We start from the raw sequence: 72,089 nt of genomic DNA on the forward strand, positions 1-72,089 counted from the left end.
TGGTAGTCAGTCACTTCAGCTGTTCTAGAACGTGGTAGTCAGTCACTTCAGCTGTTCTAGAACGTGGTAGTCAGTCACTACAGCCGTTCTAGATTGTGGTAGTCAGTCACTTCAGCTGTTCTAGAACGTGGTAGTCAGTCACTTAAGCTGTTCTAGAACGTGGTAGTCAGTCACTGCAGCTGTTCTAGAACGTGGTAGTCAGTCACTTAAGCTGTTCTAGAACGTGGTAGTCAGTCACTGCAGGTGTTCTAGAGTGTGGTAGTTGGTCACTACAGCTGTTACAGCCCCATGCATAGATGACAGGCCTGTCCAGAATAAATAGGCTGTGTCTCTGTTTCACTTCAAATCTACAATATGAAAGAGGGATATTGGATGGAAGAAGTAGGTCAGCGGCAGCAGATACCATTCACTGCCCATCCCTGCCCCAGGCAGAACCGCAGAAGCTGCTGTCATTCTTTCTGAACTGTATTTTCATTCTCTAATGAGTGTCAACATATCATTCCTGCCCATTAACCATTACTAAATAGACATACAGCCATATTCAGTTACACTGGCTGCCTGGCCTTGTCAGTCAACGCAAATCAAGACAATGATTTAACCAGGTAGTTATTCCTTGAACTCATAGGTCACGGTGGCTGACAGAACAGCACATGTCAGGGACGGGTACATTCATTTTATTTCAGAGCAGTCGTTACTCATGCTGACATCATATTCAGATCCCTTTCACCAATAGTGTTTCCTGAATCAATTATTATACAATGCAATCTAGTTGAACATTGTTGCAGAAATAACTCATTTAAAGGAAAATGACACCCAAAATGAAAAATGTAGTTTTTGGGTTGAATTATCTACTAAGATAAGATCAAATTCAAGTTATACTTACTTCAAACCGCTCCAATAGTCTCTCTGAGAGCCTCTCTCATACCCAGAGCTGGATTAACAATAGGGCTATAGGGGCTACAGCCCAGGGGCCTCAGGCAGCTGGGGGGCCCGCCGGCAGTCATAGGGTCCGACTGTCACCTGTTCAAGGAGAATGGCAGGCAGCTAACAGCAAATGTTATGCTGCTAGCTGCCTACTGTCACTGTAGGACTTATGCGGTGCGCAGTAATCTCCTTTCTGAGGAGATCTCGTGAGAGTGAGACTACGAAGTCTCACTCTCATGAGATCTCCTCAGTAAGGAGATTACTGCGCGCCGCGTAAGTGCTACAGGGAATGGAACAACGGAAGCAGGTAAGCTCACAGACGGGGTCCTCATGGCTGGGGGGGCCTCGCTTACCTTAATCCGGCCCTGCTCTTACCCCCTAATTCAAACAGGAATTTCTGGTGTGGATGCCTCCTCTCTATAAGGTTCACATTCTGCAAATAGGAAGATTTCAGAAGAGGAGCTCTGACAACACCGCTGTTCATGTGCAAAGTATCCACCTTAGTAGGAGAGAGAATCGCATCACTAGACAGTTGGAGTCTTTGGAGGACCTGTTGCTTCGGGATACAGCTGGGTACACACTACAGGTTTTTCAGCCGATTATCGGGCCAATCACACAATAAACGACTGTTTGGCCCGATATCGCATTAGTGTGTACACTCCAACGATGATCGGTTATCATTCCAAAGCTCACTGTATCCTTTGATTTTTAAACCGTGCTAAAAATCTTGTTCCACGATGGAACAATGTTGTTCCAATCCTGCAGTGTGTATGCACTCACGACCGGCAGTGTCCATAGATCTCTATAGAGTGTGCAGAGTCACCATCTTTTCAGCCGACGATTATGACAGATGAAGAGCACAGATTTGAAGGTAAATCTTGTAAAACGTGTTTACAGTGTACATATGAATCGGCTGCTGATCAGGACTTTTTTTTCTTTTAGTCATTGATAAAATCATGTAGAAAGGGGCCCTTTGCACGTGCCAGGTTGATGACCAGGTTGGCTGTTGGGTATCACAGATATAATAATGCAGTTCACATCACAGATGTTATAGTTAATGGGGGCCAGACCATCTCTTGAAAACGCTCAGTCTTTGATTGAACTCCTCCAGCAAACACTCAGTTGCAGCAATATATAATTGACATTGTCCACAAGTCCTGCGCAAGAGCAGACACTGGCTTACCCTAGGGACTGTTGCTCTGTCCCCCAACTTCAATACAAAGCTCTCAATATCAGGTCTCTCACTTGTCCCTGGGTCCCTGTTACTTGGCTCAGCTGTATCAACTTACCTGTACAGTGTTGTTTTGTTAAGCTCAGGTTTTGTGTCCTCAATGAATCTACTCTCTACACAAATTAAATTTACCATATTGGGATTGGCATGAGCAATCCAAGCTGGCATCTAAGCATGGCACACACTAGTTTACCAATAGGAAGTCTGGCTATTGTAGCTTTCAACTGCCACTCTACCTCATTGACCTCGCTATAACATTCGGTTGTATAGGCACAGTCAACCACTAGACAAGATCAAGGCTACATCAATGGATTTGAACCTGAACCGACAATCTGGCTCTGTGGGCGATACTCTCAATCCCACTAACTTCATGGCGTTAAGTACACTAGCTGGTGCCTAGTCAAAAGTGCTTTACACAAGTATAACTTTGTATTTTATGTTACTGAACTCCACCAACAAACAGCGTCTTTCCTCGGGCTTTGAAGATGGCGCCTACAGAAGGAAATCTTCGATGAGTTAACGTATAGTCTGTGTGATTAACTCAGAGGTAATGTATAGGAGTTTCTGTTGTGAAAAGTTGCACAATAAAGTGATGTTCTGTTTAAGAAAAAACTTCTGATGCCCTCATTTAACCTGTCAGTATTGATTCCATGTATCCGCCGCTGTGGTACCGTCTTCTGCCTGAGGTGGCGTAAACAAGGGCCAGGTGTCTGGCTAATATCCTACACTGCCAACAGAACAGGGTGAAGGTCTGATAACTTGAATATTCTTACTTTATAATAATTTCCATGCTCAAATAATATACTGTAACCTCACATTTCATATAGCATCATATGCTTTTCATATAAACTTATAAGCCAACACATAGCCCAGTTTACTCACTCCTAAGTCCCTGGATCCTCATGAACCACCACCACTCTTACCAGTGAGGCTAGGTACGCACGACAGTATTTTCAGCCGATTATCTGGACAAACAGATGATAAATGACTGATTGGCCCAATATCACAGTAGTGTCTACCCTGGAACGATGAACGATTATCGTTTCAAAGCACATGAAATAGTTGATCGGGAACTGAACTCAAAATCTTGGTTGGTAATGAAACATAGTCGTTCCAATCCTACAGTGTGTACGCACTCACTATCAGGATCCATAGAGTTTACAGAGTCACAACCATTTCAGTCGATGGTATGACAGTTCAAGAGCACAGATCTGTTCATTGTGTGCACATGCATCGGCTGCTGATCGGGACTTTTATCCGTCGTTGGTAAAATAGTTATAGATTCCACATTGAGAGAAAAATTCTGTAGTGTGTACCCAGCCTAAGAGACTGCATTTGAAGGAAATAGTTTGCTTTAATATTTGATTTGTTTCACAATACCACAAAGTGTACTTTCTACTGAACTACGATTGGCTGGAGCTAGTGGCACGCATAGCTGTAACTTTTAAACACGGGACTTGAATTGTCCGCATTTGTATCGGAACGCCCGTACTGGTCATGGTCTACGTTAGTCCGCCCCCTCAAACCCCCAGTCCGCCTTTTAAGTCGTAGACCGTCACGTCATGAATATCATGCAACTGCGTCCATTGGTGCAAGATCCGTCACGGGGCCTGTGCAGAGCTACTTTGCACAAGATACACCATACAAATGGACTTCCATCCAGGCCATTGTGTTTTGAATAGTGGTCACGCGAATGCTCTCTGTGTTGTATATGGATTATTAAGATACTCTCTGTATTGTATAGCCGTCATTAAAAGGCTCTCTTGCAGGCAGATTTTAGACCTGGGACAAGCTCACAGCACAGACCCATGATCAGCAGTCCATTCTTTAACGATAGCGGCATCTACAGGAGCGCACAGGTTTGCACCAGCTAACGGGAAACGTTGATGCGGATGGAGGGAAAATCAAGGCTAAGTGCAGATTAGGAGCAGGAATGTGTCTAATTTTGTACTTGATTTCACCATTATTTAAATGAGCAAGAAGGTTCTTATCAAGGCTCATTCAAACACACAAAAGTAAGGCATATAGTAAAGTCTGCCCTAATGTCATCATCATCATTTATTTATATAGCGCCACTAATTCCGCAGCACTATACAGAGAACTCACTCACATCAGTCCCTGCGCCATTGGGGCTTAGTCTAAATTCCCTAACACACACACAGACAGACAGAGAGGGAGAGACTAGGGTCAATTTTGTTAGCAGCCAAATAACCTACCAGTATATTTTTGGAGTGTGGGAGGAAACCGGAGCACCCAGAGGAAACCCACACAAACACAGGGAGAACATACAAACTCAGATAAGGCCATGGACAATGCTGATTAAACCAAGCAGTGGGTCCTCAGTTTGGACTTTGTAGCGATGCTGTCACTGTTTCAATGCACTTTTTCATGCAAACAAGAATCTATAAGCCGCATCACATACACACACACAGGTACTTGTGTCCAGACTGAAATAGAACTCCTTTTATGTGTAATAATTTGTTTGTACCTGGTAACCCTGCCACTCTCTTTAAGAAGCTCTTAGATTGATGACACTGCCTGTTCACACCTTACATTGATATTCACGGTCAAATGGTTCAGTTACTTGTATGTTTTGCCTTGTATATCAACCTGTACATAGACCTCATGGCTGAGTAAGCACTATTGAGTACAGATGCCTAAGGTAAGACAATGTCCTTTAAGATACATCATCAAGTTGAGCAGCCTTCATCCCTGCAGCTGCAGGACATACAGACATGCAGTATCTTTCTCCAGCCGCAGTGGCCTAAACATTGGCAACTGGGCACGCCCTAGTAAGTTTACGCAACCCTAAGAATCATAGGGTAATTGCATTACTCATGAACCACACCTATACGGAAGAAACACCTGTTAATAATATTTTTTATCTCACATTTACATAAGCGTTTCCTGTATTTTGGCATGAGTGCCAGGCCCATTGTACGATATAAAGCCGCTGAAAAGGAAGGGATTGTAACTCCAATCGTACAGAGCTACAGAACTTTTTTCGGGCTGAACCCACTCTATGGAATTCTCTCCCTCGCACAATAAGACTTTCCTCTGGTCTACAAACTCTTAAGTGTTCTCTGAAAACCTACCTCTTCAGACAAGCTTATAATATTCCTCAACCACCCTCTTAACCTCACTACCTTAGCCTATTACCACCCGTTACACAATTTCACACAAGACAACTACCCCCTGACCAACATTGTTGTGTGACAGGATCATTTAGCCTATGAGTCACTTTTACCTTTGCAGTGTGGCTGGGCCAAAATACAAAATGTAGCCTTAGCCTCATGTATCAAACTCCCATTGTTCCATAGATTGTAAGCTTGCGAGCAGGGACTTCTCACCTCTTTGTCTGTTTTACCCAGTTTGTTTATTAGTTTACTATGTTTGTCCTCAATTGTAAAGTGCTATGGAATATGTTGGCGCTATATAAATAAATGATGATGATGCTTTTTAAATATATATAATGGTGAAGATGTTATGTAGACCTCTATGTCTGCATACAGTGAGGAGTGAGGAGACGACCAACAGCAAAAAGCCTATGGAAAATGGTTTTAAAGTTTGGTAGATATGGACACTTTGGAACTGAAGATGGACAGAGTGGCCTTGTCTTGTTTAGTACGAAGGTCATAGAAACTGGGACACCATGGTACTAGGAAAGGGAAGCGATTTCATATAAACGTCCTATTAAAAACACATGCAGGGGAAATATATCCCCCCTTTGTAAGATTTGCAAAAAAAAACAACTCCCTGAAATGAATAATGTAAGCAGACATCAGTATGTTCCGATTGGAATTTGAGAATATTTTTTAATTAAACGATAGGCACAACAGCCAAGGCACAAAGAGAGAGAATGTTCCAGTGTTTATTAAGTGCTTGCATTTAAGGGACATATTTGAAAGATTTGAACAGCTTGTGTGCAAGCCAAGGAATGACATCATTGGCACAGATGCAATGTCACGGAGACAGAGAAGTTGTCATACAGTCTGCTCCAACGCCAGCAACCGAGGGTCAGTCCCGGTAATGGATATAATCATTTCCACATTTATAATGTTTGCAATTTAGCCCAATCTGGACAATTCTATTTATTTAACAATGAGAACTTGAACAAGAAGTAGAAAAACAAAAAAAGGTATTTCGGAACAACAGTGCCACCATGTGGTCAGACAATAAACAGCGCGGCGTTGGTCTTGATTGTATTGTCCTCGAGGCCGTCCAGGTTTCGCTCAATAACCGTGCTTTTCCTTATGAAAACATGAGCTGTTTTGTAGATATAAGCAGTTCTTCCTCCTCAATGTGTAAACATTAATAATTAAATGACATGTAAATTTATTAGATTTAATCTGTTCCTTATTATAGAGGTTATGAAGTCATTGTTATCAGCTCTTCGTTCCACATAGCTAGAAGCTGTAACTTAGCCTTCTGAGAATTGCTGATACAAAGCTCTTTGATCTGGATCCTTGAAATTTGGCACAAAATTGATTTTTAAAATCTCACTGAAACCTTCGCTCACTGACGGTGCAACAAATTTACTTCTGTACAAAAAAAACAAGAAAGTAAACCTTAAAAAATATATACAGTATTAATGAACATGGATCACAGTAAGACATATTGTTCTACGCGTTGCATATTTATAAACGAGCCATGAATGTACAGAAAAGGCACTTTTATTGAAAAACACATTTGTTTCTGGAAAATACATATGTGAACACCACATTTGTAAGTGAAGTCAATTAATCACTTTCTAGGTTAGTCAATACTACTTTACCCACAAATTAAAGTGTGTTAATAGATAAATACTGCAGTCTCTTTAGCCAGGTATGACTGGAGCACGGAACAGCAGCTTACATGGAAATGTATGATACAAAGTGAGATATCTCAGGATCCGTTGTAGGATAGGGGGACTTTACCTAGATATCTGTGAATGCCATTAGCAGCACTTGTATGTAGATGAACATGTCTAGGTGTAGTAGCCTTTTACTACATGTGTTTAAAACTATTTTAATTTGTGTTTTACTTCCACTTCTATTTGCAATTCCTTTTATTGTAAATTATTGTGAATTTTTAAATAAGTGGATAAACTTTCCTGACTAATATACTTTCAAACTACTACTGCAGCTGGTATGGCAGTCACAGCAAGTTATAGGAGCTGAAATACCTGGTTAAAAGAATGATGCGCAAGAGCTTGGCCTGTTATTGGTTCAGTTGGACGAGGGTCGCTATTGGCGCAGTAGGACGAGGGTCGCTATTGGCGCAGTAGGATGAGGGTTGCTATTGGCACAGTAGGACGAGGGTTGCTATTGGCACAGTGGGACGAGGGTTGCTATTGGCACAGTGGGACGAGGGTTGCTATTGGCACAGTAGGACGAGGGTTGCTATTGGCACAGTAGGACGAGGGTTGCTATTGGCACAGTAGGACGAGGGTTGCTATTGGCACAGTAGGACGAGGGTTGCTATTGGCACAGTAGGACGAGGGTTGCTATTGGCACAGTAGGACGAGGGTTGCTATTGGCACAGTAGGACGAGGGTTGCTATTGGTACAGTAGGACGAGGGTTGCTATTGGTACAGTAGGACGAGGGTTGCTATTGGTACAGTAGGACGAGGGTTGCTATTGGTACAGTAGGACGAGGGTTGCTATTAGTATAGTAGGACGAGGGTTGCTATTGGTACAGTAGGACGAGGGTTGCTATTGGTACAGTAGGACGAGGGTTGCTATTGGTACAGTAGGACGAGGGTTGCTATTTGTTCATTAAGACAACATAGAGAATTATGCTAATAGGGATATCTGTAGAATTTACTCATTAGTCGTCTGCATTTTGTTAATAGTGGAAGTTCTGCTAGTAATGGAGTATAGGGGTTGAGTAAAAAACATCATCAGGTGTGGACATCCCCTTTAAGCCTCTCCTCTCCCAAAAGTACTTAATACTGGCACTGTTTCCAGTTGCTGACACTTACTTGTAGCTATTGATGACCATGTCGTTTACTGAAATGTGTCCTTTACTGGTCATCTCCCGGAACTGCAAACAAAGACATAATTGTTGTGATAAGCTACAGACTGCAGGTATGATATTCACTAGTGGCTGTGATCCCACTCACCCGATTGTTGTGCTTGGCCACTTCAATAGTGGCTGTGAAGTGGAAACAACGGGCCGGTACACCCGCTTTCTTTGCACAGCTGATGTACCTGAAATGTAACAGGAATATACTACATTAATTACAGGTATTATACTCAATGACAACTCTCCTATGTGTTATATCGATATCATAGACTTCTCTGTCTTTAGTAAAGTTCTGCTTTGCTTTTAGCACACAAAGACCCCCTCCCCCGGGGGCTCTGCAGCACAAGACTGCAAATATCAGTTACAGACTGTGATGATTTTTGTTTAACAAAATAAAATAAAAAGTATAACCTTAAATTTATTTTTAATTATTACAATAATAGATTTACATCCTCACAAACATGTTTTAAAATAAAGTCTCTGGAAGTTTTTATAGTGAGAATTAATAGCAGCATTGAGGGGGTAGTGTAGAGAACTGGCGTGGGGGTGGTGATGGTGATGATAATGGTGATGGGGGTGGTGGTGGTGGTGATGATGGTGGTGGTGGTGATGATGGTGATGGGGGTGATGGTGATGATGGTGGTGGTGGTGGTGATGGGGGGGTGGTGGTGGTGATGATGGTGATGGGGGTGATGGTGGTGGTGGTGGTGATGATGGTGATGGGGGTGATGGTGATGATGATGGGGATGATGGTGGGGATGATGGTGATGGTGGGGGTGGTGATGGTGATGATGATGATGGGGGTAGTGATGGGGGTGATGGTGATGATGATGGTGATGATGGTGGTGGTGATGGCGGTAGTGATGGGGGTGGTGATGGTGATGGGGGTGGTGGTGGTGGTGATGGCGATGATGGTGATGATGATGGTGGTGGTGGTGGTGGTGGTGGTGGTGGCGATGATGGTGATGGTGGTGGTGATGATGGTGATGATAATGGTGGTGATGGTGATGGGGGTGATGGTGGTGGTGATGATGGTGATGGGGGTGATGGTGATGATGATGGGGATGATGGTGGGGATGATGGTGATGGTGGGGATGATGGTGATGGTGGGGGTGGTGATGGTGATGATGGGGGTAGTGATGGGGGTGATGGTGATGATGATGGGGATGATGGTGGTGGTGATGGCGGTAGTGATGGGGGTGGTGATGGTGATGGGGGTGATGGTGATGATGATGATGATGGTGGTGGTGGTGATGATGGCGATGATGATGATGGTGATGGGGGTGATGGTGGTGGTGGTGATGATGATGGTGGTGGTGATGATGGTGGTGGTGATGATGATGATGGTGGTGGTGATGATGGTGGTGATGGGGGGGGTGGTGGTGGTGATGATGATGGGGATGATTGTGATGGTGGGGATGATGGTGGTGATGATAATGGTGGTGGTGGTGATGGGGGGGTGGGGGTGATGGTGATGATGATGATGGGGGTAGTGATGGGTGTGATGGTGATGATGATGGGGGTGATGGTGATGATGGTGGTGGTGATGGGGGTAGTGATGGGGGTGGTGGTGGTGGTGATTGTGGTAGTGATGGGGGTGGTGATAGGGGGGTGGTGGTGGTGGGGTGCATAGAACAAGGTAAGCGTGAGGAGAGGGCTCTTCATGTACTGTGGGTGTGGATGAGCTATTCATTTAATGGTGCAGGTGAGGGATAGTCATTTAACAGAGGGTGGGAGATATTTATTAGTTGCTGGGGAGATGGAACTATTTATTTAACGCTGGGGTTTGGGGGCTAATAAATGAATGTGAGTCAGAGTTTGGGGAGATTTATTAAATACTATGAATTTAATGTCAGGGCAGTATGGAGGACTGGATGCAGGTAGAGCTGCTTATTATTATTGATTATTTATATAGCACCACTAAATACGCAGCGTTTTACAGACAATATTTGTCACTCACATCAGTCCCTGCCCCAATGGAGCTTACAGTTTAAATTCCCCAACTCACCCACACAATAGGGTTCATTTTGGTCAGCAGCCAATTAAGATATCAGTACGTTCTTGGAGTGTGGAAGGAAACCGGAGGTCCCTGGTCGGGAATCGCTGTGAGGCAGGAATGCTACCCACTGTGCCACTGCTTAGGACACGAGCGGCAGATAGCGAACACTACAAGAACAGGTAGTGGAGAGCAGTCCGCCAAATGTCCCGATTCTGGTGGGGTGATATCGATTTTGGGTGACTGTCCCACTCAATCAGAACTTTGTCCCTATTGCAAAGGCAGTTGGAAGATATTCCCCACTTCATACTGCTCTGCCTGCCATGCCCATGAATTCGAAGTGGATAGGAAGGGGTTGGCGAGCGGCTTCGCACTGGCTGAAATGATAGTCACGCCCCTTGCATAATGGTCATGCCAACTCTGGGGGCCACACCTCCCTGGTAGCTGGCCACACCCCTTCAGAATGAACGCACTTTTTCAGTGAATCCCAAACTTTCTCAGTTCAAGGCACCATTAGGGTCTCCATAATTTTTTAAATTCACCCCTAATCCATAGCAATTATTAAACAGTCCCCCGCTTTGCTTGCCACCAGCCCTGGCCGAGGTACTCCTGTGAGATTCCCGTGGCACCCCAGGGAGCCACGTTGCACAGTTTGGGAATCACTACACTATTTCATAGGCTCCTGCCACTGCATTCCCCTGGTGGGCTCTTCATGCCCCAGTTAAACATTATATGCTCCCCTCACAGGTCAGAGTCCACCTCATGGGATACCACCACTTGTATTTCCTTACACAGCCGATTCTTTATAGCCCCCTCGATGAATAAAGGCACAAAAACAACTTCAAAAGATTCTTGGTAATTGGAGCACCTGCACTCCTTGCTTCCTGGTTAACATGCACTATATACTTTTTGGCTGAACATTCATTTGAATTACTCTCTGTATGCCCCACCAGGTCAGAGAGAAAATATATTACGGTCAATCAGCCCTGGGACTGTAATATAGCTGTATGAGGCAGAATGAGCTGGGGCAGTGGTGCTATTCCTGTCTATAGTTGGGTGGCTCAGCCTAGACTGTTTCTCCCCTGGCTACCAGGAGAAACGAACTCACATGTATGTCTGCCAGGCAGCTGTTAGCGGAGTGAAATGGAAAGAAGAGATAAGAAATGTGAGTGTTGCCATAACAAACATCCTTATCACACACGTCTCCACCACACGCTAATAAATGGAAGGCTGACCTGCTTAGAACGGAAACTGTTCATTAAAACAACTATTTACATTTCATAAAACGTACCCGTTTAATTTAAACAACTGTAAATTGCTGTGAGATAATGTATCCAATGTCTTGTGAGAAGTATATTAATTGTAGCTGGAACTGTATAGTGTGTAGTGTCTTCTAAAAGCCTTTTAGTTTATATATATATATATATTTACACATACACACATTTATACATAGTGGTGTCGTGAGTGAGCTGTGTGGATCCTCCAACCATATGGGCTGCAGAAATAAATGAGATCACGACAAGACGCATTTTGTAAAGAGACTGTCACATAGGCCAATGTAGCGGGAGGCTTACATACAGAGACAAGGATCATGAAAGCACAATAAGCGGTTCTGTCCATTGAGAAAGCGGATCCAAAACCTGAACAAGATCTCATATGTTTATTAATGTATTAATTCAGCGTTTACCTGGGGTGCCGTGGTGATTTCGCAGACATGCTACAGCTAGGGCGGGGTAAGCAAGGCAGGGGACTAACTGGTAATTATTTTGGCTTAAGGGTGCTTCGAAAAAATGACGGAGACCCTAAGGGGGTTTTAGTTATTTCAATTGCAGCGTGCAATTCAATTGAAAAAGAGGGACCGCTGCCCCTGCGCATTAATCATTATTTTTGCAAGAGGAGTTTTAATGCGGTCATGTATAACACAAAAAAAAGGTTTTGCATATATTTTCATACATTAGATTGCATTACACATTGATAATATCTACATTACAGTACTTTCTTTAGCATATTTTTTTATTTAACTATTTTTTTTACTATAGAATCATCTATACCATGTCAAAACACATTAGTACAAACATATTTGTACCAAAAACATACCTAAATATTAATTAATTAGTGATTTTTTTTTTTTATTTCATTATTTTTTAACAAGAAAATCAACTTTTACATGTTAGGCATTACCGATAAACATAGTTTAGCTTTTTTTTTCTCATTATTACATGATTTCAAATCGTTTTCAGAGGATTTTTATTTTTATCACACCCCAAAGAGGTGCGAGATAAAACAGCATATTGGCCTGTTTAACGCGCAGCGTTAAAAATACAATTAAATATCTTTTAACACGGCTGCCTCTCGCACACCCTATACTTTCAATAGACCTTCTACTGGAGCGCGAGAGGACCGTTTGATGAAAAAAACCAGAGCGTTAAAAATGGAATTGAATCGCGTGTAAAGTTAACCCAGCGTTAAAATGACTTAACATGGTCTTAAAAAAATCTTGCGGTCAACTGAATTAGATGCTAAATCTTATAGCACCAAGTGGTTCAGCCAGCCTTACTCACCGGCCTCGAGACTCTAAATCGGGGTTAGTGTTATCGATGAAAATACTCTTGCCATTTTGCAAAGCTTCTTCACAGGCTGCCACACACTTCTGCCATGTTCCTAGAGTGTCCTACAATGAATGTCACAGGTCAGGCCAATAGACAAATCCCAGGATGAAAATAATATTGATTTCCATTAGCGACACACATAGGACAATGGACATACTGCGAGAGTACTTATAATTAGTGCGATTCTTACAGAACTCTAGAGTAGTGATAGAATTTACAGAACTTTATTATTGTTGCAACCCCTAACTATGATTGTTAAGCCTGTTCTGAAAAGAATACCCAACAAATGCCAGATTTCTCCAAGGGATACAATTTATTTTCTCTCCTACCATCTACTTACCCTGTTGGCAAACGCATAACCTTTAGGCACCAAATGTTCTTTCACAAAAGAAGATTTTCCGGCTATAAACACACAAGATATAAATGAAGATTTAGACTTCTCATTAAGAAACAGAACGGTACCCTGATCATGTGTCCACTTGGAGTGCATATAAAATGCATGAAAAACATGTCTGAAAACATATACATTTCTAATATTATACTAGATGCAAAGGTGTAAATGAGCTGTCGAAGGGAATTTAATAGCTACTCTCTATCTCAAATAAACCTGTCAATATCTTTATGAAATGTGGCAACTTTAAAATATAACTAATAGTTGGCATAGAGCCTGGAATAGGTCTGTAAATAGCATTACACCACTGACCTCTTCAGCAATATCCTGTAATAACACATTGTGTGATGTCAACAAATATACAATGCCCAACGTAGTCACAGCTTAAGAGACACAAAGCAATTTTGGTCGCACTATTTGAGCATTGGAGCAATAATGCACTGTAACTCCCCATGGCCCGGCATCAATACGCACTATCAGGGATATTTACAATTAAGTCTGTTCTGTATCGCTTATGCTGTGGATCACCAGTAGTGGAAACTGAAAAGCCGCACCAAAGAATGAAATCGGGTAATACCAATTTCAAACAGAAAATGAATAAAAGGTCAGAGTTTACCTCTGTGTACTGTTCCCCCTTAAGTTAGGGAATAGGTCTATTTTTAAATACAAGTTCTTGCTTAGCTTCTCCCATTGGCTATATGCGCCAATGATTTTAAACCCACTGTCGTCAGGTGTATGAGGACTAGAAGAGAGAACCATACGGGATCCCTCTCTCTGGAGAGAATCTTCACCAGCAGACAATTTTAGTTACAACTTTTAAGGGGTGTATGTTACCAATGGTAAAAGCTGGGCAATTTAAAATAAAATCCATTTAACACTAATGAAATGCAGTGCTTGAACATGGACAAGTAAGTATAGCACCGTCACTGTTCTGTTATTTAAAGTGTTTTTTCTCTGCTGTCAAACTTTCCAAGAAAGTCATAGCATTAGGCAACCTGCTGAAGGTACATAACCCAGACAATAAAAACAGAGAGCATTATTTCAGACGATGTGCAGCACAAACTCCTCTTTTAGATTTCCACAAAAGTGCATAGGTTTACAGAGCAAAATGGGTTTAGGGAAGAGCACAAGTTTGCACCAGCGAATGGAAAGTCATGGAGTAGGCGCACTGATACAACGAGTGTAGTGGAGCTTTGCAGAGCAAGACTGCTGTAATGAGATAAAGGTGTAAGAATTCGGATTATTAGATTTTATGGGGTGGTTCTTGCTGTGCGGAGGGGCGCACGGCCACTTCCACTCCACAAAAAGACGTTACTTTTGCACCAGCTATGAGCTGCGGAGAGGAGGTCTGGTCCTATTAATTTAGTGGGAGGTAAAGCAATAATATAGGACAAAAATGAAAAAACGTCCTAAAAGTGTGCACCTTGACGTGCGCAGCTGCAAAATTAAACCTTTTTGTGCACTTTGTAAATGATTACTTTCTGGTACCGGTAATGATATTATCAAAGAAGGTGAAGCTTCACGTTGCTGAATGTATTGTGATTAAGCAAAACATTACCTCCCGGAAAGCCGACAGCCACCACTACCTCAGGGGTGGCAGAGACCAGAGTGGAAGTTGGGGGTTCGTACAGTGGACCACTAGTATCCAGATTCCTCTGTTCAGAAAAACAATATATAGACATAAAGAATAACTATTATAGGAACATTGACAAAGGTTACTTCCATTGTCAAGGCAACAGAATATTTTTAAAAAGTTGTCAATTCACATATCTTGTTTAACTTCATCAAATATAAGTCAGCATAACGTGCGGAACATCAGGAGGAAAAAACAAAAAGATATATGAATAGAGGTCTTCTTAAAAATATTCTTATGCACCGGTAAATCAGCACTTTGTTCCAGGGCGCTGTGACTATGGTGATCTAACTCACGCATTTCACTTTTTAAATATTTTTATACAACTAAGTTAACCCTTTTAAGTAGTTAAGTTACTTGCATAGGCACATTACCCTTATGCTGTAAAAATAAGCTCTTATCTTTTAGACTTACTGGATCATAGGTAGGGAGCTGATAAGGAGCTTTCTTCCAACCAAGGAAATACTCTTCTGGAGTGTAGAACTTTATACCTAGATTCAGAGCGAACTGATAAAACAATACAGGAATTAGTGCTGTTATCTATTTACTATACCCCGATCAATACAACTGTGTGACGTCTTACCAAGCGGTCCCCGCAAGAAAAATCTTTCTTCTTGCGGTCGGGAGCCCAGTTTGCCGGTCGTCCAGCAGCATCTGTGTGAAGATAATGGAATCACACTGCGGCCAACACATGATATGATGTTCTATTTAGTCCAATGAAGGGTTTATATATACACGAGAGGTTAAAGAGATACTTTTTAAACAAGATGGATGCATGAACCTCTTTTTATATAGTGGTACATTAGGCAGCAGAGTATTCCTGCACCAGTTTTGTAGAAGCTTCCAGTTACTAATCTGTGCTGTTGGAGGACCTTGTTCCTTCTACTCTCAGTCTGTGGCTTCCTGCTGCCTCCATTCCCCTCCTCACATCATGACACTGCCCCTGTCACATGCAGTCCTGCACTCACTTACATAACCACACAAGTGGACAGGTCACTGTCTTGCACAGTCCGTTCATCCCCCAAAATTGTCTCTGAGCATTCTGATAGGCTACAGGATATTCTAATCCTACCCACTTCAAGACAGAGGACATCCCAGGAGAGCAGGCATTGAAGACTGGATATAATAAGGTGCTCAGACCTTAATCATAGCACCTTTAAAACATTGCTAAAAATTAATCCTCCACCGGCCCTACTTGAACTGTAGACATCCCTTCCCTAGGACGCCCATTCTTTGAGCTGTTGGGATACCCTGATGAAATCATGCTTCAATAAAGGAGAGTCGAATTTGTTGAGTTGACCTCAGTGGATCACTAAGCTACGTCCACCTAGTGCTGCTTCATTACATTCATTTTATAAATGTAAGAGGAGGAATGGATCTGTAATTCACTTTCTATAGGAATATGGAAACAGAGCAGTGATCATTACCTCCTACGTACACACAATCTTCTTTCTGCACTTTGATGCCATCATTACCCTGAAAGTGAGAGAAACACATTTATTTGGCAAATATGAGGAGCTGTTAAAAGACAGAACAGAGGTCTGTATCTGTTTTCGGCCGTTACGTTGGAGTCGTCTATGGGACCCGTGGTTGAGTTATGAATGAATAAAGTACAGAGATTCGTCTTTAAAGTACCCCTTTATAATACCCCTCCTCTCTTATGTAAGGTCATTTATTGGGAACAAAACTGTGTTCTAGTGTATTAAACCCATTATCTGTCACTCTTTATAACACCAGCCTCTCTAAAACAACAGTGTTTCAAGCGGACCTTATACAGAGGTAGCTCTATATTTATTTTAATTACTTTAATATCGGTCACAGCATGAAAAGAATACCATGGATATGAATAATAATGCTTCTATTAGTGGTTAGTGCAAAATAGTCTTAGAAAGGGGGATGTCTGGGGACATAATTTTTAGGTTATGATACAAAGCATATTGAGGTTCACCATAATATACATTTGCTATAATAAGTATTCACCCCCTTTGAAATTGTTCCCATTTTATTTTCTTACAACACTGAATTAAAATGAATTTATTCAGAATTACCCATTGATCAACACAAAATACCCTGTAATGTCAAATGAAAAAAAACAAACAAAACAAAGCTTTTCATTAATGACAAATAAGATACAGACAATAACTGCTCATCATTATTCATCCTGTTGCCAAGAAATACCTAAACAAATCCGTTGTCTTCAGAGGCCAGAAAATTAATTGTCCAACGGTATATAATTAGTGTCTCAATTGATTTCAAAATAGATACAGTTGTCCCAGAGTTAGCTAATACATTTAATAACAAGAGCTTCATCGTGAAGAGCAAAGTACGTCAGAGAAAATGTTATTGTATAGCAGCAATCAGGGGAAGGATATAAGATGTCAAACACTTGTAATATCCCTCTGACAACTGTCAAGCCCATTATAGAGAAATGGAGAGAAAATGGCATATGTGTGAATATGTCTAGAACAGGACAGTCTCCAAAATGGACCATTCCAATCAATAAGGACACAATTTATATTCCAGCAAGACAATGACCCTAAGCATATAGTTAAAGCCCCATTGGAGTGACTTAGATGCTAAAAAAATTATTTAATAAAATAATAATTTAATTTTTGTCACTAATGACTATATTATTAATTAACAGGTGACAATAACAGTTTTTTGTTTCTGTTTGTTCTTTTGTGACTTGATATTCCACATATGTATGGGGCAGCATGGTGGCTAAGTGGTTAGCACTTCTGCCTTACAGCACTGGGGTCATGAGTTCAATTCCCGACCATGATCTTATCTGTGTGGAGTTTGTATGTTCTCCCCCCGTGTTTGCGTGGGTTTCCTCCGGGTGCTCCGCTTTCCTCCCACACTCCAAAAACATACTGGTAGGCTAATTGGCTGCTATCAAAATTGACCCTAGTCTCTCTCTCTCTGTCTGTGTGTGTGTATGTTAGGGAATATAGACTGTAAGCTCAAATGGGGCAGGGACTGATGTGAGTGAGTTCTCTGTACAGCGCTGCGGAATCAGTGGCGCTATATAAATAAATGGTGATTATGTATGGAACGTATCCTGCAATATCCTGTCTGTTAGACCAGAGCGGACCTAGACCCGTATTCAAGAACAGATGTATATTTAGATCTGCTGCTTGTTGAATACGGAAGTGTGCAGCCCAATTTTCGTGCGTTTCTAAAAACAAAAGCAAACGCATAATACGTTCATTTTGCGTTTCTTAGTGATTCAGGCTTGCAGTGTACAAATGTGTAAAGCTGGCAGAGTTTTAGCCAATAACAGCTGTAACTGCAGCTCAAATTTTTTTTAAAAATTACTAAGTAGTCCCCCGCCTTGCTTACCACCAGCCCTGTCCCTGGTACCCCTGTAAGATCGCTGAGGCACCCCAGGGAACCACGGCACACAGTTTGGGAACCACTGAGTTAATTTATGTGTTTTTTTTACTTTTAATTAATTAAGAAACAGCGGCTGTTTCTGCTGCTTAACAGTACAGATTATTTTGTGTTGATCACTGAATTCTTAAAGAAATGTATTTTCACTCCAAAACAAATTGTGAAAAACTGACTGGGGTATGAATATTTATTTTTATAGCCACTATAAAACGTACGTTGGGAAAAAATATATTGATACAATAAATATATATATATTTTACAGCAAAGTGTTCTTAGGAATCGTAGAGGGTAATCTAGAACCTTTTAAAATGTACTTAATAAATCTGCAGAAAAAAGCTAACGGCTTTAATAATAATTACGAAATAATAAATGTCCCATCACACCTAATGGAAGTCGATGTTTTGCATATTAAATTTCGAAACTACTTTTTTTTGTTATACTAAATGCTCTACCAAGTGTCAGCCATATGGGCCTGATTATCAACAAATAAAGTATTTCTGTTGTCATTCTCTTGAATATGTCTTTGTATTGTCTGTGTAAGCTTGTTTAATCATGTAGTACACATGTCAAATTTCTAATTTAACACCAGCAATTTATTATGCTTGGGAGGAGAAACCTCAAACAGCATGGGCTCTCTATGTCAGATTGCTCTCTGATGAATGCATCTGTACTTTGCTTCTAATAAAAGAACCTCTGATCATGCAACATTCTGAATGCCTCAAGTTGCTCATTTCCACCACAATATTGAAATTCATGGTTTACAGAATGTTATTATCAGCATACTACATGTCTAATAGGAGGCACTGCAGTCATGTCTAAGCATTAATCACTTCCAGCGCTCTAGGAAAGTAGCCAGATGTGTTTTCTAATCTATTATAACTAAGTTAAGGTATAGAGAACAATACAGAGAGATTCATAATAGCCTTGTATTTTATCGCTACAGTACCTACTGTACACTGTTCCCCAGCAGTCAGTCTCACCTTTTCACACATATAATCCCACATTCCAGTGACAGGTTTACGGTAGATGCCCATCCCAGTTGCAACAAAGACCTGTAATAAAATATTATTTACATCTCCAACATATCAAATAAATCCACTCCACTCATATGTAACATTGTGAGGTTTGGTATCTTAGTACTTGGGCATGCCAGAAGCCTTGAGTATGACTATGTATTTTTTTAAAAACAGTTCAACAAAATATATATTATTAATTAATGCATTTATTTAATAATTAAGATCTAAAATACTCTGCAGCAGTGTACAATCAGACAATATAGGTACGTAAGTCTCTTGCCCAGTGGAGCTTACCACGGACTCACAAACCAGAACCAATTTAGTTATAGGCCAATTAATCTATTAAAGTAACTGGAGGAAAACCAGTCGATGATGTGAAGAACGTACAAACATCACGCAGCATTCTGGGTTGGAACTGAACCTTAAAACCCTACGCCTTTGTGCTACGCTATATGGATTGTTGTTGTGATGGTAATATTATAAATGAAACTGAGTATATGTGTTATTTGTGTCTTACATACAGATACTTCTCAGTTGTCTCCTAACCATGTTTGTCTGATTTGCGCCTTAGAAACCATGTTTTGTAAGCCTTAGTTGTACTAATACTGTATGAAAGGAAAAGGGGAGGTGTTGGCCATAGCAACCAATCAGATTCTATCTACCATGTATCTAGAACATTCTATGAAATGATTACTAGAATCTGATTGGTTACTATTGGCAACACCTACACCTTTTTTTTTTTTTCTAGAAGTTTTAGTAAATCTGCCCCTTAGTGGTTTGTGTAGATTTATACAATGCTTTACTGGCTGAGGTGTCAAGGGGATAACTGCACGGGCCTGCCCATTGGATACAGAAGATTACCGTTCAGGAGAGGATTAATTTTTGGGCCAGTTAGCTGTACCCGTCATCTAGGCTGCATGCAATCAGTTCTTCTTTGGTGCAAATATGCTCATTTTAAGTAAATTTGTATTGTTAAATGTGTTTTTTTGTTTTGTCTCTCTTTGTGGGCAACTTGAAATCTATTAATTCTAGTTAAAATAAAGGCTGATTTTTCCATACAATAAATTAACTTAAAAGTATACTCTCGTCAGCATGAAAAAATATACATTCAGGATGGGTTCTCTGTGCTAAGATGAGCAGATATTAAATCTCAAATGCAGCCAGAAAAGGAATCCAGCAGCCACAGCTTGGTTCCCCTAAACTCAGTGCTGGAATCATCTGACTAGGATGAGGTGGGGTTTCGTTTTCAGCCCTGAAGGTATACAGATTGTGAGAGAATTGTTTCACATCCATTTTTCCTGATGTTGTAGAGACACATTAATGTGTCCTATGTGTGGTCACTATATCATCAGCATCTTGCTACTTAGTTCACATGTTGAAATAGACAATTTAATGTTGATATTCTGTTGAAAGCAAAACAATCTGCACAGACCTGTACCGGTATGCCCAGCTGATCCAAAATAGCTTCAACTTTGGCTTTGAAAACTTCAGGCCTTAGCTTACCGCGGCTAATTCCCATCTGATTGGTGAAAAAGACCACCTGAGAGAGGACAACGTAAGAGATATCTGGTAAATGAGAGAAGAGAGAAGAAGAGCGAAGAAAGGAGAAGAGAAGAGCGAAGAAAGGAGAAGAGAAGAGCGAAGAAAGGAGAAGAGAAGAGCGAAGAAAGGAGAAGAGAAGAGCGAAGAAAGGAGAAGAGAAGAGCGAAGAAAGGAGAAGAGAAGAGCGAAGAAAGGAGAAGAGAAGAGCGAAGAAAGGAGAAGAGAAGAGCGAAGAAAGGAGAAGAGAAGAGCGAAGAAAGAAGGAGAGAAGAGCGAAGAAAGAAGGAGAGAAGAGAGATAGGAGAGAGAGGGGCAAAAGAGAGAGGGGCAAAAGAGAGAGGGGCAAAAGAGAGAGGGGCAAAAGAGAGAGGGGCAAAAGAGAGAGGGGCAAAAGAGAGAGGGGCAAAAGAGAGAGGGGCAAAAGAGAGAGGGGCAAAAGAGAGAGGGGCAAAAGAGAGAGGGGGAAAAGAGAGAGGGGGAAAAGAGAGAGGGGGAAAAGAGAGAGGGGGAAAAGAGAGAGGGGGAGAATCACACACAGAAAAGACACAACTAAAAGGTAACACCTGCCTATCTATCCCAAACAGTTATCTGCCCCCATCTTTCTATCCAAACCTAAGTAAAATAACCCAACTGTGTACTACAACCTATATACTCGCTTGATACATTCCCTATAATTTGTATACTACGTTTTACCCTTATCTTTGTCACCCTTCAGAGACTGCTCTATAAAATCCGTCATGAAACTCACCTTATATCCATCCGCCAGAAGTGCTTTCAATTTTTTGGGAATTTCTGGATATAAAATTCTGTAGGATATAAATGCATATCATTGATGCGAGGCAAAATATGTTGAGAAAATAAAATATAAATTAACTTTTGTACCACGGATAGGCTTTGTTTTCATATTAGGTTTACGATGACCCTCTAGTATAAAGGAATCGCAATAAAAGAAGTAGAAGAACTTAAAAAATGAAAACATTTCATTCACAATTACATAAAAAGGTACGTCTCTGCCATTTACAAATTTCATATATTTAGACTGACATCACACCCATCGCCTACGTACAATGGAGACAGCTATTTTGTAGGTTGAAACAACAGTCATGAGAAAGTGGTCTAATAATAGAGTAATTTATTGATTGGGTCAGTGACTTGGAACGTGGGACACAAAAAAACCACAGCTGCTTTGACATCCTGGAGCACAGTACAATTCACTGTCCTCTACAACATATGAAAATTCCATTACATACAGCAGATGATTGTAATATGGTCTCCTCAGTCAGTATCATGTGTTACGCCTAACTGTACGTGTATGGGTATGGGATGACCTTAATAGGACCCAGCCTAATTGCTAAACATGTAATTAAATATTATTTTGGAAGCATAGAAGAGTCATAAAAAAAAGGATTTCTTACTCAACATAAAATACCTTTCTCTGAGTCCTTTGGGGGATATTGCGATCATGGAGCAGACTTGGAACTAAGGCTCTTTAATTCTGACATTCATATTCCCCTACTACACCCCTCCCATCTGAAGCCATCCTCAGTTTTTGCATAACAAAGCACAGAAGAGAGGGCCTAACTAGGAGTAACCAGATACCTAGATCATCAACAGCAAACAACACACAACCAACCAGAGAAAGAGGGTCCCCCAATTGACTCAAAGAAAGGGATTTTACGGTGAGGAAAAATCCTCCTTTCATTGGATGACACTGCGATCATATGGACTAAGGGCTCCTGAGGATATCAAGGCTTCACAGGATGTACAAAGGGAGGCTCAACAAGTAGAACCCCCTGTAGGAACGTCTGCACATCTCTCATCAGCACCAACTTGTGCTAAAAGACAACAGGAAGCGCCGAAACCTGCATATTCAAGGACGAGAAACGGAGACCCTTGTCAAAACCAGCTTGTAGGAAGGATAACAGGAGGAAAGACTAAACCTGTAAGTGTGAAAACTGTGACCCTCACACCACTGAATGTAAGCCGGTAATACCCGGTACCAATTTGCCGAAGATGAGGTTTCCTCACCTTAATCATGGTCTGCACAACCTTGGGTGAAAATCCTTTGCCCAGAAAAATCAGAATCTTAGTAGTCAAGACGTAAAAGCCAGACGATTTAAAGAGTGACAACCCTGAGCCAGAAAGCAATCTGTAAGGCGGACTTGCGGCCATCCCTAGGATACCGGAGTACTATGTCCCGTGCGCCCAATTCGGAGCCACAAGAATGGCTCGACCAGTTCTCTTTTCAGTTTCTACAACACCCATAGAAGCTTCGGAATTGGTGGAAACAGGTACACCAGATTAAACTTCCACAGGATCGTCATTGCATAAATGTACTTCGCCATGGAGTCTCTGGACTATGCACAGATTAGACAACTTTGAAGTTCAGACATGACACCATGTGATCTATCTCTGACTGACCCAAACGCTGTACCAGTACAGCAAGCACCTGTACGTGAAGGGACCATTTTCATGGATGGATCCAGTGATGGCTGAGGTAATCATCCTTTCAGTTCTCCATCCCTGGGATGAATGTGGCCGCCATCAGCAGAAAATGGCGTTCTGTCCATGACAATATCTGCGCTGTCTCCCGCATGGCCATGGCACTGCACATTCCCTACTGATGGCTCAGGAAGTCTACAACAGTGGCACTCTCCAATTGAATTTTCAGGGGCTTTCCTTCCTGGATCCCCTGACCCCATAGGAGTGCTCTGTAGACTGCTGTTAACTTCAGGACAAGCAGTTCTTGAGGAGACCAGAGACCCTGTAACTGAAGAGGGCCTATGACCGCACTTCACCTGGACAGACTGGCGCTCATGGTGAGAAAGTTCCACTCCCAGTTCTGGAAGGACTGACCTCTCTTATGATTTGTCTGTGAGAGCCACCAGGTGAGACACTGGTGTGTGGTTATGGACAGCGAGATGAGCTGCCTGTCCAACTGAAGGGTGGATCTGGACCATTTTCTCGGAAACTACCTCTAAAATGGTCTTGAATGAAACTGTGCGAAAGTCACTGCCTCGAATACAGACACCATGGTCCCTAACAATTTCATGCACCGGAGAAGAGACACTTCTCGCCTGGCCAATTAGGCCTTGGTCTTGTTCAGAATGGAAAGGACCTTGTCCTCCGGGAGGAACACCTTCTGTCACACAGAGTCGAAGTTGAGGCAAAGAAACCTCATCTGTTGGGCTGGAATTTAGGAAGACTTGGGAATCCAGTAGTGTCTCTCCAGAACCTGGATAGTCAGCCGAATGTGCTGTTGAACGGCAGATTCGGATGATGCCTTTAACAACAAGTCATCATGTACCAGTATGACGTTGGTTCTAAATAGGCGGGCAATGGGGGGGTCCACCTTATGAGAATTTTCCCATTGAACCAAATCTTCCGATGGTAAGAGGTAAAGGGTTTTAATTTTCCCTGGCATCTGAATCTTTTTATCAGGACTCTCAGGGGCCCGGAGTGAAGGCGGCCGACATCACTGAGAAGCTGCCCAATATTCATTAGTCCTAACTTATATTCATGATGTACTGGGTCCTTGTGAATTGACAGGCTACAGGCTCATGCATATTAGGCCATGAAATGTGTAAGTGACAGGTCCACTTTAAATGAGGTTAATATTTTCACCTGGCAGACCAAAAAAGGAACTAGCGATTACAGCCATTCTGAAGAATTTTGTTTAGACCGTTCAATTAAGTTTGAGGAACAAAAAAATTTCAACAACAAAAGTCCCCTTCCTATTTATGCCTTTACAGTATGTTACATTTTTAGAACCCAAGATTGTATTTTAATTCTAGGTTAAAGTTCAACTGACAAAGAGAATAAACACACGTCATACCTCCAGTCATCTGCACTGGTTGGAAAGACCTTTCCTGACTTTGTTGTGATAATTGTTCCATCAATGTCAAATCCAGCAATCTGTAAGATAAACAGTGCAATAACATACAATTGCCCCATCAAATGACCACTCACACTTCTCTATGCATGCAGAAACTAACTCAATACCAACAGGAAGTCAAGAGATGTTTGGCTAGAATCTTCTGAACACTTCACTTTTTAAAGAAACAGTATATAGGAAAACCAAATTCTGGCACAGGCTGTTTGACTTTATTATGCAGTAACGTCAAGCACTTTTAAAGGGGGGTAATAGTTTTGTCTGTATAAAGTTGTCCGCACACACTGTGATAATGTCGTAAATCCGGAAAATGATCAGGTCACTTTTGAACATGTTAAAGTCAGCAGGTTGCCCCTATAGACCTATTTGTTGACCGCACTAAGATTCTCCATTTGATTAATTTGGCCCAAGTGCTAAACTGCCAGATTTATCCAATTTGGCCCCCCATGTGTGTGGCAGATTTGCCTACAGATTGATGATTAACATCTCTGTGTTATTGCTAGCAGCTTGTACTATAATCAGATGAATAAAACATTCCAATAATGATTTTCATCAATCAGCGATTGATCAATGCCGACTGGCTACAGAGCAGTGGTTTAAGTCATAATAAATGAATGAGCTTTAAATGGTTTCCCGGCTTAAAGTGCATTTAGCTACGTCGGTACGTATGGAATCCTTGTGCTAATTGTAATGATCTCTACAGCCTGAATCTGAACACTGTGCTCCCCTAGCTCCAGTATTGTAAGCAACTGAATTATTATACCAAAATATGCTTAACAACAATCCAAGTTGAATCATGTTTAAAGAAATGTCCTGTGTTATCCAACCACATTCTCATAATAAGGGGGGATCCTTCCATGTAATTCAGATTCACCCCATCAAGTTCAGTTTAGTCTCAACCTCCCCATGTTACAAATATAAAGAATAAACAAATTTATTCAGTAATTGAGGATTATCATGGATTGTGTATGCTGCAGACATCTGTCATACACTCAGCAGTACACATAAAATAAAATGTAAAAAAATAGATGTTTAATTTTGAATTACAAGTTGCTGTGGGTACATTAAGAGGCAGTTGTCCTACCCTGCAAGGGAACAGCTTAGCAAGTAAATTATATTGTGCAAAACGCTTCCAGGTATGTTGAAATAAACACAAAATATTGGGTAAAAAAACCTCCTTTATCCTACATCTATACATTCCTTTACCGGTATCAATTTGATAGCGAGGTCAGAATTCTCTAAGCTGAAAATCCTAGTTATTCTGAAACCCTTTGGCGAGTTACTTAATCCTTTCACACTAAATATAGAGACTTGAGCCTTGAGTGATTTGCAAATACAACTTGATTGGCCGCTCAGCCATGCTACTTGCTATACACTTTGTTTAATAAACTGAAAATACATATATGAATATTTGGGCGTTCCCCTACCTTGGAAGAAGACTGAACGCCTTTCTTATTAAAAATCAAAAGTTTGCCTTTATCTTCCCAGGAGTCTTTGCTGCAGGTCGCGCCCCTGGCGGTGTCCGGAACCGCGTGGGATGTTTTGGTGCTGGCGGAGTTTGCTTTGGCCGACGTCTCCTGCAACTCTCGCAGTTTGCGAGAAATTTCCTCCTCCTCTGAATCTTCGCTGTTTTCTGCAGCCTTCAAGCCTGGATCCTGGCACTTTGACTTCTTACTGCTCGGCTGGGCCTTGCTGCCTTCTTCCCGGTGGCTTTTCTTCTGGCTTTCGGATGTACATGCACCAAAAAAGTCTTTTATGTTTCTCTTTGGGCTTGCAGCAAGAGAACGCTTTTTGCTCACCTGTGTAGGAGTCTTGGGCTTCCCAGGTGCACCAGTGTTTTTGGGGCTTTCATCACTGAACGCCACGGTATAAGGATACAGCGAGTTCACCATGTACAGGGTATGATCTTCCTTCAACAGTGCGCTCTCCCCCTGCTTCAACTTCACTTCTCCGACTGACGTGGGGTTTGGACCCAGCTAAAAGGAAAGACGTTTGTTCATCAGCAACAAACTACACAATGTATACAGGAGCACAGTGTTGGCTAACCTGTGACACTCCAGGTATTTGTGAAACTACAAGTCCCAGCATGCTTTGCCAATATACAGCAGCTTATTGCTGGAAGGGTATGCTGGGACTTGTAGTTTCACAACACCTGGAGTGTGACAGGTTATCCAACACTGCTCTAACACATTCCTATTATATAATAGCAAAATTGTCCCATTTATAGAAGTAACAATACTGTAAATCAATAGACTTTACTTTACATACAAAATGTGTTTAAAAAAACCTAATTGCTTTGTTAGTTCATCTTTGATCAATAATTTAGTTTTTAGAACTGAATAAACACACACACACACACTATATATATATATATATATATATATATATATATATATATATATACACACACACCAATATAATATTATGTAATTTATATAGTTAAATTAAGAGAGTAACAATCCATTATATTCAAGTAGTTTTAAAGCGATCCAGACGAAACTATCTTTAATCACTGAACCCCCCTCCCTTTAATGCAGCCATTTGCCAACAACATTTTAATGTACACAGCACAGTTTATATTGACCACAGTTAAACCAATTAACTCTTGAGAACACAGCACAGGTCCTGAATATGAGACCCCCCTACAGTTCAACTATTAGAGGGAATGGGGTGAGAGGTGGCGGGTTCGATCATGGAAGGAAATATTTTTGGGCTCTCACTATCCTTTAACCTCCTCCAACCACCAAAGCTTTCCCATAACCTACCACACTCCACACACGACACCACTCACACTGAGCAAAGCTTGCTCCCACCCCACTAGATTGTAAGCTCTTGGGAGCAGGGCCCTTCTTACCCTCCACTCCTACTAATCTACATTTGTACTTGGGCCACGTTTTATATACACTCTGTTTTCCCTACTCTCCGACCCTGCAGAGTATTGGGCCACCCTAAAAATAAAAGCTTAATAATAACCTCATGATAGTTGTCATCTGCAGTATACCAAGAAATGTTACAATGTAGATAACTATAATATAGAAGTTAACCCGTGCATGATACTCATGCATTTTAGTCAAATCAAGCTACTTAAGGTCTTAAAAAGGTTCTTGTCATGCATTTGGGCCTAGCCCAGGCCTCCTCAGGGGAAGAGCGCTACTTCCCGACGCAAGCGCCCTTTTTAATGTGTGTTCATGAGGTAAAATTACCTCACGAAAATGAGTTTGACCCCTCAACTGGTAAATTTAGCCTTTACTACCCCTCCGACGGGGGGAAGGGGGGTTGATGGAAGTTAACTGACTTCACTATTCTAATTTTTTTGTCAAATAATGTCAGTATACCAAATTTCAGGTCAATTGGATGAGCCCTTTCTGAGAAAATAGTATTTTCCACACACGCCGCTAGGCTTTTACTTTTATATATTAGATAATGCTAAGAATTTAGTAGGTCAGTGTATAACTCTGCCCAGCAGGTGGCGCTGCAGCTTGTTTTTTTTTCCCCACACACGCCGCTAGGCTTTTATATTATAGATATAGATGTATAAGAAAAGCATAAAGTGTGTATAAAAAACAGACAATCAGAGACCGCTGTACCCGAAATACAAAGTGATTTCATATATTCTTATATTATATGACAGAGGAATATTATTCCTTATATTGTGCAACTGATCTCACTAATTTAGTATAAATATATCCAAGCATATACAGAGACATAAATCTATCTAAATTCCTGTATGTCAGTACTATCCCTGATATATATATATATATATATATATATATATATATATATATATATATATATATATATATATATATACACCCATAAACAAATAGGGTACCTGTATGGCAGCCATCTATTGTCTGTTATTGTTCTCTGCGATCAGACACTGCAATAATTATGCCCAATAACGCAGGCGAAATTTCACTATAATGAACAGGTTGCATAGATATGACCAATACTAACATCCTCAGCAAGAGGACATCAAGGTTTTAATATATTCCTATATGTGATACAACTAATATTCTTCCAAGGATTCAGTTCTATAAACAATTGAGGACGAATCATTACTGCTCCAACTGTGCTACTGATTGATTCCAGTGTAATATGAAAATATTTCAGCTGTTTACAAAACAAGGAGTCTAAATTACTTTCACAGCGATTGGTGCAGATAATATTTCCTTTACCTGTGTGACGCGAACAACTCTCCTCTCAAAATCTGCCACAATCTCCACTGTTAAACAAAAGGGAATTACATGTTATTTAAAGCACATAGCGCCAGAAACATATGTGTTTTACAAACAATATTAGTGATTTATGCCACAGTATGGATTATGTAGTCACTTAACACTGGGGAAAAATAGACATGTAGAAAATAGTTTCACATTTGCCAATTTTAAAAGTGAACAACATTGTAGGAAGAGCTAATTTAATATATGCAATTTGCCAAAAAAAGATCATAAATTAAGAATTGATACTGAAATCCAGACATCTGTACTGGATCCACTGTTCATGATTAATGTAATAAAGTCTTTATACAAAATGGTAGAAGTGTATTTACACAGATTGGCAACTGGTTTTAAGGACAATCGCATGTACAAGCCTCTGACAATGGGGCATATTTATTAATTAACCGGGTTTTGCCTAATTTTTAATAAGCATTTATTAAAAATCATCCCGGTACAGCACTTTCGATGGGAGGCTGTCCCGGAGATGATTTCACTTACCTTAAAAGTCCCGGGGGTAAATGTATCATGGGCCGGTTTTTTTCAACTCCCTGGAAATCGGCGAGTTCGCAGCTAAAATTTAAAGCATCATACAAGTTTGCCTTTACAAGCCAGCGCCGTTTTAAATTTTAGCTGCGAATTCGCCGATTTCCGGCGAGTTGAAAAAAACGGCCCATGATACATTTACCCCCCGATGTCTGTCTCTGCCATCCGGTCACTATGGCAAAGTTGCTTTGCTCTTGCGTAGAGACATATTTGCAATAGTGACTGGAGGGGAGAGCAGGAAGGCTGCGGTGAGGGATCCGAAGATCCCTCACCGCAGGGGTCAGGGAACTTTTTTACCTTTTACCCCCAAATATATTTAGATACGCCGACCTTACCCCCTTGATTTGAAAGGAAGGATATCATATATTATTAATTATTGGAATTCAAAATTTTATTGAATCTATTCATAATTTCTTTGAAAGCTTCAACTTCAAAACTTCAGGTTTTGGAGAAATGATGTTGCTTCATTTGTGATACGAGAGCATCAATATTGGGGCATTTTGATGTCAGAGCAATTTGAATACAGTCTTCAGTGTCCAATCGATTTCTCTGCTTTGTTTTTATGTTCATTAGAGTGGAAAATCCTTGTTCGCAAAGGTAGGTTGTTGTAAAAGGCAGCAACTTTTTGACTGCCTCCTTATGTGCAATTTTGAATGCCTCCAAAAATATGACAGATCTGCTTTGTTTTCCAATGCAAGACGTGCTTCATTATTGTATCGGAGCTCAAGAAGTGCCTCTGCCAACCCTTGAGGCTCTTCTGGAGCAACAGCAATTTCACATTTAAAGGGGTCTACAATCCAACTGACAGCATGTGAATCGGCAGCATTACCCCCAGGAATTTAATTTTTACCCCATTTGGGGCAATTTACCCCTGTTCCCTGATCACTGCTCTACCGCAATAATCTCCTCATACTTCTGAAAATCTCTGATTTTCCAAACTTGTTAAATCATGCAAAATAGCAGTCCCCATAGGTTTCTATAGGGACTGCTTTTGCGTACGAAGACAACAGATATCGGTCCTTTAGTTATAAATAATGAACATACTTGAAAATGCGGTTATCCCCGAACACTAACGTTTCACCGAGTTCACGGAGCAGCTCACCTTAGACGTTAAAAACATATTTGATAGATTTAGTTGCCTCTATCTACTTGTAACATTAGACATATCTGTAATTGTGAGTTGTAAGCGTTAATTGTTTGTTACAGTTTTTTCCTACACAGCACATTTCCAGAACTGCAGGATAAGAACTGCAGATGGCATTATGCCTGTCTCTTACTAATCATTTCACCTTTATACTAGATGAAGGTTTGCTGCTGTCCAAGTTTGCTATGATCACTGATAACGTTAGCCCCAGGCTTCTTCAACTATTTAAGGCTTTACCTATCTCAATATCTGAACAGCAAAGTAATAATTTTCAGGCATATTTTTATAGGCTCATATATATCTGCAGATAGAGGAAGGGGGGTCCTTTCCAAGAGGCCAAGGTAGGACAGTTAGCAATAATAGACCTTTAGGATCCAATTTTATTTTCTGCCACCATCGCAGCCTCACTAGAGGTACGGTACCTGAAACACTGCAGATTTTTCTTTGCAACTCAGCACTGTTCCAGGTATTGTAATACACAGAAGTGTGCACAGCCTCACATCGTGCGAGGCTCTTAGGGGACCTAGATCTGAATTTTATCCACCCTCAGATTCCTTTATTCACATATTACGGTAATAGTGCACGTAATTACAGTTAATACGGTAATTTCAACGTCGCCTATTTGCTTGTGCAAACCTCTGCCACGAGCAGAAAGCCAAGTTAAACTTACCGTATAATACACTTACCGTGGCGGTATTCTATTAAGTTTGAGTTAATATCTCACTTTTATTTTCTATGTCCGACACATATTTTAACCCATTGTTTGCCCCTGGCATGGTTCCTAATTTCTTACACTGGTGGGTGTGGGAGTGCTTAGTGAGAGTTAACCATTTTAGCCCTGGGAATGCCCCGTTTCATTGTATGTGTCTTTACACAAAAACATTCCTCAGAGACTCTGGTTCATATTGACATTATAGCATCACGCCCTCTCTGTAAATTCATTCTGCAAGTTTCCAGTTCCGCCGCATTCCAAAGTTGCTCTATTGGATTGACATCTGGGTATTCGTGGAGGCCTCTGGACTACACAAAACTCATTGTCATATGCATGGAACCAGCTTGAGATGATGTGTGCTTTGTGACATGTCGTACTGTCCTGCTGGAAGTAGCCATTGGAATATGGGTAGACTGTTGCTATAAAGTTATGCCCATGGTCAGCCACAATACTCAGGTAGACTGTGGCATTTAAATCATGCTCAGTTGGTGTTAAAGGGCCTAATGTGTGCCAAGAAAACATTCCCCACATCATCATCATCAGCAGCCATTTATATAGGGCCACTACTTCCTTATTCACTAATCACTTTGCATTCACTTATGTTTTCCATACCGCCACTTCTAAGTCATTTGTTTTCCAATAGGAACAAGATTTGAATTCTATAAACATTGATTGGGTAATGAAAACTCCTTTCAAAGTTCTCTGGTACAAGCTAGCTGGTTATGGCTAGATGGTACCAGACCATCATGCTAGGTGATTCAGATGCTGCCTGGACTAAGGTACCAAGTACATATGGTTGGAATGTTAGATAAAGAGTATGTTTCAGCTAGCCCCCACTGGTGTGCCACAAAGTCAACGTTCTGGTACGTAAGGAGCAGTACTACTCAGATCAGACCATTGATGTCTGCGAGATGAATAAATAACATTCCAACACAGAAAGTGACACAGGTAATAAACACAGTCCCTATGTTTCTTCATTATCATCATTAATTTAATCCATAAATGAGGCTGGAACAAACGGTATTTTAGGAGAATAAGCAGAACGCTTAAATTTACCGACATTGTGTTTTCTAATGATCCAGTAGTCAGGACTTTAAAGTGAGATTTTTACCCTTTCCACCATACGCATTTCCAGCTAACCTCGTAAAAGTATGTGCAGAGTGATACAGGGGTTGAGCTCCCTAAAATAAATAGGTGTATTTGCACACTTTAAAATGCATTTTGCCTCCACTGTGGGTGCAGGAAACTTACCTTGTTGTTTGGAGCATTTTCTGTCTGCTATACGGGTCTCTGGTCCTCTTCCCAGGAAAACCCCAACACCATCAGGGAGCTCAATAGGACTGTGTCTGCTATCACCACTTTTCATGTAACACTTCATCTCAAGGCAGTCCTGGAATTACAGAAAAGTCTAATTTGTTGTGTGATCTCTCCTAAAATAAAGGGAACTCTATAGGTACAGCAAAAAATCCTCCAGCGTGAGAGAAGATCATCATCACCATTTATTTATATAGTGTCACTAATTCCGCAGCGCTGTACAGAGAACTCATTCACATAGCAGCCAATTAACCTACTAGTATATTTTTGGCGTGTGGGAGGAAACCGGAGCACCCAGAGGAAACCCACGCAAACAAGGGGAGAACATACAAACTCCACACAGGTAAGGCCATGGTCGGGAATTGAACTCATGACCCCAGTGCTGTGAGGCAGAAGTGCTAACCACTGAGCCAACCGTGCTGCCATGGGCCAACATTCGAGTATTATTTGCATTATTATGATACAGAAATATAAAAAGGAGGTTAAGATACTTTAAAATGTTGCGTAATTTAAGAGTGCCACTATTTGCACAACAAAAGATTGTTTCTGTAATAAAATTACGCTTTTTGTTTGAACTGTTCTCTTTCAGAATCTTCTTACTGAAGACTAATCAATAATGCCATTGTAGCATTACAGGGAAATCTTTTTGATGGTGATTTCAACGCACCTACCCAGGAGCAAAATGTGTAATCGAAATACGCCCCCCACAACAAAATCAATAAAAATAATGCTAGTTTGTTAACATACATACATACATAAATGTATTTCAGTCTATAAATGTGAGGGCATATATGGTAGTTGGCTTGTGAGTGTTAGGTTGATGATCATTTATTTGATTTATACTGTTTCAAATAATACAGATGTGTAAACTTGATACTAAGAAGAAATCATTATAGATTGTAAAGTATTTGTGCCCTCTTTACATTTTGTTTTGATACCAATATACCATATATTTTTGCCACTTCATGGCACACTATTTGAAATTGTATTTGCAGAGAAGCAGCAAGAACCCAATTTTGGCATTAGCAAAAGGCGGAGACCTCACCAGAGACCAATTTTCAAAACCTGTCACAGTGTGCAAATAGATTAAAGGTCAAAGTCATTAAAGATAGTACACTCCTGATCATCATCATTTATTTATATAGCGCCAATAATTCTGCAGCGCTGTACAGAGAACTCACATCTGTCCCTGCCCCATCAGAGCTTACAGTCTAAATCCCCTAACATACACACATACAGACCGAGAGACAAAGGGCAATTTAATATTATTATTAATTTTTATTTATAGGGCGCCACAAAGTATCCGTAGCGCCGTACAAGGACAAACAATGGCACAGTACAAGTAATAGTAAGCACTATAACTCTGGGGGCTCAGGCACAGCATGAAAGAGAGGGAGGGAGGGGAAAAGTGAGTATAGGCAGGTAACTATGGCCCAAGAGGGTGGGCACGGATGACAGGTTGAGAGTCACTGAGGGGAGCGGAGAGAAGCGAGAGGAGACAGAGGGCAGAGGGACTGAGAGGAGGAGAGCTGAGTAGCTGGAGAGCGCAGTTAAAAGTGATGGAAACAGAAGGTAGGAGAGCCCTGCTCAAAGGAGCGAACAATCTAAAGGGAGGGGAAGCATAATAGCAGCCAATTAAACTACTAGTAGGTTTTTGGAGCATGGAAGGAAAAAAGGAACCACCCGGAGGAAACCCACGCAAACACAGGGAGAACATGCAAACCACACAGATATGGTCAGCAATTGAACTCATGTGAGTGAGAAGTGCTAACCACTAAGCCACTATGCTGCCCAATGTGCGAATGCCTATGATATACAGCCAGTAGCATTATATTAATTTACTGAATCTCACTAAACTGAACTAGTGACTGACATTACAACGCACTGATAGGCAAACAGGTTTAAAACTACTATTATATAGCAGGCTCCATAGGTAGAAGCAGGTAGCTGTTGTAAAACTACAAGTCCCGGCATTCCCTGCAACTTACTACCTGGCAGATCATGCCAGGACTTGCCCTTCTCCAGTCACAGCTTGCCAAAACCTAGACCACCACTGTGTATAAACTACAACTCCCAGCATGCACCGCAGCCCCACTCTTAAACTGGCAGGGAGAGTATACTAGTTCTCCCCACATTACAGGCACCCTCCACTCACCTGAGTGATAAATGCCCAGTGCAGGCTGCTACTGCACTCTACTTCCGCACTGAGCCGCTAGGAGACTCCACGGTGTCACATGAGTATCCTTCCGCCGCGCAGAACCCGCCGACAAGGTTCCGGGGTTTACTAGGTTCCGCGATACAATGCAGCATGGTGAGATGTTTACTATGTTACTCTGTATTGTCAGAGAGCTCTGCTGCTCAGCTACCCACCATCTGCTTATGAAAGGGGTGGCCAGCCTGCTGGACAAGGCTGGGGTTAAATAAGTAGGCTGGATCTTGGCAGCAATCCAGCCTTGACGGCAGCAGCTACTCCTGTGATTGACCTGCACAGCTCATCCTTCTCCTCTTCATGTAGTGAAGCCCAACAACCTCACTGTATATATATATATATATATATATATATATATATATATATAGTCTATATATTGTATATACTAAATATACTGTAATATATATATATATATATATATATATATATATATATATATATATATTTTATAGTGGTAACCAGACCAGACTATTATTTCTGGTTCTTTCACTTTTTACAGGCCTTGTTATTTAAAAAAAAAAAATATATATATATATATATATATATATATATATATATATATATATAATTTTTTTTCTTTTTTTAATTCTACATTAAAATGGCAGGTAATCATCAAGTTCCAAGCCCCTCCATTCTCGTCATATACACAGGGAACGCAGCATGCACTACTATTAAGGGCACACAGCTCCCCATCAAAAGCAACGCAGTGTGAAGAAAGACAGAGGGGTAAATGTATCATACTCCGGTTTCTTCAACTCGCGCCGCTTTAAATTTAAGCTGTCATCTCGCAGAACTACCGCAAGTTGAAGAAACCGGAGTATGATACATTTACCCCAGAGTCCGGTCTCAGCAGGACAGTCACCCATAATTGTGACTATTCCACCATAATCATGAGGGTTTCAATACTTGCTGCTGCTCATGTAATAAGCTTTCTGGTTCCCGGATTGTTGAGGCCCTGTTTGGAAAAGAAGATTAGGTACATTAAATATTGTCATTGAATGAACACTCTAGGCTCACATTTAATATCTGGGTCCCCCACCTGCAATCAGCCCCGACATTAAATTAATAGCTTTAAGATTTAATAAATATACCCAATTCCCTCCAATCAGCCCTAATATTAAATTAATAGCTTTCAAAATTAATAAACAGATCTATTATACCGCATACTGCCTTAACACGCTACACGCTGTTCAACCAGTGGCAACACATTTGTGTACCTTATTGCACTCTACGCGTTTTTTTAGTCAGCGCCAACACATCCATGTAACTCGTTAGACGCTATGTACTGTTCAAACAGTGCCAACATGCCCATGTACCTCAGTACACGATGCATGCTGTTCAATCAATGCCAATAAATCCGTGTACCTCATTACATGCTATGCGTTGTTTAACCAGTCCCAACACCTCCGTGTAGCTTAGTACACGCTACGCGCTGCCCAGGCAGTGACTGCAAACTCTGTGTACTCATGTTACTAAACCCCTACACTTCGGGGTGTATTTACTAAACTGCGGGTTTGAAAACGTGGAGATGTTGCCTATAGCAACCAATCAGATTCTAGCTGTCATTTTGTAGAATGCATTATATTAATGATAGCTAGAATCTGATTGGTTGCTATAGGCAACATCTTTTTAAAAACCGCAGTTTAGTAAATCTAGCCCTTCGTGTACTCAGCTGTACCCTCAGCATTTTATTTACAGGGTGAAACACCTCAGTATATTCCTGTGGGACAATGTCTCTCTATCACATCCATACATCTTCCGGTGGGTTCCCCTGTAGATACAAAATTCCAAGTTCTCACATAACTTCGAAGATATGGAGTTTTAGAACTGTTAGTGGTAGAAGATCAAGACACTTTCAGAGTTATACGTGATGACTACTGACAGTGGGTCAGAGGAGACCCTTCTGTTTACTGTTACCCAGCATAGCTTGGAATAGCGGGAGACACCTTCACTACCTAGAAAGACACAATGATACAAGGTAACAAATCCCATAATTGGACCTATGTGACTGCCTGTGTCAGTGGTCTGGAAATATTAAAGAAATTGCTGTCCAGTGAATATTAGATAAATCGTAAGTGATAGCAACATTTCTTCAGTGATCAGATAAGATATAACGGCCGGAGAAAAGATAAATACATGCATAGGTGGGGTGTAGTATATGCTCTTTATAAAAAAATCATCATCTATACATAACGTTTTAGTCAAGTACCACAATTCTTTCATAGGAGAATGAGAGATGCCCGAGATAAATTAATGGTTTGTATATGCAGTAAGTTGTATCAGAACCATCCTAGCAGACAGCTAATGATATTCACCTTTCATTTCTGGAATTTGGCAGTAAGAAGTTTGCATGGTACTATATCTAATACCACTTTCATACTGCCGCCCCGGCAATATCCCGGGTTTTTGAAGGTGGGTTTTTGCGGGGGCTCGGAGCGTCCCAGATCAAAAACACCATTCATACTGCACCTCGGACCCGGGAATTTCCCGGGTTGACGCCATTCATACTGCACAAGTCTGTGCCCTGGCAATTTGTGGGAGTCATCACCAGAGCAGTTTTCATTGGCTGAAAGCTGGAATATGAAAAAAAAACCTCTCTCTCCCTCTCTCTCTCGTGCAAAAATCCAGGTTGCACCATTCATCATGCAGGCGACCCGGGAATTACCCCTCGATAAATCCCAGGTTTTTAGACCCGGGATTTTTCACTTGTACCATTCATACTGCACCAAGACCCGGGTCGTTTCAGCTCGCCCCGGCAAAGACCCGGGATTTTGGTGCAGTATGAATGGGGTATTAGTAGAAGAGGAAGTATACTGGACCAAAATGAGAGAGAATGTTCCTAATTAGGGAAAAGTGCTGCCTTGGAAAATGTTGGTGGGTAGAGCTGTCTCCATAGGCTTCTTTAAGAAATTAGACTCACTGGAAATATTAAATATTGATTTCCTATGTCACAAGAATGAATCCAAAGGAGCTGGACATTTGTTTGTAACAAAGGAGCATTTAATCCACATATCTTCAGGCCTTTCCGGTGAAAAATAGAGAGAGGTCACAGTAGCTAAGGTCCTTCATATCAACACTTCTTTCAGGGAAAAATACAGTTGTTGTTGTTGAGATACTACAGACTGAGGGGTATATTTACTAAACTGCGGGTTTGAAAAAAGTGTAGATGTTGCCTATAGCAACCAGTCAGATTCTAGCTGTCATTTTGTAGAATGTACTTAATAAATGACAACTAAAATCTGATTGGTTGCTATAGGCAACATCTCCACTTTTTCAAACCTGCCGTTTAGTAAATATTCCCCTGAGAATGTTATTTGAGTGACTACTTTGAAGGGACAGCAGGTGGCGCTGTTACTAATTGTGTTAATGTGTTATCGCTCTGTACTATAGAACTGTACAGGAATGTTCTAGTAACGTTGTTCATGTAAGATCATTGTCATGTCTGTATGCTGATAACTAAACAGTTTATTACAACTAGTTATACCACAAAGAACGTGCCAGTGTGTACCTATTGACAGATCTGCTAAAAGTTGTCAGCGCTTGTCCTTAACGCTGCATATCTGTGTGTATCTAGCAAAATGAAAACATGGGGTATTGGTTCATATATTGATCAAAACATTTAAGCTTGCTAGGGTCAAATGTACCTCATTGTATGCAGGTCCTACACTGACCACCATTAAATTGCAGTTGAACTCGGATGCACTCACCTCCCAAGTATATAGGCTTACAGCTAGCAAATCCTGGCTTGTGAGCCACAACCAAAAAGCCACCTATAGGCCTCATAGCTTAAATGTTTTATAAGTAGTTAATAAACTGTCCTGTTTTCTGTTTACAAGATCAGAGGACCTAAAGGCCAAATTAAACCATTTAAATCATGACAGAGGCAGATGATTTTCCAGAGAGGGATCAGACTCTGCAGAAAATGAGCCTGAGGCATGTAAACATTACTAAACTTAGCACCTGAGGATCTCCATCCTGCTTCTCCATTCTACTTCTAGTAAAAGTTTATCCAGTATTATTAATACAACCCAATAGTACCAATACATCCCAATATTACTATTAAATCCCAATAGTACCAATACATGCCAATATTACTATTAAATCCCAATAGTACCAATACATCCCAATATTACTATTAAATCCCAATAGTACCAATGCATCCCAATATTACTAATGCATCCCAATTCCACATGGGATATATTGACACTTACTACACCTTCTTTTTTAGTGAACCATTGTACTGGAGAGCAGGCAACACAACCCATATGTTTAATAATATAACCAGTGGTGTTTTGAATTCGCCTTCAAAGATACGTAAAGGTTTTATTAAAGTAATTTCATCGTTTTCCAATAATCATTGTCTTTGCGATTTGTGTGGTTCCAAAGCACAAGCAATTTATTTAGCAAAAGCAAAAGTATAACAGTTCAAATAGATAAGTACAGTACAGCCGATACATGATACATACGCTGCGTGGTGCTACGCTCTGCTGGATCCAGCTAGACAGTGCTTTAATCCTGACGACTGTTGTCAGAGTGACTGACTAGCTGATTCCAGGGAGCAGTATATATACATTTAGTGTTACAGTAAATACAATACAGATGACTTGGCAAGTTTCCACAGGTTCAGGCTTCAGGAAGGTCCAGTGTAATGCAGTGCATAGGTCAGTTCAAACAACCCCCACCAAGGGTGGGGGTCAGCTCACCAGATGATGAATACTAATGTTCCCTCCAAGAACTAGTTTAAACTGGTCTATTAGCATTACACAGACAATATCATTCTAATCATTTATTTCCCATCCTCCATAACTAGCATAAGCAAGGAGTGATCCTTTCGGTGAATGAACCGGACGTCTGCGAATAAATAGGGGATTAGAATGATACCAGACATGACATGTTTCCTATGACCTGAACCTTAGATCTCACTAATGTGTACATATTACCTTATAATATATAACTATAAACCAAATAACATCTGCTCATAAACAACTGTGGATTGGAACTATTATAAATATGAAATATATATATATATATAAGTGAATGTGTAAGTGCGAGTGTATGCGTGCGTGATTTATTGTGCAATTGCGCCATGACATGTGGTGTACTGATCGCAATCGCAATAAAACAATATTAATCAATATACTTTCTTTCATCCAATTATACGACTTTGACAGCTCCACCCTTTGATAGTACACAAAACTAAACTAAATATTGCAGGATCTCAGTAGTACGTTTCATTGTTCAGTAATGTATGCCCCCCTTTGCGAATGACCACTCTGTCTGTAGATCTCAGACAGGTTACCATAAAAGAGAGTCATACTCCTAGAAACTATTTTTCTTTTACTATGGAACATATACCTCTAGAGCTTGGAGATAACCTTTTATATGCCCTTCAAGGGTGTGATAGAACATGTATCAACAATATAGAATAACCTACAACAGTCTTTCATGCCCAACATGTTCATCTGTCCAAAGCATGTCTTTTAGCTTAGACAACATTTAAATAATGCATGTTTACCAATAACATCATCCTATGTCTATCAACAATGTCATTTACAATTTCCTTCAGCCTGAGTTAGTATATACACTCTAATAATATCAACAGTTATTGTCATCAACACTTGTGGGGCGGGCTATTGTCTGTTCATTCTTTCCAGTCTCCCAATACTCAAGTTTCTTTGTACGTGAAACAGTGATCGGCCTGCCAAATATTTGGAGACTCCAAACTAAGGGACCTAGCTGTCTTACCTTTCCCCTAGTGATCTCCCACACCATAATTCATGTACCTCAGGAATATTTAGTGGAAAGAGAACTAGTCCTCTTGATATAATCTCTGAGGCACTTAAGAGCACACCCAGCACTGCTTGGTCTACAACCTTACCCACCCAAGAATGATAATCATTCTCAAGGATGCCTGCTCAAGTACGAATATTACTGGACTGGCATCGCTGGATGTACCTCTCTTCAACTGTGGAGTCAACGTACTTATGGACAACTGTCTTGGAAAAGTCTTTGGCTCAGGTGTTGTTAACTGCAATCGGGTCTCCCAGAACAGATTCACGAGTGTAATTGGAACCTTCTCCAGGCATTGCCTCCTCTGCAGTGTATGGAATGGGTACCGGTGTCTCTCTGCTTCCCCTAAAGATGTAATGCTGGTCTTCAACACTTGGTACCTGTCTGTCAAACAACCTGAGCGTAGGAAATTACAGTTCCACAACTTACTCTCCCAGTCCAACATCATAATAGTAAGTGTTACACCTTAGGAAACAGTGTTTCGAACGTTCTCGGTTGCTGTCTCACTATTTGCTTTTCCTCTCAAGGTCTAGAACAGCCTTTCGGTTACAAACTCATCACAAGAAAAAGTCAAAAACATTTCAAAAGATGACAGGTTAAGAGGCAGTTTAGGAGTGATTTTGATAGTGGGGAGGACTAGTGGCCAAAGATACCAGCCACTTCAATCAAGTTTCAACCCTCATTCCATTCAATTCCTTCTAGCTAGTACCGTTACTTTATTTTTCCACTGGTTTGGGGCTAATCAAAAGCATGTAACTCACTATCACTGCTCATACATTATACAGTTATTACCAATAACATGAATACCCCTATGACCTTTTATAACTCTAGGGATACCACATCGAATAACAAAAGCCAGCAATACATTAGAAACATTTCAATACATCTTTAGCCAGATATATTTCATTGGTACACTGGTACATATTTGAGGATCCTGCAAGGTGGTAATTGGATGACGTGGATTTGTTTTACCTGGAGAAAGTCCATCTGTAGGAGGGGTATAGGATGGCTCTACTGGTATTGTCTTCCCGACACTCTCTCTCAATCAAGACAGGACATTGCCTTCTTACTAGCTTGAGAAGAAACGTCTGATGCACACCCATATACTCTTACCAGCTTGCACATACCTTCTGTACCCAGCTGAGCCAGACCATGTGCTGCCTCCGCTAGGTCTGGAAGATACACTTTGGAAGCCACAGGCCTACCTTATCCATCTCTCCAGGGTCCAGAAGACTCCTGACCACCTCCCTTCACCTTCCAGACTGTTTATTCTTCAGGCAACACAAATCTCATATATTAACTAATTTGTGTGTGTGTGAAAACAATTTAAAACAATACAAAGAAAAACAAAACATAAATTTGTCGGGGGTCACGTAAAACCCTGCTGTCTATTTGACAGCCATGTCCGCCCTGTTGTGACAGTCACGTGCAGTCATGTGTGTAAGTGTGGACTTAACTAACAGCTACTTCAGTTAGTAACTGTGTCACTGTCACAAGTCCTTCATGTAATGTCCTACTTATGTATTGCCATTGTTATAAAAAGTTCTTCAGTCGCCACAAAGTCAGCCCCTATACTAGAAAAATACTGAAGACCAATGTATATCAATTGATTTTTCCTCTGCCAACTCACATGCCATTTTCAATCCCACACGTTCTGCTACTTGGCCAAGTGAGAAGGGCAAAGTGGTCCATTTCTATAACACTTTCGCCAATTATAACAGTATCCAGTACATGTCTGTCTACGGTGAAAAATATAAAAACATGAAAATTTGACATTTTCTAGGGTTTCACAAGGATTTGAAAACAAACAGAAAAGCTGAAAGGAGATTTTACAGCAAACATGACAGCTGGATTGGACACTATGGGAAAGTGGCTCTACTTACTCCACTAATCCCCTTAGCTATTCACTAAACTATGACCCCTCCCCATACTTCTCAAGTTTAACTGGGAGTTACGTCACTTGTCCAATCCAGTGTCGTCCATTGTTAGCTCGTATGGAACTCAGCATCTCATGATCTCACTACCTATATACCTCATGATAGACTTAAATTAACTCTTTGTGACGCATACTCTGTGATTCCCATGTGTGTCTGGAATACACAAAACAATTTGAGAGCAGGGTATGTACACATTTCATTTTGAATAATTAATCTCCGCGAAATAAATTATCATAAACCACTGCAACTAAAGAAGAGAGTTACAATGATCCATTGTTAATTTGTCTTTCAAGAGAAATTTTTGTACTCCTCTATCAATCCCCTTAATTACTAAGCATATATTTCTTTGTTTGTCCTTATCTATGAAAAAAAAGAAGAACAAGATAAAGTTATTTTCAAATAAAAAAGAAAAACAAACATTTTCATTCCTTACCATTGGCCAGCTTTCAGGAAAGTACACACAAGACAACATAAAACAAACAAGCAATAACAAGAAAGTATAATTTTAAGTCAATTTCTTTATAAACCTGCACAATGATACCACAAATTAACATTTGCCTTGCCTGGTCCTAATCCCCTGGCTTTCGCCCTAGTTTTTTCTTTACAATCTTTCCTAAAGTGTCCCTTCTTAAGGTAGTTAAAACACTTCAAAGATTTCTGTTTATTTCGTCCCTTACAGTGGGTTTTAGAAGTCTGAGGTTGTGAATATAATCTTTCTAAAGCCTGGATACTCACCATCATTAGCCTATCACTCTGCGCCTTTCCCCCTTTACATATGTTTTTATCATGTTCCATGGCAGACTCTCTAATTGCATCTACCGTGAGGCCTCTCCAATTAGGCAACGAGGTTTGTACCCTGGTCTTTAGATCCTCCCTGAGACCATCCATTAGTACTGTAACAGCTACTTCCCTGTGTTGCACTTTTTCCTTTATATCTGGTATCCCTGTGTACTTAGTCATTGCTGACAGAGCTCTAGCGACGTAGTCAGCTGCAATCGCACTACCTTTTTGTTTAATAGTGAAAATTTTTCTCCAGTCCACTATCACTGGAAAATATATGGCCAACTATGAGATTATATGTTTAATATTGTCCTGATTATCATCCTCTGTTAAGGATATATCCTCATCTAACATACAATCCTTAATGATCTTTTGTAGAACAGTATCGAGAGGAAGACAGGCCCTAAACACCACTCGCCAATCTTTATTAGTAGGCTCATGTGCATAACCTAAATGTCTAATAAATTTCTGACACTTGGCCAAATCTTTTCTAGGATCCGGGAAATCAGACATAATTGAAAGCAGTTCAGTACTAGTCCATGGACAATGCATTATTACATATTTTATGGGAACTACACCGTCTTTGTCCGCCTTCCCATTGGGAACTGCTATTGTGCGGACAGGATATAAACCATACTTACCAACTTTCTTCAGCTCTCTTCTGGGAGCCTGCCAGTGGAGGTGGGCGTGAGGGGGCGGGGCGCCAAAAATTGCATCATTTTGGACAAGCCCCCTGTGATGTAATGACGCAAACGCATCATTTGACAGCGGGGGGCGGGGCCAAATGCCGCGATTCACCGGGAATCGCGGCGTTTGGGACCTAATTCTGCCCACCACTTCCTAGTGAAGTGGGCAGAATTCAGGAGATTGCCACACTCTCCCGGGAGTCCGTGAGACTCTCTCAAAATGCGGGAGTCTCCCGGACATTCCGGGAGAGTTGGCAAGTATGATGTAAACCTACCAAATCACTACATTCTGGACTAGTTGCTGGAATTACTGTTGCAGTACAATGGATGTTCCTCCTCGTATAAATTTCTACATTATTCTCACTTATTTCAGCCGCTGCCCCTGCTGGTGGGATCGTTCATTTTCCTTGTCTGTGTGATGCCTCTTGCATGTTACTGGCATGGGCAATGGCTGAAATGACAGTGGGTTCATTTTCTTCTTCTGAAACATTACTCTTAACATAACTTAATACATACAAATTACTAGTTACACTTGTAACATTTTTTGGTATTGACTGTACTTACCATCCCAACCGCATTTGGCGGCCGGGGCGTGCTTACGCTCAGTTCTCCACACTTCGCAACGCGCACTTCCGGAACGCTTAGTTCCGGTACGCATGTATTATTACCATGCCACATTGTTGTTACTTTCTTGTTGCCACAGTTTAAAACAGTCATAGTGTTTCATTCACTTTTTCGTTAGTTCGATCAACCATATTTTATCAGTTACAGTTCTTAGTGCCTCTAAGTCAAAACTACCTTCTTTGGGAAAAGGTCTCACACACTCATCTAAAGATAGAGGCAGAAAGAGAGGGCTTTACAAAAATGAGGGGGCAGAAAGAGGTGAGTTCCGTCACCTTTTTTCTTACAAAAAAAAGCACTGGTTACAGTCTTGCTGGACTCTGGCATGTAAAAATGAGAGAGGACAATTAGATGTCAATACTCTGTCACACGTGCTGTCATCGGGCTTAGAGAAGACCTAATTCTTCAAACCTTAATACCCTGTCAAGGTTTACCCAATCCCACCATGCCTTCACCTGCTGAACCTGAAAGTCTTCCTTAAAGTCACCTCCTCTACTTTCATCATTCTTAAGGTGTAATTCAGTTGTGTCTGCTTCAGCGCCTCCGCTTTCTCTATTTAGCGCTTGGCTCTGTCTATCACTTCTTGGTTCCTCTTTGATCAAAGAGCATCCTGGAATATAAGAGACTTTAGCCAAAAGGTCAGCCAGTTCTCTGTTTCTCTCTGTCTCTTTCTTTTCACTGGTATTAGACAAGCACTGGAGAGTCTGTCTCTTCTCTCTCTCTCCCTGTCTCACTCTCTCTCCACTGATATCATATTAGCATTGGAGTTGCTTGTTCTATCTCTCTCTCTCTGCCCTTGTATCAGCCTAGTATTGGAGTGTTTCTCTCTTCTATCTCTCGGTCTCCACTGGTATCACACTAGCATTGGAGTGGCTTTCTCTCTCTGTCTGTCTCTTCTATCTCTCTCTCCACTGGTATCAGCAGGGGCGGGCTGGGCAGGGGGGCACCACTCAGTCTGAAAGCTGTTTGGGCTGGCCGCCCCCCCCCCCCCCCTCGTTTAATGCAATATTTCATAAATATTACAAGCGGCCGCATCGCAAGATATGCGATGCGGCCGCGTCAGTGAAAAAGGCAGCCGCATCACATGACACGGCAGCATCGCGTGTCATGTGATGTGGCCGCATGTGCGCCCCCCTGGGCTGAACTTTGCCAACCCATGCCTGGGTATCAGACTAGCATTGAAGTGGCCTGAAATGGATAAGCATGATTATATGGTACTGCACATCCGGAAGCCAAGTTTTGCACCGTAGACGAAGGAGGCTGAAGTTTCTGCACACAGCACTAGCATTGCAAACCCTGCGGCGGAAACCGCCAACAATTGAATATGCCCCTTAGTTTTAGTTGGTGATCTGTTAATAAAACTTGTCAGAGAATGATTTTGTGTTTTCATCAACAATGTAGGTCAAGCATGCACCATCTACTAATATTTACTTGTCTTGTATGGCTGACTGTAAGGTGGGTTTAGAACATACTTGCCAACTCTCCCTGAATGTCAGGGAGACTCCCTGACATAGGGGTGATCTCCCTCACTCCCTGAAGAGTCTGGCATTCTCCCTGATGCTGAGCCAGTACAAGACACGGTTGGCTTCACCATCTGTGGCATGATGACGCAGTTCAGAAATTGTGTCCTATGTCCATGTATTAAAGCCTATGGAGGTGGCCATTTTCATGGAGACCAAGATTTAATCAAAGACTGACAGGTAAGACAACATGACTTCAGTAATGGAGACAGAAATGTAAAAGACACTTCAGTCTCTAGAGATTCATTAGCTGCTTTTCTTTAACCCATAGTTGCCTACTCTCCCGGAATGTCTGGGAGACTCCTGCATTTCTGGGAGAGCAGGGCAACCTCCCGGTTCTCGCCCCTGCAATAGATAAGTGGTGGGGGCGGGGCTTAATGATGCAAATATTACGTCATCTTAGCTCCGCCAAAATGATGCGAATTGTCAAGCCCTGCCCCCGCATGCCCACCTCCCCTGGGATCTCCCTGAAGCCAACGAGGAAAAGTTGGCAAGTATGGTTTAGAAATCTAATTTGTCCCATGACACCATTTCCTGTAAAAATTACTAATTATGTTTACTGAAAAAAAATATAGTCATAAAACTGTCCAGTAAAGCATTACTAGAAAGAGATTCAGCTGAACGTAAAATACGAAGTACTATGACATGAATACAGAAGGGCTTATTTGCTTACATTGCATTTAGGTGCAACATTGGCACTGAACCACAGCAACCAATCAGCAATTGGCTTTTCTCTGTGTAATTCAAGTTAGACAATGAAAACATGTCTCTGATTGGTTGCTATTGTTTAACACAAATCTTTCACTTCACTAAATCGGTAAAGGAAATCGGTGATCGGCAAAGGAAATTAAAGGGGAAGAGGTCAGGTAAGTAGACGTAAAAGGGCTTATGTAGAGTTAGACGTATCTCTGATTTAATGTTGGCAAATACGTATTTTATTACACTTATTAGGACTGCAGACGGGGAACGTGGGAGGAAGGGGTTGCTAAGCGTAGATTGAGTACAGTAAGGGTGTGTTTACATAACCCCTGACGAAGTCCGAGTGACGAAACGCGTAGGGTTCCAATGAGAGTTGAGATCGGTTACCGGGACAACAGAACCCGGAAGTAGCGACGGAGATACGATCACGCTATAACGTGGCAGCAGGAGCCTAGTCACGTCTAAAAGACACCTTTATGTGCATTGTCATTCTTACTAAATGTAAGTGCAATTTTAATGTTGTTTATTAAATACACTTTTGATTGGAATACTACACCATTTGGGGACTTTTTTCTTCTTTTACCTTCCGTTTGGTGGTTGGGACAACTGAATTTGGAAGCCTATATGGAGACATGACCGCGATGTAACGTGCTTCGTGTGTGAAAGATACCTTGATGGGATTTGTTACCCTTACCAAATGTAAGTGTATTTGATTATTATTCACACATATAAACTTTTATTGGAATACTACACCATAAGAGATTCCCCTTTTCTCCCTGTCTTCCGCATATTTATGAACTGTATGGTGGATCCGGAGAGGAACGGATGAGAGTTTATTGAGTGACTATTTGGAACTATATTCAGATGACCTGAACAGACTGTATATTGGGATTTTATTCACTTTATACTGTGGACGTTGAAGTGCATTTTGTATATATTTTTATATATTTTATACACTATATATTGTATTTTTTATTTTTATATTTATATTTATTTATTTTACATGCCATCATATAATCCATTTATGTTGTGATATTCAGAAAACCTGTTCATTTCATTACCCTCCCAGCTGTGCCTAATTCCAAATTTCTGTTTTAAAAGTGTTTACATAACTGACTGATTAATGGTTAATATTCAAATGTACAGTAATTAATTGTCTCCATATCTGCATATATGGGTGATGTGAACTGTGCTAGAGCGTTCAATAGTGCATACTTGCCAACTATCCCGGAATGTCCGGGAGACTCCAGAAATCCGGGTCAGTCTCCCGGACTCCCGGGAGAGCAGGAAATTCTCCCGATTCCCGGCCGACTCTTCAAATTTAACGGATTAAATTTTATTGGCCGAAAAAGTGAGGATGGCTTTGGGGGCGGGTCTAACGACGTGATTCTTCGAGCCCCAGCCCCACACACCCACCTACCTCCCGGAACACATTTTGCCAATGTTGGCAACTATGCAATAGTGTGAATCCAGCTTCATCATGTAAAGCATGATGATGCCATTGATGAACATAGCATGACATATTCCTAATTTTATAGTTGGATTAAAATAATGTTTTCGGATGGGCAAACAAAACATTCTTTTCTTGTAGGCATCATAGGTCATATAGAATACCAATATGAAAACGTGCTAGAAATGATACAACACCGGGTGGCGCCAGAGCTTCAAAATTCAAACCTAAATTCTTGTGCTTGATCCAAAATCAAACTGCGATAGAGGCAGCTGGGTGGTGACGCTGTCGCTGGACAGATGAACCCCACACACCCATATGGTGAGCAGAGCCGCATAGTGATTTAAGGAATATGTAAAGCTATGTAGATATATTTTTACCATGTTATAACGAGTGAGCTGCAGTCATTCATTCACTCATTCCTACTTCTTCTAGGCTGTCGGCTAGTTTACTATGAAAATCATTTGCAAGCAGCTCATAGGATGCTGTCATGTCAAAGAGAAAATTAATATAGTCCGCGATTTGGAATGGAGTGAACAGAGACGTTCAGAATTCTCTATAATAATACAAAATGTTTTGTGTTTTTCTGCGGTTTCTCCAGCAAAAGTTTCCCCATGCATGGGATAACCTATTTATTAAGGTGGCAGTACCAGTACCGCTACAATCCTTGTTCTGGTGTCGCTATCTCAGGATGGCGAGAAAAAGCATTTTTTCGTATTAGAATATTAGTAAAATATTTTTTCTATACTGTGTCAAAACATTTTATTTATTTATTTACAAGTAAAACTGTTGTTTGTTTTAGATCCCCTCTGTTGATTGTTGTTTTCTTGATTGTTGTTTCTAGGAGAAAAGTAGCCCAAGTATGGTTATATGGGGTAGGGGCGTTAGGTCTAGGACCACAAGTCCAGGGAAATTTCCGACCACTTTCCTTTTGCACTATCCTCTGCTTTTAATTTGCTTATAAGGAAATCTCTCTGTAGGTTTAACCCATTCTGGGTGATGGTAATGGTAGCTAAATGGGAGGGTATTTCCTCTGATAATGCACAGTCTACACAGCTTCCTGTACAGCGGGACGCCATTAAGGCCTACATTAGAGGCACGTGGATTATGATGGTGGCTCGAAGTAAACAGTTCTCCAAGAAGAGGTGAATGGAGCTCGAAAACAGTGTTGAGTGCTAGCGCAGGAATATTTACGGGTGCTGTCTGAGAGTGCTGGGCTCTAGGGGCTGAGGATTCAAACGGAATGTTCTGACAACTTAGTAGAAGAATCTAATACGCAGACTGCTGTTTATGAGACATGGTTATTATGTGGAAGTTGAGAGATCTGGTAGTTTTTTTGGCATACTTAGCCAAGGCAATAGGCCCTAGTGCTGTCATTCCAGCAATAGTCAATGCATCGGACAACTATCAGCTGAGAGTACTTAGATTTACCATTTATGATAGCGGTAGTCACAACTGTCACCTCCAAATGGTAAAGGCCCCGGCATTTGCAAAAAGCTGGTTGAATTCTATAAAAACATAATGCGTTTTGTATTCCCAGTTTATTGAGGCTTTCGATTGCCTGCCTCAGGGTTTCCACACTACGCCCGCTGTGTTTGCCCCTGTTGCTCTCAGAGGATGTCAAAATCCTAGCAACTGTGACAGCAACCCGTCTTAACTAAGTTATTGATGAACTAGTTCACCCAGACCAGATCGAGTGTATGCCCGGGATGTCCACTGCTGCTAATCTCAGATGCCTGTACACATTATTGCAAATGTCACGTGTTTGGGACAATGAGGCAGTGGTGGTGTCCTTGAACGGCGCCAAAGCATTTCACTCTATAGGGTCAGGGGCAAACGCACGAATTGTACAGGGGGGTTTCCACACTACGCCACCAGTGGGTGTGACCAGCATGCATGGGGGCGTGGTTATAATATTAGACAGCACTTGGCTGCTCTCCAACTCTTCCTATCCCCATAATATACATGGGCAATGCTGCGTGCACTACTCTTAGGTGCACGCAGCTCTCCCTTTTCAAGAAGAGCCGTGTGAAACGGGGGCAGGGTCCAGCCACCTCAATTATACAGTGCCCCAGGCTTGGAGGGGAGTTTCCAGTCACTAGGAAACCCCCCTCGGTTTGCCTATATGGGTTGTTGTACCTCTTGGAAGCCCTCAGAAGCTTCGGTATAGGATCTAAGTTTATAAAATGGGTCCAACTCTAATCCTACTGGGCAAGTCCTCATTAATGGTTTTGTGTCTTCCGCTTTCGGGGTGTCCGGCAGGGCTGTCCTCCTTCTGCTGCCTTTTTTGTAATAGTTATCGAACTGCTTGCTTATATAATTAGAAACCATTCAGGCATCTGTGGCCTAGAGCTAGGGTAGAGGATAGACACCTTAGCTCTTCATGCAAACGATCTGATGTTGTTTCTGTCCGATGCTGGAGACTCTATAGATTCCCCGTTAAATATAGAAGACAAGTTTGGCTCCTTCTCTCAGATCTTAAAATTAATTGGGAAATGTCTACTATTTTATCGTTGAAAAACCCTCAAAATTGGCTTCCTCCCAGCCAACTGCCCCTACAATGGACCTCAAAAATCAAGTACTTTTGGGTAACTACTGACATGTCCCAGTACATGCAATTAAACATCCTGCCACACGTTGAATACCTTAAAGATAGATTACAGATTTGGAGAAGGCTGCCCCTCACCATTGTCAGGTAGAATAGACTTGACCAAAATGATAATACTACCAAAGTGTTTGTATGTGTTTCAGCAGACCCTGCTGTTTATGTTGTTACAAATTTTGTTCTGGTCTGGATGGGCAAACTGCTCAGAATTAAGTTAGATATGTTATTCAAAACTAAGAATACCGGAGGATTGGCACTCCCTAGTTTCAAGCTGTACTTCTGTGCAGATCAGATGGCACACCTGAGACAATGTATTTTACCTGTTGACAAGTGGAAAAAGTTGCTCCCTTTTAATTAAACAGGAGGGATAGGATCGTTGATCGGGTCATCGAACATCATTTCTTGACCAAGCTGTTAGAATATGGAACGCCGCACATAAAATTCATTATCGGGCAGAGCTGATTGGATTGAATATGATGTAACATCAGTGGGTCAGATATACTCAGGTGGTGCCCAAAAATTGTTTAAAGATCTAACGGTGGAATTTGGTATCCCCAGAGTAACGTTCTACAGATACCTGTCAAGGTCCCCCTGCTGGGCTGCTCTAAGACCAAATGCAGTGAGTATGGGCAAATGAATCCAATAATGTCACATATATAGTTCCAATATTGGGGTTATTTATATTGCATATGAATTCCCTTCTTACATGTTAAATTTAACTTTTATTACAAATTTATTAAAATGATGTTATAAATTAAAGCAGCAAAATACTAGTGAAATTGTGTGAAATGATGTGAATAAAGCGATTTGAAATTGCTGTGTATGTTTCTTAGTCTCTTTGTTAGTCAAGGTCTTTATTGATTAGAATTGGGGAAATGAATAATGTTACTAATCATTGATCAGCAAATAATGGCTGATATGTGCCTTTATCTTATAATAATACTATAGTTGTATTCTATGTAAAGAGCTCATAACCTGCCTTTCACTAAAGCATTAATTAAATGCAATTTGGTTGTAATAATGTCAGCACGGTGGCTCAGTGGTTAGCACTTCTGCCTCACAGCACTGGGGTCATAAGTTGGAATCCTGACCATGGCCTTATCTGTGTGGAGTTTGTATGTTCTCCCCGTGTTTGCATGGGTTTCCTCCGGGTTCTCTGCTTTCCTCCCACACTCCAAAAACATACTGGTAGGTTAATTAGCTGCTATCAAATTGACCTTAGTCTCTCTGTCTGTCTGTGTGTGTATGTTGGGAATGTAGACTGTAAGCTCCAATGGGGCAGGGACTGATGTGAGTGAGTTCTCTGTACAGCGCTGCGGAATTAGTAGTGCTATATAAATAACTGATGATGATGATGTCTTCCAAAAATACACATTTCTATTAAACATATAAATGTAGACAAAGAGTGTTTTTTCTTTTCCTACTCTTCCAGAGGTACAGAGAGAAATAGCCGTGTGCCCATGAACGGTTCTCTGTCTCAATCTTCGTGAAAGGGGCGAATTGCTAACTGCCTATTTGTAAACTAATACTGTGGGTTTGTATACATAAAACTACTCATAAATAGTAATAATCTTGAATTCCCAATCTATTATCATCAGGAGGAATATTTGGTGTATTTAGATCTGAAGCATAGACAGCAAAATGCAGAAGCGCGTTTCGCTAGACTTGTTTTTTCCAGGCAAACATTTTCTAATCAGGGCGAGGTTTTTAAATATATCACGACCAATCAGAATTTTTCTTAAAATTTGTGATTGGGTGTAGGCATGTTTGTATTTTGGCTGGTAGGCAGCACCTCAGATTATTTTGGGATTAAAAGGTTAGCGGTAGTATTACCTGCAAAAAAAAAAAAAAAAAAAAAAAAAAGGATAAGAGAAATTGTTAAAAACAATTATATTAATGAGTAACCGTTTCTACAACTTATACTAGTGTGACAAGAAATCTTTTTAAATACCTCCAACTTCCTCCCAGGCCCCGCCTACAATATGGCTATCAGCAGCGTAACGCACTTTTGCGCCGTACACTACACCACACAGAGGTCTGCGTCATTGCATCTAATTATAACGAGGCCTAGGCCACTTTTTCTTCAGTGTATTCCCTGATGACCTTGGCTCCCATCACCTCACAAAACCTATTTTTAGCTTACAGGGTAAGCACATCATACATTATTTTCTAGCAGGATGCTATTTTCTCTAAACCTCTTTTGACCTCATTCGGTCATGTGAACGTGCTGAAGTTGCTGCGTGTGGATTATTACAGTCTTTGTATGACAGGGAGCCAGGCCAGCACTGAAACTGTATACGCTGACTATAGTTCTCTGATGTAATGCATAGGACTGTTCTATAATGGATTCCTGACTTAGGCTCCTTGGCTTTATTTTCTAATAGCAAACGTCAGTCATTACCTGGGGTGCTGTTGTAGGTGAAGAACTTAGAGGTCTATTTATCATTGGTGGTCAGTGAGCAGTATTATTATCTTTAATTGATAAGGTGCCACAAACGGTCCGCAGCGCCGTACATGACATACACAGAAAACAGTGACCCATGACACAACATGATACAGGAAGAACAAAAATAACCAAAACAAAAACTATACACACAGACAAATGTAACATGGTAATGCAAATCAAATTATTTCTGTGAAAGTGATGGTAGAAATCAGAGAGAAGTAGGACGAAGCTTAAGAAAACAGGGCTGGGGAAGAAGGCCAAGAGGTACAGGGGGTGATGGAATAGTAGAAGGAGCACACAAGGAAAGAGGGCCCTGCTCCTGCGAGCTTACATCCTAAAGGAAAGGGGGTGTGACACAAATAGGTACTAGCTGGGGGAGAGACCCAGGACAAGGGAGTTAGGAGGAGGACTAACTAACATTCTGTATCACCGCTTACTGCAGCAGTGGAAAATGCTGTACTACTGCAATTTACCACGCCCGTGGTGTTGGACGAGCCACGGCGGAAACCCCCTCCTCGTCGTTAATTATATTCCTTCCGCCAGCAGCGAACGGAGTAAGTGATCATCCACTTACTTGTCTATTGTGCATCCATAGCTAAACATTGTTATATGTGCATAGTGACGTAACTGGTCTTATAAGAGGTAACGATCAAGAGAATCCTCTCCGGCACGAATGGCATCAGTGTAAAAGGTAATTAAAATCATCCTTAGCTGGTGTTAGGTTTTAAGGACAAGCTTTTCGCCACTCATCGTCTATGGGGACAGCGGTACTTGCGGAATTGTGCCTAATTGCGGAGAAATTTGTGATTTCCCTGTATTCAGCCTTTCATAATTTAAGCAAAGTCCTGCAATAGCCATTCTCCAAAGAAAACAATCAGTTTCTCTGGACTTTTGGCTGATCCCAGTATAATAAGTAGACCCCTTAAAAAAGGAGGGCAGTAAAAGTTATTCAGTTGGGCAGATGGACAGAGGGTGGTATGGGAATGGCACTGTAATACTGAATACACAGAGGAGAAGTCATATATATTTATGTAATACACAGATAAATAATGATGCATGCACAGTACACATTGAAATATATATATATTATCATCACCATTTATTATATAGCGCCACTAATTTGGCAGCGCTGTACAGAGAACTCACTCACATCAGTCTCTGCCCCATTGGAGCTTACAATCTAAATTCCCCAACACACAGACAGAGACAGACTAGGGTCAATTTGTTAGCAGCCAGTTAACCTACCAGTATGTTTTTGGAGTGTGGGAGGAAACCCACGCAAACACAGGGAGAACATACAAACTCCTCACAGATAAGGCCATGGAATTGAACTCATAACCCCAGTGCTGTAAGGCAGAACTGCTAACCACTTAGCCACCGTGCTGCCCATATATAGTAGAAACCATATACACACCTGCCCTTACTCCTGATTTTCACGTGACAGTTAAATTTTCTGACTGTCAAATGGGGTGTGGCACCTGACAGGAGAACGAGATGGGTATGGCTTCCATGGTTTAAGGGACTGATTTGGGTGAATCTGGTATGTGGTATAATTTGTCGCTATTTTCCAGTAGGGAACATTGGATGCTTCACATTTTCCAAAGTTAAATTTGTCTATTATAATGCACTTTTGATTATTTTTGGAGACACACTTGTGTCTAAACTAACATAAGATACAATTAGTGCATACGATTGGAAAGTATGAGATATTGATGAGTTTGGTGTTTTATGACAGATTAATTAGTAATTGTATAATTATATATTCTGGTTTGCAATGTATACAAGGTTAAAGGTGCAAGATACAACAATAAAGCTAAAAAAAAAAAAAAAAAATACACATTAAGGGAGAGAAGAAAAAAATAAAATAACAGACTCTGGTCGGGGAATTAAGAGACACAATGATTATCTGTAGGGGTTATGCAGCCAAAGGCCCCAGAGAAAATTACACTTGCTAATGAGCTTCCAGTCAAGACCAACTAATGCTCCATCCCAGAGTTTTATTAACATTTTGGAATGTCTTGACCTTGGATAGAGCGCCTGTCTGCCATTTGTACGCCGTATGAAGTCTGACTTCCACACTGCAGCAACGAGCCAACAGATCCCGCAGACCCATAAAACAACATGGCGGGTGAAGATAAGTCCTACTGAGACCGAAAATATCTAGCCAATCAGACTCTTGACTTTAGGCCATAAACGGATTAACATTGGATACTTCCAAGTGATGTGAATGGCGATGTTTCATAAAGCACTAAGTTCAAAAACATTTAGTGGACATCCTGTAGGGGCACACAATAAATATGGGCTTTGATTTGGACTCCTTAATCTCGTCTTCAAACTCTTGTAGACCCAAGTGGCACTACGTTCCTGCAATTGTACACTTCTCACTTGAGGTATAGGAGAGCTGTATATATGACACATATTAAGGGGAATTAGCACCTTGCATCATTGTAGCTGAATACGGCAATGCTTTCAGGCATTAAGGTGGTTTATTTGGATTCCCAGAGGGTTCCGATATCATTTCACAAGGTTAGATATTACCCTGGCATCAAATGCGATCAATGTTTCACATACATTGAGGGGTGAGTGAGCTTATTATATAGCCCTATCCCATGTCGTGTCTTGATATTTTCCCTGTGGTCTCCACACACAGCACAAGAACAAAGGTGGCGAACCTAGGTGTCATTAATTAAGGAACAGCTAGTGCAGTGCTTTGGGAGGAAGCTTAGCTGGGCTGGAGCTGTAGGTGGTGTGACCGATGCCAGCATGTGTCCAGTGTCCAGTGAGGGGACTAACTGTATAGCCAGCGTTTGGGTTGAGGGACTTGTAATATTGTGGTGTGATGTTTGGGGTCACAGCACTGGGGTCATGAGTTCAATTCCCGAGCATGGCCTTATCTGTGTGGAGTTTGTATGTTCTCCCCATGTTTGCGTGGGTTTCCTCCGGGTGCTCCGGTTTCCTCCCACACTCCAAGAAAACATACTAGTAGGTTAATTGGCTGCTATCAAAATTGACCCTAGTCTATCTCTGTGTGTGTGTGTGTGTGTGTGTATTAGGGGATTTAGACTGTAAGCACCAATGGAGCAGGGACTGATGTGAGTGAGTTCTCTGTACAGCGCTGCGGAATTAGTGGCGCTATATAAATAAATGGTGATGATGATGATGATGATTGCTGATATTACTGATGAAGCTGTATGTGCCTCCCCTGACAGGGCTGAATAAAACAGCGAAGTGATTCAGCAAAGCTGTGTTAGGGGCATTTCTTTTGTGTACTTTTCACTATATATATATCTATATATCTATATATCTGTAATATAAATGCTTAGTGGCGTGTGTTAGTGTGTGTGTGTGTGTGTGTGTGTAAAAAATAAAACCAAGCTGCAGCGCCACCTGCTGGGCGGAGTTATACACTGACCTACTAAATTCTTAGTGTGTGTGGGAAAAAAAATTCAGAAAGGGCTGAAATTTGGTATACTAAGATGTTTTTAATTTGTTAATTTAAGTTGTTAATTGTTAAAAGTGTTTATAAAGATTTTAATAAAATATATATATATTTCTTGAAGGAGAAGTGACAGTTGGGAGTGGTTGGTGGTTGCCAGGGGTGACAGTGGGGAGTGGTTGGTGGTTGCCGGGGGTGACAGAGCGAGAGGAGTGTGATACTCAGGACCGCTGAGAGAGATGCCTGTTTCTGGATAGACATCTGGATAGATGTGGCGATGAAAATGAAGGATGAGTTGATGGAGAAGAATGATGAGGTGGTGACATGTGGACAAAACCACGTTAAAAAAGGGCGCTTGCGTCGGGAAGTAACGCTCTTCCCCTGAGGAGGCCTGGGCTAGGGCCCAAATGCATGACAAGAACCTTTTTAACACCTTAAGTAGCTTGATTTGACTAGAATGCATGAGTATCATGCACGGGTTAACTTGTATATGTATATATATATATATATATATATATATATATATATATATATATATATATATATATATATATATATATATATATATATATATAAAAAACACACACACACACACACGTGTGTGTGAGTGTGAGTGTGTGTGTGTGTGTGTGTGTGTGAAGGGGGGGGCTGTTTTCCCAAATACTAGGCCAGTCCAAGATTCCCAGGTGAGTATGTTTAGTTGAGGATGCTGCTGTGAAAGGACTTAGGGGTATATTTACTATACTGCGGGTTTGTAAATGTGGAGATGTTGTCTATAGCAACCAATCAGATTCTAGCTATCATTTATTTAGTACATTCTACAAAATGACAGCTAGAATCTGATTGGTTGCTATAGGCAACATCTCCACTTTTTCAAACCGGCAGTTTAGTGTTTATACCTCTTAGCAGCCTATACAATTCCCTCTATCCCTGGCTCCAAACCCGTGTGAGAGTAAGAACTGGATGTTTGAGATAAAAACTGTTGTTTTGCCGGTAATCCAATTAGGAGACCCTGCTCAGAGCAGCAGATGTTTATGTCTTTTATCTTGTAGAGATGCAGTTTTGTTTTCCTGCAAGATTTTTTTATATGAATAACAGGCTGAAAAAAGCCCTGAAAAGCAATGTTTGGCGTTTCTGTCTTCCCTGAAACAGCGGTGGAAAAGATTCCAACGGCTAATTATATATTTATATTTTTGCTCTATTTATTTTGTTTTTATTATAGGATCTGTCTATCAATGGTGAATGTCTCCGGAAGCCAAAAATAAATGTAGGTCAGCTCCAGAGGAGACTGTGGTTTTAATACTGTGGAAAAAGATGTATTTCAGGAGGAAAATGTGACAGATGATACCGGTGCATTACTATTTTAGACTTGTACACGTCTCCTAAGTGACCCTGTTTATTCCGTGTTGTCATTTATAGCGATGAATGAAAGTGGAGCACCTGGGTCCATGTGTCTGGTCCACATGTGTAATTAGCAGTCTGCCACGGGGTAGAAACTGGACATAAGGCAGCCATGTAGGACAAGATGGATTCTGTGATGTCTGATACTGTTTTATGATACGTGTTTATAGATTTACATTAGAAATAGTGGTCGGCCATAGAAAATAAATGTTCCAAGAGATATATACATAACATAACCAAAAACACTAGGCATTAAAAGCAGACCATAACAAAAACATACTCATCCCCAGGGTATTTTTTTGTCATTGAATGCTCCGAACGGCGTTCTGGCACCTTTTTTTTCGTCCTGCTTCCAGCCGTGACGTCACAACGCTGTCAGCGAGAGGAGCCGCGATCAAGCTGAGAAGAGAGAAAAAAGCATAGAAGGTAAGTACAGACTACAGAAAGCGGGGGAGGGGGCGCAGTAAGAGAGGGGGCTTAGAAAGAGGGCTACAGAAAAACAAGGGGGCCCAGAAAGAGGGCTACAGAAAAATGAGGGGGCGCAGAAAGGGAGGGCTACAGAAAAAATGAGGGGGCGCAGAAAGGGAGGGCTACAGAAAAACGAGGGGGTGCAGAAAGAGAGGGCTACCGAAAAACGAGGGGGTGCAGAAAGAGAGGGCTACCGAAAAACTAGGGGGTGCAGAAAGAGAGGGCTACCGAAAAACGAGGGGGCAGAAAGAGAGGGCTACAGAAAAATGAGGGGGCAGAAAGAGAGGGCCACAGAAAAATGAGGGGGCAGAAAGAGAGGGCCACAGAAAAACGAGGGGGGGCAGGAAGAGAGGGCTACAGAAAAATGAGGGGGGGCTGAAAGAGGGCTACAGAAAAATGAGGGGGCAGAAAGAGAGGGCCACAGAAAAATGAGGGGGCAGAAAGAGAGGGCCACAGAAAAACGAGGGGGGGCAGGAAGAGAGGGCTACAGAAAAATGAGGGGGGGCTGAAAGAGGGCTACAGAAAAATGAGGGGGCAGAAAGGGTCACAAAAAAATGAGGGGGGCAGAATAGGGGTGAGAATAGCTAGTGGGCATATCTATGTGAGAAAAAATGGTAGGCAGCAGGGGACATGTCAGTGTGTAAACAGGTTAGTGATGTCCAGCTGTTTTGTTTTGTATTATTAAATCTAACATATGAGGCCCCCCCTCTAGATATCCTGCATTTACTCCTGGGCAGCAGTGAAGGCTGGACAGCATTCTGCTTTAGACGTCAGTGCATCTGGGCTGCAGCCTTACCAGCCAGTCAGGAGGAGGTAAGAGTTATCATTTTTATTTTACAATTGTCAAGTGTGTGAGGGGCAAGGAAGGGAGTACATTTATGTTAAGAATATATATATATATATATATATATATATATATATTTATATATTTATTTATTTTTTTCATAAAAGATTAACAAGATGTGAGTTCCGGCGCCTTTTTTTTTTTTTTTTTTTTTTTTTACAAAAAGCACTGCCCATCCCTAACGCCGAAACCAAAACTACAAGTAACCCATGGAAATATTATTATTAATAGTCAAGAGTGGAAGTGCATAGTATTCCTGTATTACCTGTGTAACACCTGCTGGCATTACTGTGTGGTCCCGTCTCCCTTTGACCTCTCCTGCCATAGTGCTGTAGGAGACAAGGTGCTGGCGTTGCGAAAGACGGTAAACAGGCAGCTGTGAAGCCAGAAATAGGAGCCGTGAAGCCAATGGCACAATGGCGCCCAGTGCCAGAAATAGGAGGTCACGTGGTAACCAGTCTACAAAGACTTTGGCTTCCCCACGATTTACAGAGTGGATCAATATTGTATCTGGGACTCGGAACGAAGGAGGGAGGGGGGTGCATGGCGGGTGCGCAGTTTATTGGCCTCATTAAGATGGTCCAGAAGCACTGTTATATAATAGCCCCTTAGAGTGGTAGCACCATCAGGGGTACCCGAAGTAGAGGCACCAGTGAAACTGTGTGTGTGGAGGTGTGCACTAGAGTTGCACATTGACAAGAGGGGGAGAATCCCCAACTAGCAAGGCCACAAAGAGAGAGGAGAGCCTGTGGACGTGGAGAAGCACGGTGGCTTAGTGGTTAGCACTACTACCTCACAGCACTGGGGTCATGAGTTTGATTCCCGGCCATGGCCTTATCTGTGAGGAGTTTGTATGTTCTCCCTGTGTTTGCGTGGGTTTCCTCCGGGTGCTCCGGTTTCCTCCCACATTTCAAAAACATACTAGTAGGTTAATTGGCGGCTATCAAATTGACCCTAGTGTCTCTCTGTCTGTGTGTGTGTTAGGGAAGCTAGAATGGGGCAGGTACTGATGTGAGAGTTGTCTGTACAGCGCTGGGGAATTAGTGGCGCTATATATATATATATATATATATATATATATATATATATATATATATATATATATATATATATATATATGCTGTGCTGATGATGATACCTGGACTTTGCTAGAGATCTGCCCAAGTAATTTATTGCCATTCACGTAAATGCAGAGCAGCAGTGTGGGTCCCAAGTAAACAAGGGTCCCTGGATAAAGGGATGCTATTCGTTGAGAGGAACAGTTTGGCCAGAAGTAGTGGGACTGTGAGTAGGAGGGTCCCTGTGAGTGGGATGGTGTGCACCAAGACAAGGAGAATCCCTGGATAGTGGGATGTTGAATAGGAGGGTGAGTGCAACAACTTGTGTCCATTGTTTGCTGCTACATGACAGTGAGTGAAAAGCTTCTCTTAGAATGTGTGTAACGACTGCAACCCAGCAACTGTGTCATTATTGACAAGTAATTTAATTAAGGACCGTGCAGGGGGAGTAAGGAGGTGTAGTTAAGAGCATTAACATCTGCTAAAGTAATGTGCTGAAGGCATCTGAAAACTGGTAAGTGTGCTGAAGGAGTTTGGCATTTATGTGACTTGATACCTTTGCCACCTTTATGCAGGAGGAGAGGAATGTAAATAAAGTTGTCTTTTATTGATCATGAGATGTCCTGGTGCCCAACATTTCTTCTGTGACACCATTTTGTACACTAGTGTCTACTCCACGCAACCTGTATTAAATACCTGTGCATTCAGGAGACCCTCGTGGATGTCACATCCTCACCTTAGCCAAGGCTTAAGAGAAGAGATACAGAGAGGGGGTACACTAAATCCTGGCAATCGTTAATGATACAAAAATACTGTCCCAAATACCCTTAAATCTGTGAAAGCCAAACCTTACTGTTGAAATAATAGCAACATGGAAGAAGACGTCCGACAACTCAAGACTGAGTTTGAAGAGAAAAGATTATTCTCTTGTAGGTAATTCAGATTAGAGATGTTCACTGACCCCCATGTTCTGGTTCTGGGTTTGGATCTGGATTAATTTTGTGTTTTGGTTTTGGGAAAACCGCCTTTGCGTGTTTTGGTTTCCGATTTTTTTTTTCTAAAAAGTCACATATTTTTGCTTTTTTTCCCCCTTACATTATTATTACTAACCTCAGTAACACTAATTTCAAGTCATTTGCAGTCAATTTTGACCACCTCGCAGGTCACCATATTATTTTCATACACTTTCAAACAAAAACTGCAGCGACCTGGCTGGATTCTAAGCGACAGAGCAATGACAAAAACACATAGCACATCTAGAAAACATTGTCACACAGCAGGGGCAGAAAAGAAAAAAGTGGTGCAAGATGGATTTGTCCTTGGGACCTCCCACCCACCCTTATGTAAGATATTGAAAAGAACATGTACAGTTTAACAAAGCAAGCACGCCAGCGGCAAGCAGTGTCACTTTTGTGGCTGAATTGCTTGGTTTGTTTGGGCCCCCACAAAACAAGCTAACAATGGGCTTAAAGCACCTAAGCAAACAGTGTTGTTAATGAACTCTACTGTGGCAAGTCCTGCACCAGTGGAAGCAGTTCTTTCCAGTGATAAGAAGAAGGCCTTTGTCATGCCTGGGCATAAGACCAAAAAATCCACCTCTTATGTGTGGAATTATTTTCTCACAAATCCTGACAACAGTTGTCTAGCCATTTGTAGCATTGTAAAGCCGCAGTCAGTATGTTCCTTAACCATCTAGGAACATCATCCATGTTATGCCATTTGAAGCGAATTCATGGAAAGCTTTTGTGAAAATCAGAAACTTATGCTAAAAAATTCTCAGCTGGATCCCAGCACCTGCAATCTACACCCCCAACACCTTCATCAATATGCTCACAAGGGATCGGAGTTAGACCTGCATCCAAGTTTCTAAGGTGAGATGACTCCTCCCCTATCCAGGACTCCTCAGAAGAATCCTTGAGCGTTAGGCCCACTGCTGCTGCTGGGGGTGGATCTTCAACCCAGAAGCAGACCAAGAAGAAGACTACTAGTAGTTTACAACAATTGACTGTTAAACAATCCTTTGCAAGAGGAAGCAGGTATGAAAGCTGTCACCCAGTCACAAAGCGGATCACAGATGCCATGGCGACTATGCTAGCATTAGATCTGCGTCCAATATCCACTATTAATGTAGCTGTTTTTAGACAGTTACTTGAGGTCTTCTGTCCCAGTTACCAAATTCCATCACGACACCATTTCACTAGAAAAGCTATTCCTCACCTGTACCAGAAGGTTCGTAAAAATGTAATTATTGGGCTACAAAATGCCATTCTACCCACTGTCCACCACTTAACCACTGATATGTGGACAAGCGGAACTGGGCAAACTAAAGATTATATGACTGTGACAGCCCACTGGGTTGGTGATTCTCCTTCACCAGCAGGGACAGCAGCAGCATATACACAAGAACGTCACATTTGTCAGAGGCAGGCTACTCTGTGTATCATCTGCTTCACTAAGAGACATATTATTATTATCATAGATTTGTAAGGCACGACAGTGCTCCACAGTGCCGTACAGTAGAGAAGACAAGGACATACATAAAACAGGACATACGTACAAGAAGAACAGACAAAATAAATGGAGACATGAAAGCAAAGGTTATGGAGGATCCTGCTCATTAGAGAGCTTACATTCTAAAGGGAAGAGGGCACAGCTGAAACAAGAGGAGCGAGTGTGGCTCAGAGTGGAGATTGGGATAGTTGTGAGGGTACATTAGTGTGAATAGTGTTATCGAGGATAAGGTCACCTCTAAAAAAGAGATGGGTTTTCAAAGAGTATCTAAAGATTTGAAGGCTGTGGGAAAGTCTGATTGAGCGTGGTAGGGAATTCCATAAGTGGGGAGCAGCACGGGAGAAGTCTTGAAGACAGGAGTGAGAGGTGATTATCAGAGATGAGACAAGGCGCAGGTCAGAGGTAATACTGCTGTCAACTTGTTTGAAAATCTAAGGGATGTCATTGCAACATGGCTTATCCTGTCTGGACTCTCCTGAGGATATGTGATTTCTGAGAATGCCTCCAATATTGTTAGAGCATTACAGCGGGGGGAATTTCATCACATTTCCTGTTTTGCTCACACAACTTGGAGGTACAGAACGTTTTGGCAATGACATTGACATGCAGGAGATGCTGTCTGTGTCCTGAAATATTTAGGGTCATTTTCGGGATTCTGCAACAGCATGTAGGAGAATGCAGCAGCTACAAGAAGAATAGAATTTAGGGGGAATGTACTTTAGTGGAGAATACATTCCGTGTTGTGCAAAGTGCTAAAACCACTCAAAGTAGTCACCTGTGAAGAGAGTGCAGACACTGTTAGCTTGAGTCAAGTGATTCCCCTAATAAGACTTTTTGTAAAAGAAGCAAGATAAATTGAAGGAGGAAATGAAACAAAGCAATTCCACTAATAATGTTGGACTTCTAGATTAAGTACTTTATTCGCTTCGCCAGTATCCAAGAGATATCAACATCTTGAAATCGAATCATTACATTTGGCAACTGTGCTTGATCCTAGGTTTAAGAGCTATGTCTTCTCTTTCTTTCCAACTGATCCAGATCTCAAGAGATGCAATGAGCGCCTGGTCAGCAAGCTGACAGCTCAAGTGGTACATGACACAATGACATATCCTCCTTCAGTTTCTCTGGAAATTGCTTGTAGGAAAAAACGTAGCTTTCCCAAGACACCCAGTGGTGATGCAGATGAGTCTGCACAACATTTTGACATTTGATCTGGTCTAAAAGAATTGGCCAAAAATCGTGACAGTTCTTCCGTAAAATGAACTACAAATTCCATGAGGAAGGCCATTACATCAAAGTACACAGACTTGTGTGATGGTGGATTCTAGCTGGGATGAATTAGTATTATTTGATGATGATGTACACATGGATGAGGGTGAATATGATGACAGTGTAGATTGCAGGTGCAGAGATCTAGCTGAGAGAAGGGAGCTAGCTGACACTGGCATGCTTGGTAATATTTTGGGTAGAATGGCATGTTAGCAATTTTATGTTTTTCTAGAGTAAACTTTCACCTTTATTAGAAAGGTGTTTTTTTCTTTAAAAAGGTACAATATTCTTATTTACATTTTTGTTTCCCTGACTTAAAACCACTATGTACTTGAACATAAGTTTTAGCACATGAGGTAGAGGGATTAGTATCATCATGACTGAGACTGGATAGTGACAAGGACACTGCCACTCCTCCTGTTTCTGTATGAGCTATGCCACAGTAAAACGTGACTGGAGACTTTTAATAACACTGCCAGCCCTATTATTTGAATTTCTGTTTCAGCACTAAACACTGCCACCTCTCCTATTTCTGGGTGGCTATGGCACAGTTCAATGTAACTACAGATTTTGAAGAACAATGCAAACCCTATTATTTCTATTTCAGCAATGACAATTAGCAATGGAGCTGTCCTGTTAGTGTGTTAGCTAGATAACACTGTATAATTTGACTGCAGATTTAGACCAAGACTGCCAGCCCTATTATTTCTATTTCAGCAATGACAATTAGCAATGGAGCTCTCCTCTATGTGTGTGAGCTATATAACACAGTACAATGCGACTGCAGATTTAGAAGACCAAGCCTGCCAGCCCTAGTATTTCTATTTTAGCAATGACAATGAGCTATGGAGCAATGGAGCTCTCCTCTTTGCGTTTTACCTATATAACACAGTACAATGTGACTGCAGATTTAGAAGACCAAGCCTGCCAGACCTATTATTTCTATTTCAGCAATGAAAATTAGCAATGGAGCTCTCCTCAATGTCACTGGAGACTTTGAAGAACAATGCTACCCCCTCTTCTTTCTTTTCTACCTATGACACTGCCCAACTGCACTAGAGACTGCCAAGAACTGTGCTACCCCTTCTGTGTCCCTCTGTGAAATGGCGATGGATCGCCATGGAGGGCGGTACTTATAGAATCCAAAACTCGCAAAATCCAACAATGTAACAATGACGTTTTGCCTCATTTTCAATTTCGAGGGCGCACGAAAGTACCGAGTTGGCTCAGCTTGGTACTTGGATCTGCTAAGTTTGGGTGTGTTCGGTTCCCGGGAAACCGAGCCTAAGCATCTCTAATTCAGATGCACTCTTTGGTAGAATGTATCTAACCTATTAAACAACTTAACAACAAGACTTCTTAGATAAGCCTTAAACAGCCAAGGGTACATGGCCAAAATTAAGTGTATAACTATAGCTAGGGTGTGGGGGTAGGGGTTTACCTCCCAACCATTCCGATTTAGGAGGGACAGTCCCGATTTGAGGGCTCTTCCACCCATCCCGATCGGGACAGCTTTGTCCTGATCAGTGGGAAGGTGGGGGGAAGATTCGGTCCACTGCTGTTCTCCATGGAAGTGCAGTGGTGATGAATAGGTGGGTACGCATGACATTGAAGGGGTTTGGAGGGGAGGGGAGGACAGGCCGGGCAGCCTAGCTCATCAAAAGTGGTACGCCCCTGTTTGTGTGACCACGCTCACATCTGGCATGACCACACCCCCATCGTGCCATGGCCCCGTCCTCATCCCATTGCTGATGTGGCAAACGTTGGGAGCCATGTAGGAGCTAAGTAATAATATTACATTTTGTTGTTTGCCGGGCCTTTAAAATTCAAACAAAGTAAACTGCAGGGGTGATATTCAGGAAGGTGGGGACTAATGTAAGGGAAACAACACAAAATATGTATTCCCAAAAGGCCATTCAAAGTCGAAAAACCTGGGTAACATACACATTACAAACTTCCTGCACACTCAGCACTTCTGCCAAAGGTCAAAACAATAAGGACTAAGAGGCCTATTTTAGAACATGAGTCAATAATCATAATTTATTTTATTGCCATTTATATTGCAGACAGCAAAAATCTGTTATCGCTGCAAATTTTAATTAAACGCCTTCTTCGCTGCCTCGTTCATAATGGCCTGGAGGGGTAAGGGTTAACTTACCCCATCACAGGGTCAGTCTGAGGGACATACGCAGTGGAACTGAAAGCCAAGACTTGAGCTTTCACTTCCCCCAAAAATTATTTTAAAACCAATTGTCTAAAATAGATTGAAAATATTAAAAAAAAAATTTTTTAAAATTATTCACCAGTGAAAATTGGTTACTTACATAATAAAGTAAGTTTTCATTAATTTTCCTATCAGGATGGTGATAACAGCAAGCTTTGCAGTGGCAAATAGATGATGCAACATTTGTATAACACTGCACACTCAGCACCTCTGCTAGAGGTCAATACGATCAGGACTATGAGACCTATATGCAGCCTTCAGCTTTGTCCCTCACACGTGCACTCTCTCTAACCCATCAACTTCAGCTTTGTCCCTCACAGTTCTATTCTCTCTACCCCATCAACTTCAGTTGTGTCCCTCACACGTACACTCTCTCTAACCCATCAACTTCATCTTTGTCCCTCACACGTACACTCTCTCTAACCCATCAACCTCAGCTTTGTCCCTCACATGTGCACTCTCTCCAACTCATCAACCTCAGCTTTGTCCCTCACAATTCTATTCTCTCTAACCCATCAACTTCAGCTTTGTCCCTCACACGTGCACTCTCTCTAACCCATCAACTTCAGCTTTGTCCCTCACACGTGCACTCTCTCCAACCCATCAACCTCAGCTTTGTCCCTCACACGTGCACTCACTCTAACCCATCAACTTCAGCTTTGTCCCTCACACGTACACTCTCTCTAACCCATCAACTTCAGCTTTGTCCCTCACACGTGCACTCTCTCCAACCCATCAACCTCAGCTTTGTCCCTCACGATCTGTCTTCTGAGGACTAAGCAGCTTGGCTGGACCTGGTGTGTCTCTGATAGCTACCCCAGCCGAATGCTTCTCTCCTGGGAGACACTAGGTCCTTCCTTACACATGAGACAATATCTTATCTCTTCTGAAATCCTGTAACGTCCATCTATAAGGTTTCCCATGGAACCAATGCTTCCCAATCCCTATTATGATTACAGCAGCAATGTTTATATACCTTATCCATGTGTCTCCAAGCTCTACTCTTCTCTACCAGTCTCTATAATTAAAACTTTACATTAACTCCCTATTACACACGTCATGCAATATAACTTACACAGATCTGAACATTGTTACATCACCTCCTCCACACATGACCTCAGGGCCAGATTAAGGGTCCCATGTACCTGGGGCTGAAAATTATAAAGGGCCTATTGTGAGAAGTTCCATCCCACCAGAGGTGTGGCCTGTGATGTGCGGGTGTGGCCAGCTGAGTGTGGGCGTGGTCAGCACCATGGAGGGCATAGCTGGTACTTCCCTCCAACCTACATCTCCCTCCCATCTTCCCTTATATAAAGAGTGCACCACTAACTGGTTCACACAGCATGTATGTAACGTGAAGCGTGGAAATACGCTGTCCCTCACGCCAGGGAGAAGCTCCTGGCTACTCAGGATAGTCCACTAAAATCAGGACTATCTTGATGGAATTGTGACAGTTGAGATGTAAATATTATTTTAATGACCACCACACAATACAGAGGGAACCTGGTGACCACCACACAGAGCAGAGTTAAGGTGGTGGAGAGCAGGAGGAGAGGAGGCCCTGTTCGAAGGAGCGTACAATCTAAGGGGAGGGTAGGACGGACAGAGACGCCAGGGTAGGAGGAGGAAAGGGGGAGAGCGGAAGATATATATATATATATATATATATATAAAATATATATACACACAAGTTAACCCGTGCATGATACTCATGCATTCTAGTCAAATCAAGCTACTTAAGGTGTTAAAAAGGTTCTTGTCATGCATTTGGGCCATAGCCCAGGCCTCCTCAGGGGAAGAGTGTTACTTCCCGACGTAAGCGCCCTTTTTTAACGTGGTTTTGTCCACATGTCACCACCTCATCATTCTTCTCCATCACCTCATCCTTCATCTTTATCGCCACATCTATCCAGATGTCTATCCAGACACAGGGATCTCTCTCAGCGGTCCTGAGTATCACACTCCTCTCGCTCTGTCACCCCCGGCAACCACCAACCACTCCCCACTGTTACCCCCGGCAACCACCAACCACTCCCAACTGTCACCCCCAGCAACCACCAACCACTCCCCACTGTCACCCCCGGCAACCACCAACCACTCCCCACTCTCACCCCCGGCAACCACCAACCACTCCCCACTCTCACCCCCGGCAACCACCAACCACTCCCAACTGTCACTTCTCCTTCAAGAAATATATATATATATTTTTTTTAAATCTTTATAAACACTTTTAACAATTAACAAATTAAATTAACAAATTAAAAACATCTTAGTATACCAAATTTCAGCCCTTTCTGAGTTGTTTTTTCCACACACACTAAGAATTTAGTAGGTGAGTGTATAACTCCGCCCAGCAGGTGGCGCTGCAGCTTGGTTTTATTTTTTCCACACACACACACACACACACCCAGACAGACTAACACACGCCACTAGGCATTTATATTATAGATATATACATACATATACATACATATACATATACATACATACACACATAATTCAGACTAACATGCCACATTGCTACTAATGTGATTAGTACTTTGCCCTAGTGGCTGGTGATGGAGCAGACACTGTGGTGGGTATGAGTGTATGATAAGGGCATAGAGGGTGACACAACACAATTGTGCTATGGTGACAGCAGAGGTGATGGGCTCACCTGTCTTCTCCTCATACTAACCTGTGATATGACTGCTAAGCGGTTATATACCTGAGCCATACTGGAGCCTGCAGACCGCTACTTGTTATCTGGAGGTGGGGGTCATTGAACCCTATGAGAAACCATCCACATTCAAGGAAGAGCTCATTGGGGCTGATGCACAGCTGAGCATACACCTGTTTTCGTAGCGTCAATTGTGTGTTTTCGCACTGTGCATGCCCACAAACAACCAGTAAGTACCTACGCCTGCTATGCAGAGTTACACACATCCACACTTGCACCTGCTTGCGCCTAAAGTGGTGTGATGGCGGAGATAAGGGCCGTTCTAACGACAGAGTACAGTAAGGGTGTGTTTGCGTATTTGCAACCCAATGCGGACCGGAAACGCAGATACAACTATACCTTATACAGCCCTATTATTTGCACCAGCCCAGGGACTTGGGCTATTAGAGGGAGGAGGGCTGGACGAAGGGTCTCTGCAATATATGGCAAGCAATTGGGAGGACAGGGCTATATCATACTTGCCAGCATTGAGTGTTCGTCCTGCGGGAGGGGGACATGGTGGGAGGGCGGGAGAAGGCGGGCCACGGCAAACTGCGTCATTTGGCTCCGCCCTACAACAATAATGACATTTTGTCATGGAGAGCAGGGCCAAAATGAGGCGATTCACTGCAAATCTCGTCACTGAGGCTCACATCCTGCCCAGTTCACTGGGAAGTGGGCAGGATGCGGCAGAATTGCCTGCTCTCCTAGGAGTCCGGGAGACCTACCCGGAATTCAGGAGTCTCCCAGATAACCCGGGAGAGTGGGCAAATATGGACTATATGTACAATGTATGACTGATACTGGGGAAGTATTTGCAATGGCTGGCACTGGGAGTCTCTGGACAGTATGAGAGAGAAATCATCATCATCATCACCATTTATATAGCGCCACTAATTCCACAGCGCTGTACAGAGAACTCACTCACATCAGTCCCTGCCCCATTGGAGCTTACAGTCTAAATTCCCTACCATACACACACATACACAAAGAGACTATGGTCAATTTTGTTAGCAGCCAATTAACCTTCCAGTATGTTTTTGGAGTGTGGGAGGAAACCGGAGCACCCGGAGGAAACCCACGCAAACATGGGGAGAACATACAAACTCCTCATAGATAAGGCCATGCTCGGGAATTGAACTCATGACCACAGTGCTGTAAGGCAGAAGTGCTAACCACTACACCACCGTGGAGGAAAAGTGGGTGGAAGGAGCCCTCGCAGGGCGCTCCGACCTGCTCCTTACTCGCACTTCACCAACTCCCCAGAATCCCCCAGGAGAGAAAAAAATAGTAGCCAAGTATGCCTCATTGCGGTCCTAAAACTGCCAGCCAAGGCCAATAAGTCTGACCCTGCCTTTAATTGATGACATTTGGCTGCTGTGTACAACTCTGTTTGGAGACCATTAATTGCTCAAAAAACAAGCCTGGCATGGATGGATATTGAGTGTCTCTCCCCTGGGAACCACTGATGTCTATACATATGTTTGCATGTAGGCAGGCGTTTGAGTGCTACTCTATCCCTGCAGGTCAGAGAGCAGCCGGCCAAAAGTTACAACTGGACCCAACACAAGCACTGAGGTTCAGAGGGGTCAGGTCCCTGGGGGGCCGCTGGCTCCCTTGATAATATAAACACAGAACAACAACGTAATAAGAGGAAAGAGAAGTAGCAAAATGAGTCCAACATTTCTGACATCTGCAACATTTTTACAAACACAATCAGATGTTTGTTAAAAAAACACATTAGTTTCCTATTCGCTAATGAGAGAGAAATACACCCACTTAAAGAGACAACATTCACATATGGTAATTGATAAGTGGGAATCCAGTGATTTTGTTAATTTATTACCATTATTGTACTACCTGAATGTTTGATTGTGCCAGGGTATTTGGAAGTATCTGCATACCCTCGTTTTGTGGCATAGAACAGTCACAGGGAATATTGGTTAAGGAAGCACAGTCCCCATTTTTCTGCATTTTTAGGAAATATTTTAAAGTGTAAGCACCTGTCATTCACTGGTATAATACTGCTCCAGCGCACCAATGGTTTCTTCGGCTGTGTGTAGTTGCACTTTAAATACAGTATGAAGCCTCTCCTTTTAGGATAACTATTTGCGGCGGTAATAGTCTAGGGCGGCTGGTACCCTTGATCGGGCCCTGTGTAGTACAGTCTACAAAATGACAGCTAGAATCTGATTGGTTGCTATAGGCAACATCTCCACTTTTTCAAACCCGCAGCTTGATAAATTTACCCCCTGTCTTAATTAGTTGCACACAAAAAGGTGTTGGGGTTAGATGTTTGGGTGCATGACCTGTACAAGTTCAGTCCTCAAGGGCTACTAACAGGTCATGTTTTCAGGATTTCCGTCTATAGAAACAGATGGGATAATTACTGACCCAGCCAAATAGATTATCTCACCTGTGCATGATTAAAGAGATTCTGAAAACATGACCTGTTGGTAGCCCTTGAGGACTGAACTTGGACACATCTGGTCTAAACCAAAGTTAACAGGTACCACCAGGGCCTAGTAGATTAAAGTCAAAAGTGGAAATGTCCCTATAAAAAGGCTTTAATATTAATTATACAATTACATTTAGTCAAACAATAGATGAATGTAGGTGAACATAACCTGCTTTAGTGTTAACTGGAAGGAGTAGTTCTTACCACAGGGATTAGAAATCCCTATTCCCCCCCTTATTTTTAATCTGGTAAATTATTCTCAGTTAAACTAACACTCTGCAGTCATTAAGGCTATGAACGTGTAAAATAAATTTATTAATGAAGTGACTAATCTTTACCTCTCCTTAATATTTAGGGTCCCCAGGGTCGAACTGAAAACATTACATACAGAGAATACGGTATTTGTATCTTCA

At 41.7% G+C, this 72,089-nt stretch overlaps 1 protein-coding gene across 1 annotated transcript; it reads right to left on the reverse strand.

Annotated features, from left to right (window-relative positions):
• Window positions 1-5,936: 5,936 nt before the first annotated feature.
• On the reverse strand, window positions 5,937-34,952 carry PNKP (polynucleotide kinase 3'-phosphatase). The gene is made up of 17 exons (XM_075191224.1): window positions 34,722-34,952; window positions 32,504-32,642; window positions 28,812-28,858; window positions 26,061-26,609; window positions 24,577-24,656; window positions 21,490-21,547; window positions 20,632-20,739; window positions 19,164-19,235; window positions 16,218-16,266; window positions 15,374-15,444; window positions 15,205-15,297; window positions 14,716-14,812; window positions 13,107-13,168; window positions 12,719-12,828; window positions 8,259-8,346; window positions 8,118-8,179; window positions 5,937-6,696 (listed from the first exon to the last, which is right to left on the reverse strand). Exons 2-17 carry the CDS (start codon window positions 32,628-32,630, stop codon window positions 6,576-6,578), a joined length of 1,794 nt encoding a protein of 597 aa, XP_075047325.1. The 5' UTR covers window positions 32,631-32,642; window positions 34,722-34,952; the 3' UTR covers window positions 5,937-6,575.
• Between the last annotated feature and the right edge of the window lie 37,137 nt (window positions 34,953-72,089).

The sequence above is a fragment of the Mixophyes fleayi genome, chromosome 11 (assembly GCF_038048845.1).
Source record: "Mixophyes fleayi isolate aMixFle1 chromosome 11, aMixFle1.hap1, whole genome shotgun sequence".
Classification (NCBI taxonomy): domain Eukaryota; kingdom Metazoa; phylum Chordata; class Amphibia; order Anura; family Limnodynastidae; genus Mixophyes; species Mixophyes fleayi.

Bases quoted from the DNA above. Each gene is read 5' to 3' on its own strand.
- PNKP (XM_075191224.1), bottom strand. From the start codon at position 32,630: ATGAAGTGTTACATGAAAAGTGGTGATAGCAGACACAGTCCTATTGAG. The intron at 21,548-24,576 runs GTATGACGTGTG...TATATCCTACAG, and splicing joins ACCAGTGCAGATGACTGGAG to AATTTTATATCCAGAAATTC. The intron at 13,169-14,715 runs GTAATGTTTTGC...GTGTGTTTATAG, and splicing joins GGCTGTCGGCTTTCCGGGAG to CCGGAAAATCTTCTTTTGTG.